The 62,464-nt window shown below is 33.2% G+C and overlaps 7 protein-coding genes across 12 annotated transcripts; 3 read left to right on the forward strand and 4 right to left on the reverse strand.

Annotated features, from left to right (window-relative positions):
• Positions 1-1,111: 1,111 nt before the first annotated feature.
• LOC126724142 (hypothetical protein At1g04090-like) lies at positions 1,112-3,495 on the reverse strand. Its single transcript, XM_050428444.1, has 2 exons — positions 3,122-3,495; positions 1,112-2,859 (listed from the first exon to the last, which is right to left on the reverse strand). The coding sequence occupies exons 1-2, from the start codon at positions 3,387-3,389 to the stop codon at positions 1,298-1,300; spliced, it is 1,830 nt and encodes a 609-aa protein (XP_050284401.1). The 5' UTR covers positions 3,390-3,495; the 3' UTR covers positions 1,112-1,297.
• Positions 3,496-10,862: 7,367 nt separating this feature from the next.
• Positions 10,863-14,900, forward strand: LOC126722831 (cation/H(+) antiporter 15). Its single transcript, XM_050425972.1, is given in 5 exon segments — positions 10,863-11,771; positions 12,361-12,694; positions 13,040-13,525; positions 14,124-14,161; positions 14,415-14,900. Coding segments are annotated over 5 exon segments (2,238 nt in total). The 5' UTR covers positions 10,863-10,877.
• A 1,752-nt stretch (positions 14,901-16,652) lies between these two features.
• LOC126724144 (protein SOSEKI 1) lies at positions 16,653-22,843 on the forward strand. Of its 6 annotated transcripts, XR_007654635.1 has the most exons (9): positions 16,657-16,786; positions 17,657-17,832; positions 19,864-20,021; positions 20,131-20,200; positions 20,435-20,547; positions 20,690-21,323; positions 21,644-21,748; positions 21,845-21,944; positions 22,539-22,667. XR_007654635.1 is itself a non-coding variant. In XM_050428447.1 (8 exons), exons 2-8 carry the CDS (start codon positions 17,747-17,749, stop codon positions 22,708-22,710), a joined length of 1,335 nt encoding a protein of 444 aa, XP_050284404.1. In that variant the 5' UTR covers positions 16,653-16,786; positions 17,657-17,746; the 3' UTR covers positions 22,711-22,843. The 6 variants fall into 6 exon arrangements, 5 of the variants coding, with proteins under 5 accessions (XP_050284404.1, XP_050284403.1, XP_050284407.1 ...); XM_050428447.1 differs by lacking the exon at positions 21,845-21,944 and having other exon boundaries at positions 16,653-16,786; positions 20,693-21,323; positions 22,539-22,843; XM_050428446.1 differs by lacking the exon at positions 21,845-21,944 and having other exon boundaries at positions 22,539-22,843.
• A 144-nt stretch (positions 22,844-22,987) lies between these two features.
• Positions 22,988-28,891, reverse strand: LOC126724143 (uncharacterized). Its single transcript, XM_050428445.1, has 4 exons — positions 28,030-28,891; positions 26,763-27,017; positions 26,571-26,662; positions 22,988-24,027 (listed from the first exon to the last, which is right to left on the reverse strand). Exons 1-4 carry the CDS (start codon positions 28,666-28,668, stop codon positions 23,247-23,249), a joined length of 1,767 nt encoding a protein of 588 aa, XP_050284402.1. The 5' UTR covers positions 28,669-28,891; the 3' UTR covers positions 22,988-23,246.
• Positions 28,892-34,951: 6,060 nt separating this feature from the next.
• On the forward strand, positions 34,952-35,789 carry LOC126724146 (uncharacterized). Its single transcript, XM_050428451.1, has one exon. It carries the CDS (start codon positions 34,990-34,992, stop codon positions 35,617-35,619), a length of 630 nt encoding a protein of 209 aa, XP_050284408.1. The 5' UTR covers positions 34,952-34,989; the 3' UTR covers positions 35,620-35,789.
• A 17,650-nt stretch (positions 35,790-53,439) lies between these two features.
• On the reverse strand, positions 53,440-58,039 carry LOC126722832 (fatty acyl-CoA reductase 2, chloroplastic-like). Its single transcript, XM_050425973.1, has 7 exons — positions 57,701-58,039; positions 57,476-57,576; positions 57,207-57,403; positions 56,862-57,034; positions 55,218-55,299; positions 54,995-55,135; positions 53,440-53,658 (listed from the first exon to the last, which is right to left on the reverse strand). Exons 1-7 carry the CDS (start codon positions 57,862-57,864, stop codon positions 53,440-53,442), a joined length of 1,077 nt encoding a protein of 358 aa, XP_050281930.1. The 5' UTR covers positions 57,865-58,039.
• On the reverse strand, positions 57,996-60,001 carry LOC126722833 (uncharacterized). The gene is made up of 2 exons (XM_050425974.1): positions 59,569-60,001; positions 57,996-58,174 (listed from the first exon to the last, which is right to left on the reverse strand). Exons 1-2 carry the CDS (start codon positions 59,948-59,950, stop codon positions 57,996-57,998), a joined length of 561 nt encoding a protein of 186 aa, XP_050281931.1. The 5' UTR covers positions 59,951-60,001.
• Positions 60,002-62,464: the final 2,463 nt, after the last annotated feature.

The raw sequence follows: 62,464 nt of genomic DNA on the forward strand, positions 1-62,464 counted from the left end.
CCACTAAAACTATTAATTGATATGTAGTGATTTGGTGTAAAATACAAATTGTGTTAGTGATTAACCTACGTAAAAGTGATATTATGTTAAATGTCAATTATAAAAATTGACACATAAATTGTGAAAAAACATTTTAAATAAATCACACACATAGTGAGTTTTGAACTCATAACCTCACCCGTCACCTTGCTCTTACAAGATAAGGAAATGCCATTTAAGGTATTTTAGGTGGCAAATTCTAGCTTTTGGAATTCTGATCGATTGAGGGTTTTCTTTTTAATTATTATTTTTAATAAAGAGTATTACAACCAAAAAAAACAAAAAAAATCTTAGTCTTTTTTTTTTTTTGAAGAAACCAAGAAAGAAAAAAGTCTTTGTCAAGCAATAATAGTTTGGACATACTTTTCTTCTTATTAAGACTTGATCCACTTTGGATGCCAGTAAATTTTGTTCATAAGCAATAATCACAAATAGTTGTCTTTACGGACATATTGATGATGATTAACCAACACTTTGGCTTATGGAAACTGTTGTTTTTTCAGAAAAAGCAATAATACCCTTTACAGATGCAATTAAAGTATGGATGCAAGGAGAAAAATACTCGGTATTCTTTAAAATTTAAAAAAAAAAAAAAAATTAAAAAAAAACTTCCTTATTAGTACAAGAAAAAAAATCACAAAATGATGTCACATTTGTATAGGTAACAACATTTTACTAGTTGGGGCATTACTTTGATCATCCTCTAGTAGACCTAATAATTTTTCATGTAGTGGAAGTATTGCGATGACAACAAATAATCAAAAGTAAACATGTGTTATTATCTCAATGAATCTAGTGCACTAAAACACTAAAACCTAATCTTAACCCTTAAAGTATTGATAATGATTAACGAACTCCTTAGCATTTTAATTCTTTATTAATAATCCCACTAATAGGCGATTAACCGAATTTGATAATGCTACCGTACTAACTACTAAAGACTCAAAATCAAACATATAAGGGAAAAAAGTGGACACTGGTACAAAACCTTATTAAATTGAATGGCCCTAAAACTTCGTAAAAGGCACAGTTAAAGATGTCGACAGATTGCAACTGCTTAGACAATTGCAACTTGGAGGTAACAAATGCATTTTTCTAGATCCCAATCCCAATCTTTACACATAAATATAAGTCCATAACTTCATTGTGTAAGCAATAAGTTATTAGTGTTATTCAGCAAAAAAATAAAAAAAAAAAAAAAAATGTTATTAGTGTTACATCAAGAATATAAAAGCAATAATATAACAAATCTAAGCCGTTAAACTTCATCTCCAGTCCAACTGTTCTTCATCTTGGGCCCAGTGGGCCCTTCCTCACCCAACACTTCACTGGGTAGGCCCTTGATAAATTTGTCAAAAGCAGATTTAAGAGGACCTGGCAGTAATTTCTCCACCTTTTTAATCTCCTCTGCAAGATCATAACTAAGTTTTGGACCCCATTCTCTACAATAGCTCAACCAAGGTGGCTCAACCACGGCTGAACCCAAATAGTCAGCTGACACTACTGAATAACTCAACCCAGTATCCATGACCAAATTGCTCTTTTCAGAATCATTTCTTATTCCTATTCCCTTACTCCCTTGCAAAACAAGTCCTGGCTTTGAATAAAAGGCATGGCCATTCAATGATGCATAGGCCACAGGCTTGTTACCATTTTGAAACTCTAGCTCTGGTGCATCCACCCAAGTGCCTCCACTGTGTTCAGAGAAATAGACCCTTTGTAGCTCCCCATTGAAATTGCTGACTCTTAAAGTCACATGCTCCCAATCACCAACATGTTCACCTATCTTCCCCAATGGGACATTGACCATTTCAACCTTAGCCTTTGCAGGCCCATTAAATGGATAAAAGACCCATATAGCTATGTCAGTGAATGTAGCACCCAACATGGGCTTTATGTGAACATAAACCTGGGAGTTCCCTAAGTCTCCTTTCTTGACTCTTTCTTTAGCCCCTTCATCAACTGGAAGGTCCAACCAATATGCACCATCATTTGAACCACCTTGAGGAAGATTTGAGCCTGTGGGCTCAATTGGAGCAGGCTTTGACTCTTCCCCTTTCTTATATAATAGTGCCCCATTCCCAAAAAACCAATCAACTGAGGAAGGTAGATATATTTCATCAGAGTGAAAGTATACCCATGGAGAGTAGGTATGAAGTAATGCCTCAATTTGCTTTACATTAGGCATAGAAGACAAATTGGATTTGGCATTCTTCAAGCAAGCTATATTAGACAAAGGAGAAGTAACCCCACCAGTGTAGGCTAAAAATGAACCCACAGAAACTCCCATAGCTTGGGATTGGATCCCTCTAATGCTGGGCCTCAAACTATAAACATTGAAACCATTTTCATCCTTATCCTTACCTGGACCCCAAGTCCATGTGTGGGCCTCACATTGATCAGTGAGGTCAGATCTAACACACCTAATTTGATCTGGGGATGGCTTGTTAGGCGAGCTCGTGACAACATGGCCTACGGCTTTGTAACCATCTGGGGGTGTTGGCAACCAAATATAGCCATTGCCATCTTGCTTGATTTTCGAAGACTCACTGCTCCACACAAGAGTGTAATCCAGTGGCTTCTTCAGAGCTCCACCTGAGTCATCTTTGGCTACAAGAACCCTTCCAAAGAAAGTCTGGTTGTTTGCTTGGCTATAAGAACCTAGCATAAAGAATCCTTGTGGTACATTTGAGGGTTCAAAGAATGTTGCTCCAAGGTTGTCTGGACCACCTTCTTTTGTCGCCCAAACTTTGTTGAAAGATGATATTTGACGCACTTGTAATCCTCCCAAATTGATAACTCCACTTGCAAATCCATTACCTATTATATAACATACAACACCAACATTGTAATGGATATACAAAGTTGTAGATGTAGCCGATCCCGATTAATTTGTTAAGATCTTTAACCGACTCCAAAATTTTAAAATTGAGACTTAATTGTTAACATTGTATACAATATATGGTGTATACTAAAAGAAGAATACACAACAAAGATAAAGTTTTTTAGTCCCAAATTTTTTATTTTTTGCTAACAAAAACAATATAGGAATAGTGAACTTGTTGAGAGTAGAAAGAGGTACCTGGTGGCCAAGTTGGTAATGGAGAGGGAAGCTTGAAAATGTTATCAATGGGCAAAGAAGCCTTGTTCTTCTTGGAGATAGAGAGAACCTTTGCAGAAGGAGAGAGAGAAAGGCAATTCCCCATTGCTGAAACTTGAGAAGAAAGATGGAGATTTAAACAATCTCCTATTACTACTATAAGGAATAAAGGGATTAGACAAGAAGCATATTTTGCTAAAGGTGTTGGCTGAATATAATATGTGAAACACAGTGGGAATAAAAGGACCATCTCACTCAACTAGGTTGCTGAATCGTGCAAGAAAGATTGGTTATAATAAATGCTTCCAAACTTCTTTCAATTTCACTTTACACTTTAAACAACAAGTTGCTTTGCTTTGTTAGTACTCCTTGCACTTTTTCGTTTACCTTTTACCTCCATTTATTATATACAGAACGCTAGTCATTGTCATTCATCTGCTCCACAAGACTTTATTTAACTGTGAGCTGGAGCACATATCGTTTTATAGCTACCGCAGCTTGATACATTATTTATTTACGTGGCATATAATATTACAGTCCCCACATATGTTATATATGACATACGTATTTTTGCTGATTTATCTATCTACATATAAATTATATCCAAGAGCTTGTCTTGAAACAAATATTATCATCAAAACAATAACTTTTACATGCTAGAGAAAAAAAAAAAGTAGGATCAATTTTTTTTTTTGATAAGAAAAAGTAGGATCAATTTTTTTTTTGGGAGGCCATTTATTGGTAATGTCCTGTTTGCATACGATCATTGTCATGTACAACAATAATTATCGATCTAATCTAATGTAAAAAATTATTGAGAAATAATATGTCTGTAATATTTTTACAACATTTTTACAACAAATTCTAAGTGGCAGGTTGTTACTGGTTGTTATTGTTAAGGCAAAAAAGTAATTTTACTGTTAGTTTCAAATTTGAACCAATAACAACTAACCACCTGTGATTTGTTATAAAAATATTGTAGAAGTAGCATCTCTCAAAATTATTTTAAGAAAGTTTTAGCACTACTTTTATGGGAAATATAAAAAATTTGTAAAAGAAGATTTTTTTTTTTATAAAAATTTTTTTAAAATATTTTTTAATTTAATTCTCTTAGGATATCTATTAACTTTTACCAACATAATATAATTAGACAGATTAATCATGAGTTTCCAATAATTATCTACGTCAAAATCAAAAGGATTAAGGTGTACCTCCCTTTACATCATTTCTTTCACAATATGTACATGTATCTATCGGAAACGTAGTACAACAAAAATGGCAGCAGAGATAAATATACACTGCTTTAAAAGTTAAGACTTTAAAGTTACTTAAAACTTTGCCTTGCCGTCGTGAAATTTCCTAAAGGCTATCATTGAAGCCTCCAATATCATGCATAAGGTATTTCTCTTTCGGCTGCATTTAACATGTGCAAGATTACTCAAATACTCAATTTTTTTCAGAAGAATCAAATACTCAAATTAAAGATGTACTTAGCAAGAAAATTCTTAAATGAATAAATACCACCGTCCACCGACTGCTATTTTGTCTTCACTCTTAAATGTTTTGGCCAATATGTTATTCATATGCTTGACTTTAGGGCTATGTGGCTTTGGGAAACTCCAAAACATGCTATTAGTTATTTAGTAATATGGTATCCGATGTAGCAAATAGCCTTATACTTCAGGGTGTAGTTAACAAGTGCTCTTAGTGTTAGGTTCTAAAGACTTAGGATTTTATGTATTTAGAACTCTAATTTGTATTGTTGGAAATCATGATCAAAACAATGTGTTTAGAAGTGTTTTAGTCTTGCTCAAAGTTGTGCATTTATGTAAAGTTGGAATCGAGCTTAATGCAGAAAAGATTAATGCATTTCGGCCTGACTCGATCGATCGAAGCTTAGGCTCAATCAATCGAAGATCGGGCAGAATTTTTTTTCTGCAGAATTTTCAACTCAACCCTAGTTGTTTTAAAATGTTTTTAGGGTTTCTAATTTGTTCTAAGTATAAAAGGAAAACCCTAGCCACGTTTTAGTGTTGCTCATATTGTGATTTGTGAAAATCTCTTGTGAGATCTAGAAGAGCTTTCCTTTACAAAATTTAGGGTTTTTAAGGAGAAGATTTATCTGCACCTTGATAATCAACTCAGTTGTTGCCATTGAAACTTAAAAAAAACACAAGCGGGTGTGCTTGTATCTGGTGGTGAATCCATCCAAAAAGAAGGAGTCTGTGGATTCGGAACTTGCACGTGGTCGTATCAGTAAGTTCTACTGGTTGGTAGCAGTAAGAAGTCAAGCGTGGGGGCTTGTAAGTCTTATTGTATAAACTTCGATTCTTTCAAGATAGTGAATTGAAGTTTACCTTGAGGATAGCTAGGTTAAATCCTCCCCAGGTTTTTACCGGTTTGGTTTCTTGAGTGATCATATCTTGTGTTATTTATTTTCCGCGCTGTTTTGCATGATTTGATCTTTGTTATTGTGATAACTTAGACTTGTTAAATTGGACTAAGTAACAACTTGGCTAATTACCTAGATTAAATCAATTGTTTTTAAGGGGTCTAAAAACCATCACTTAGAACATTTTTCAATAGACTATTTTAGAAAAAATTTAATACCACTTTCATGAAAAATATAAAAAGTTATCCAAAAAATTAATTATTTTTTCTTCTATCATAAAAATTTCTAAAATTATTTTCTAAATTAATATTTTTAAGGCATATGTTAATTTTTTTTCTATAATTTAGGGACATCTTATGAGGGACATCATCATGGATTTCAACCTTTGGGTATTTAGTTCAAGAATTCGATATATGATGTCTCTCATAAGATTTAGCCTTGTGCTGGATGAAGTAAAAACACATAACAAACCGCCACTAATAAACACCAACACCAGAATAAGCAATATTTACTAGTCCAAGGGCAACCCACGAGTAAAAGCTTCCACAACAGGTTGACCAAAATTAGGATCCCAAATTGCATGAAAAATAGGCCTTACATGTAAAGGGTCTTGTACCTATTTCTCAAAATTTCCTTGCCAAGCTACATGAAACATATTTCTAGAAGTCACATAAATATTATTGCTAATTGCCCGAAATGAGAACCAAAATTATTCTGATAGGGACACTCTTGTGTCCTTTATCACCTCCCTATTCTTTTTCATATCATTATAGTCTCTCTCTCTCTCTCTCTCTCTCTCTCTCTCTCTCTCTCTCTCTCTCTCTCTCTCTATATATATATATATATATATACACACACACACACACACACACACACACATATATATATATATATAAACAAATTGAAAGAGAAAGAGCAAATAGATCCCCATCCTATCGATTGATAGAAAGATTTTGCCAAATACCAAACTTTGCCCCTTTGTTTTTCTAAAATTTAGGAATTCCACACATCAAAGGCAGAAGCACCCACCATATGACTACTTGGTAATGCAAATTTCTTCTATTTTATTGTTATTTCTGTTTCACTTGTTATTGGGTGTTATTTAATAGTCACGTGATTATTTTGTCACTTAGGCAAATATAAGTTAGTCTCGTAGGTCAATTTTAAGGGTCATCAAATAGCTCATGGCCCACAACCCGACCTAGAAACCCAACGGCCCACCGGGTTAATAGGCAGCCCGACCCATTGTTATTGAGGCCCATGGGTAGCCCACTAGCCCAGTGGATCAGGCCGTGGGCTAGTTTTTATACCCATGGGTACCCGATGGGCTGGCCCAATAGCCCAACCCGTTGCTCAACCCATTGGCCTAACCCGATGACCCAGCTCAATAACTCATAATTCATAACAAAAATATATAGGAAATGTATGAAGGATTGATCTTGAGATATTATAGAGGAATTTCTTAAGAGAACTTCCTTAACCACTAAAATACTCAAAGTAATTATGCTAAATTTAGTTCACTAAATATATATTTTTCTAGTAGTCTAGCAAATTTGAATTAAACATTTGACATTTTTTTTATTAAAGATAAAAAAGAAAAACTATTTAAAGCCTTAATAAAAAAAAAAGTAAATAGGTTTCTATCAACAAAACAAAAAATTAAATAGATTTGACTGAAAAAAATTTGTAATTAAGTATTAAATTCTCTTTCGGCCCAGCCCGTTAACTAGTTAATAGCCCATTATGCCCAGCCCATTGTGCCCATGGGCCAAGTAAAAATGGCGACCCGGCCCATCGACAACCCTTAGTCAATTTCATGAATATGGAAATATAAGAGAGCCATAAAGGAAAACTAAAAACCCATAGGTCAATTTGCAACTGACCTAAATCCCAAGAAATGTTTATATATTTTGGCCTTAATGTAACATGTTAATTTATCCATTTATTATGGTCTATCATATTTTTGCTCTTTTAACTCCCCAAAATTATACCTAGGTAGGATTTTTTTTTTTTTTTTTTCCAATCCAAAAATCATTATTTTTGCCATGGAACTATTCATTGGCATAGGGGAGGAATCCCCCCCCCCCCCCAAATTTTGTTTTTTTTAAAAAGTATTATATATAGAGATACCAGTTTTAGCAATTTCGTTCAATAAAATTACATTCCCCCCCCCCCCCCAACAATATCATTAATCCTTTCAAAGACCATAACAAATTTATAGATCTAAAATTTAAAACAAAATTAACAAACTCAAAAAAATTAGCACAACAACAAAATACCAACAGCAAAGCTAAAAAAGCTTAAGCCCAATTAACCAATTTTACCCAAAACAAACAACCCAACCATTTAAAAAAAATTTAAACAAAATAATTTTTCCCTTACCACACAGCAGTTGCACACATCAAAGACAAAAAATAAAATAAATCCTAAGCTGGTAAGCAGCCTAAATCAAGAGAAGAAAGAGTGAGAATTATGGAGTAGGCATTTTTAACTTTGAATGTCATCAAAATTGATATTCACAACAAAACGGAAGATGAGGTTTTTTTTTTTTTTTTTTCATGGATGCTATAGTGTTATTCAATAAAAGGGATATCGTTAGGACAATTAGTACGGATTCAATCATAGATGATTTTGAAAATTTTAAAAAACACTGAGTTCATTTTCATAAATGATTGTATTGTAATGTATTCAGAAACAATGATTTTATGTCTTTGTTTTCATCAATGGTTTATTAATATTAAATGAATGCTTATTCAAAGTTTTATAATGATTTTTTTATATATATACTTTTGCCCCCTCCTAACTCAAAATTCTGGATTCGTCCCTGATTTTTGGGTGAATTAATAAAATTCTAACAAATGTTGATAGAAAAGATACAATGATAGTACTGTAATACTTGAAGGTTTAAGTTGCAAAATTTCACAGTCAATGAAATGATTTAGAAGCGAGCCTAAAACTTACGGGTGTAAATTAATATTATTCTAACCTAAATAATTTTATAAACAAACTTAAGAGTAGCATTATGTACGAGATAAGATCACATTCTTATCTTGTAAATTGATGAACTACTATATCATCACACTAGCTTGCTTGCAAAATCGATCGTCAATGGCCTCCTCCCCATTTCTTGAAGAAGATAATGCAGCAAGATGCTTGGGTTCTGATAGACTGGCCTGCCAAGCTGTAGTGCCACCTACCAAGCTACCCATAGTTGTTGTGGTCAAACTACGGCTCCTTTTGGCCAAATATCCATCAACAAAAAGAAGAAGAAAAAAGATCCCAACTCACTAAGAACCTAGCTAGGCGCATCGATTAAATTAAATCTTCTCCTTCATATAATCAAAAAACCAATTAATAGATGGAAAACGAGCTCAGGAATCCACCCCTTTCAAGAATTCCAAATATGATAAATGGATTTGGTGCCACACAAGGAATGGTGAGGAACACTCGGGATGGTGATAAAGTAATAAACAATCTCAAGGATGTAGGCTCAATGCCTTTATCTGGTCACAAATGGTATGTTTGTTTGGAGGGATTTTAGGAATGATGGAAAATTAAGGAAACCAAAAAAAAAAAAAAAAAAAAAAAAAAAAATTGTGATGGGACCTAAGTATCTTCTCTCTAGCTCACCAAAATGGGGAAAACCTAGGTGGAGAAACTCAATTTTTTGAACTGATGAAAATGCCCATGTGCAAGTGCACATGGGTTTTGTCCCGTTGCGGTTTTTTTTAAAAATTTTTTTTGTCCAGTTCCACTTCCATTTTCCTTTTTTTTTTTTTTGTTCCTTTATTTTTTTTCTACTTCTTTGTTTTTTTTTTTTTTTTTTTTTGGATTTTCTTGTATTTCTCAGCAGTGTTTTGTTTGCTTGTTTTTTGTTTTTTTGTGCTCATCTTTCTTTGGCTTGTGCTATTTAAAAAAAAAAAAAAAAAATTGAAGTGTTCATACACAATTTTTTTTTAATAAAAAAATGTGTTCATTTTTTGTTTTATTTAATGGGAACATAATTGTAAATTTATACTAACTTTAATTTCCATCCTCTCAATTTTCTTCTCAATCAAACAAATAAGTTTTCCAACTCTCCACTTTTTCATCTTTCCAACCAAATACAAATGAGAGAAAATTAAATCTCTTATATCCTCTCACTTTTCTATCATCTTCCTATTTTCTATCATCTCACTTTTTTATTTCTCTAACCAAACCGACCCAAAGAATACACAAAAAGATAGAACAAAAAATCAGAGGTGACTGACTCCGTTTAGCACTCCCATCAGGGTTTAAGAAATATTATCCACGTGGTTTAATGTAATTAGTGGAACATATAAGTTGGAGTAGGATAAATGATTTGTATTCATAAGTTAGTACAGACTGATACGGTCAACAACAATAACACAACAGAAGAACAAAAGCCATCCAACTACAAAAAAATTATGAAAACAACACTGAAACAGAATGTTAAAACGGTGAAAGGACGGTTGTTAACAACAAATTACATAGCAAAAGCACTAGCAAAGAAAACCCCCCCATGCCACCCAATTTTACCGGACAACCATACATTACAAACTTTCTTCACAACTAAACTCTCTCATCATCAACAACCAGTTTGTCTTCCTTCCAATTTATCTCTTTTTCCATATCTCCCAACTTTTTATATTTTGTATTCGGGGTTATAAGGCCGTTGCCACAAAGTTTACATTGGATTTGAATCCAAATTCTTCTCTGTAAGAGAATTGGATAATATCACTGAATGACAAGACTCTTGACACTAATTGATTGAGGGAGATATAGTATATCAATAGATTCAATATCATAAGAAGCTAAAATGGGTGCAACCCTAACCAAGGATGAGGAGTTAATAGAAAACGGAGTAGGTCATACGCAGATATGTTACACAAAAAATGTAACCCGTTCCGGTGGCCTATGGCGGGCTGAAAATCCGTTGGCGAATTCTCTCCCTCTCTTCGTCCTGCAACTATCACTCATTATTTTGATCATTCGTATTGTGATGCTCATCCTTAAACCTCTACGCCAACCTCGTATAGTTGCTGAGATCCTTGTAAGTATTATTGTCTACTCTTAATATCAAGTTTGTAGCATATTTCAAAGTATGTTTGAATATTAGTTTCAGCAAACCCCATAGAGCTATTGATAGAGAATAACATACAATAGTCTATTTAAAATTTTAAATGACATGACATTGGATATACTCATATGCCTTTCGCTTTGTAATTTTAATTTGAACCATAAAATCGATACATTTCAAATGGATAGGCTGGCGTGTTATTGGGCGGATCTGGATTGGCAAGCACACAGTTCATTCACAGCCATGTATTTCCAGTTAAGAGCCTTATGACATTGGAGACAGTGGCAAACTTGAGTATGGTTTACTATATGTTTTTGGTTGGCCTAGAGACAGACTTTACCTTAATACTACGTGCAGGGAAGAAGGCCTATAGTGTTGTCCTAGCCGGTTTTGCCGTTGCAATGCCTGTTGGTTATGGCTTATTTTATAAACTTCAACCTAAGGCATCCAACCATGGTGGTGCAATCTTCTGGGCTGTTGCTCTAGCCTGCACCAATTTCCCGGACCTTGCTCGAATCCTCGCAGATGTCAAGCTGCTACGCTCAGAGTTTGGCCGGACGGCCTTAACCTCAGCTCTTATCAGTGACTTATGCTGTTGGGTTTTCCTGGTAGTGGCAATGGCATTGCTTCATCAGGGAAAGTACTTGGCACTGGGTTCAACTATTGCCTTCATAATTTTCTGTGTGTTTGCATTGCGTCCAGCTCTCAAATGGATAATTCGCCACACAGCAAAAGAAGACAACTACAATGACTTCCATGTATGTTTTGTTTTGACTGGGGTCATAGTGTGTGGATTCATTGCTGATGCTTGTGGTGCTCATTCCATTGCTGGGGCTTTCATGTTGGGAGTTATTATGCCAAAAGGGGACCTTACAGATACAGTTATGGAGAAGGTTGAAGATTTTGTGTCAGGGATTTTGATGCCTGTTTTCTTCTTAATGGTTGGGCTCAGAGTCAGAATTGGAAAAATTACCTATGGCACTAATTCGGCAAACGCTTTTTTAGTTATTGTCCTAACTTTTATACCCAAGATTTTCAGCACTTACTGCATATCTTTTCTGTACGGCATGCCAGCACTGGATGGTCTGTCTCTTGGACTACTAATGAACACCAAAGGCTTGTTGTCCCTTATTATTCTTTGCACCGGACGGGACTTAAAGGTATTCTCCATCTTTCTTTGGGTGATTTGCATGAAATGAAAAAAAAATGGGAGTACTATTGCTCAGTATATTTGATATTACTGTAAATAAAATATAAAATTTATAAATTGAGATGACAATTAATGTGATTGGTGCCATATCAATGACACATTAAATAAAAATTTTATATTAATTTTTTGTTTTGTTTTTAAAAGTTGACATGTCAATTTCTTAGGCATAGGTAATAAAATTTGTGAATCTCAAACATTATAATCTAAAATCATTGAATGATTAGTCACCAACTCATTTAGGGCTACCTAGCATAAATCATCATATAGGTAGGTGCCAAGATGTAATAATATTGGTGAATCAATACCAATTTAAAGCAAATAGAATAAAATCCTTCATTCTAATTAGTAGGTTGCAGACAAAATGACTCCTTGCTCTCTATTTATAGGCATAGCTCATTAAGCCATATATATGATCTCCCAGGCATTTTGAATCTCTGATTTGATACTAAAACTTGTTCATGCAAGTATATATGACTCGCAAAATCACAAAGTTAATTACACAGCATATTGACTCGAATGTTATATATCTTTTGTTGCAGGCTTTGGACAACCAAACCTTTTCAGTTTTGGTGCTTGCATTCTGGCTTATGACACTTGTGGTTGGGCCTATCCTTGCATTCACTTACAAGCGCTCAAGGCGTACCAGGCACTACAAGCGCAGGACCATACAAAGCACAAACCCAGACACTGACTTTCGAATACTTGTATGTATTCATTCCATGCGCAATGTTTCTGGCATGATTAACCTCCTCCAGAATTCTAATCCCACTCAACTATCCCCCATTAACGTCTTTGCTGTCCACCTAGTCGAGCTCACAGGACGCTCTTCCGCCATGCTAATTGTGCATGACACCTACAGCTCTACAAACAAAGGTGTGATAAATTATCAAACAATTGGAAAATAATGAATTTAATCATTTAACTATAATTTTAACATTTTTTTACATCTGACTTCATACTCCCTTTAATAAGATCATTTCCATTAGAAATTAATCACTTTCATGATTTAGACTAATATCATAAATCTAAATGTGTATTCAAATAAAAACTAATGTCTAACTTGTGAAAATTTGTTAATTTTTAAAATGAGAGGTATAGTAGGGGCATGATCAAACTCATGACCATTGACTCTGATATATAATAAATTATCCGATTATTTCAAAAATTTAAACTACTATAAAAATAGTGAATTTAATTAATTAACCATAATTTTAACAGGACGCTCTAGATCAAACTCTGATGGCATTGCAAGTGCCTTTGAAAGCTTGGAGAGCCACAGCAATAATGTTTCTGTCCAGCCCTTAACAGCGGTGTCTGCTTATGACTCAATGCACGAGGATATTTGTAGCTTAGCTGAGGACAAGCGTGTGACACTCATAATCATTCCCTTTCACAAACAACTAAGCATGGATGGTGGATTGGAGGATTCTAACCCCCCTCTTAGAGGAGTTAACCAAAATGTGTTCGCAAATGCACCTTGTTCTGTAGCTATCTTTGTGGATCGAGGACTTAATGCGTCCATGCGCAGAGAGTCCAACCATGCTGGTCATGGACAACGCTTCGCCATGCTCTTCATTGGCGGCCCCGATGATCGGGAGGCATTGGCTTATGCGTGGAGGATGTCGGGGCATTCCAGTGTCAGCTTAACGGTGGTGCGATTTGTTTCAGGTTGGTAAAATACTATACATAGAATAGAACTTAATAGTAAAGTTGTAACTATTTTGGATGTTATACAATGAACTTAGGCAGTGAGTGATGCTTCTGCTATTATAAATTTTACTGCAAGACAAACTTATAACCTGATATGTTAACTTAAATACAAAACAAAAAATAGTTCAGAAATTTATATATTATTTTATTGTTGTGACACTAACACCAATCACATTTATTTACTCATTAATTTGTAAGTATTTTGTGGAAAAATAAAAAAGAAATTGTTAGAAGTACTATCAATTTTACTACAAAAGAATTTGAATCTAACAATATTGAATGAAATCAATGCTACATCAATAACAATAATGCAGTGTTTAAATTAAAGTTGACACATCAGTTTGTAAAGTCTATATAGAGAAAATGATAGTATTCTGTAACATCTCTAAGAAACTATAGTAACTTTAGCATTTTTCTTTTCACTTAGGCCACTAAAATTGATAGTATTCTATAACATTGTTTCTATTTTGTACCAGTAAATTCTTGATTAAAGCTTACTCAAGGAAAAAACAATATATCCTTGATTCAATACTCATAAGGGCTCCTTAGGTCAATTCGATCGTGTGTGTATATATATTAATAAATTGTATAGTCATTCCACACACAAAAAATATACAGATTTTATTGAGAGCTTTTTTATAATAATAAAAAATTATTTAACAAATATTAATCTAACAACAAGAAACTTGCAGTAGACACCTTTTGATGTTCCCAACATAGACAAGTTCAAATACCCTCTTTTATCATAACTATTGAATTATTTATTATTAAAACACACACATTAGTCCTCTATATCTTCTTTTCTTGTTAATATTTGTTTATTTTAAACACAGACGAACAGAATGCAGCTAAGTTGAACCCAAGAGAGAATAAAGAAGAGGAGTGTAATAACATTGAAAAGCAGCTAGACGATGACTATCTAGAAAAGTTCAGGCAAGACACCAAGTGCAACCCATCAGTTACATACATGGAGAAATTGACGAATAATGGGGAAGAAACTCTGAAAACAATAAGCACAATGGAGCATCATGAGTATGATCTATACATAGTAGGAAGAGGGGAAGGAATGGAGTCACCATTGACATCTGGGTTAACGGAGTGGAGTGACTGTCCAGAACTTGGAGCTTTGGGGGATTCATTGGTGTCTGCAAGCTTCACATCAAATGTATCAGTTCTGATAGTGCAACAACACGGTGAAGGAAGTAGTGGAGGAGGAGAGGAACTGGGTCAAGTTGGGGTTGAAGAAGAACACACTGGACGTCTAAAAGAGCAATTTGGGCACATGACATGGCAGCCTCCTCCGAGAGATAATGCTGATAAAGAACCTTTTGTACCTCGTGCAGCTCAATATAATGAAGACGAGTATTGATGGATTAAACTTGAAGAAGAAAAAGCTAGCAACCATTGCATGAACCAATTCTTTGTTAAAGGATCCTTAGGAAGTCTATAATGTACGTAAATATAGTTTGGTTTTGTACTTCCCCTGGATAGCGTTTCTTTAATTAGTTAAGAGTCCATCTTTGTTTGACTTAATTGTAACTGTGTCGTATTTCTATTTGCTTCTCTCATAGACGGGTCATTTTCATTTGTTTTTTGTAATTGACTGAATCATTTTCATCAAAAATAGTAATTGACTGAATCATTTGAAATGGACAGAATTACTTGCTGTGAAATTGGATAGAATTCGTTTGATGGTGGACAGGTAGTAGTTAACAGATGTAAAGGTGGATATAGTGATCAATTATTCTTCCTTATTTTATATATATTGATAAATGGAGAGCATTGTTACAGGCCTAATACATATTAGCATATAGCATATTTTGCACATTTTTAATGTGTTTAGTGTTATCTTTAAGTGTGGCTTGAATCAAGGCATATCAATTATCCTTCAAGTCTCATGCCAAAAGAGATTAGTATGTGTGTATATATATATATATATATATATATATATATATACACACACAAACACACGCTATCCAACCCTTAGGAACATGGGAAGGACCCTTATGGATTAAGTTGATGCATAGCCCAATATCTACAGCATCTTTTTTTTTTAATAATTAAATTATCAATTAGGGGAGCTATTTGAGCACTTGATCTCCTTTATAATATTATTTGAGTTACACCTTATAATAAGGTTCTTAATCCTTTTGCGGTATCTTAATATAGAAAGCGTAAATAAAATGGAATTTTACTTAATGGCATCATTTTAATTAATTTCCTTTTCGATTGTCCACAAAAAATGGTTGTTGGAGAAACATGTTTATTTTTCAAAAAAAAGAAGGTGTCATCTTGTGGTTTTACCTTAAGTTGTAAAGTTTTTAAGTCATCAAACAAGGGACCTAAATTCGAATCCAATCCATAGCAAAAATCAATTACTGTCTTGACTCTTGACTTAATAATAAAGAACAATTATCATAAAGCAAACCCTAAAATTAAGATAAAATCTATTATATCAATAAATAATGCCTCTGTGTGTGTGTTTGTTTCTTAAAAAAAAAAAAAAAAAAAAAGGGTAATTGTCCCATATTGCCTAAAAGAGTATGTTATGTATAGTATAACTTGTCCTCCCTCCCTTAAAAGTTACTATGGCTTTTAAGTGGAGTTGTGATGTGCTTTTGTGTTAGAACCTCTTTCCCTCTCCCCTATTGCTTAAAAGAGTATGTTGTGTGTAATATAACTTATCACACCCTTCCTTAAAAGTTACTATTATTTTTTAGTGTGGAATTGTGATATGTTTTTGTATTAAAACTTCTTTCCCTTTTCTGTGTGTGTATTTGTTTCTCAAAAAAAAAAATAATAATAATAATGGTGTAATAATAAATAAAATAAAGTAAAAAAAGCTGTTGCCTTGGTGGCAATGATTGGGGATAGTGATTAATTGATAGGTTCCTCAGGGTGAAGCAATTAATGATTGTCTAACCCAGTAGTAAATTCCATGCTTGACAAATAAATATTTGACCTTAATGCCGTGTATCATTATAAAATGTGAACCAAACCGCCAGTATGTTAGTTAGAAATTTACACACGGTTGGGATATGATAGTAAGGCCATCAACATCATCTACCTCATTATGTTTACTGACCTATCCCACCACTTTGAGTATCTAACCACATAACCAAGCTAGAAAGTAGTGGATATTCATCCATTTTTTCAGTCAAGCAGCATATTTTGGCTTCAACTGCAACGGCATGTTTTTTGACAAGAGAAAGATTGCATATTCACATCACCATCAAACACTCCTTCTCGTCCAAGGTATCAATGTTCCTCTTCCTGTCTGACCCTTCACCCAATCACTAAGTTTTTTGTGTTTTTTTTAGAGGTGTAGAGAAGGAGGGGGGATTTGATTTTTGTTTTGTTCATGCTAATCAACAACGAAGAAAGGATGGTCTCTCACTCTCTCCTCTCTCCTTCTCTCTCTCTATAAAAGAGAAAATGGATATCAAATTCTCTTTGAAGTTCACCCTCAATTCAGTGTAAGAAATCAATGATTGATGCTCCCTCATTAGGCTATCTTTCAAATTCTAAGCATATATGTGAAATTTCTTTTGTATGGAATATATATTTCTACATATCTTTTTATATTTTCATGAACATTTTCATTATGTCTTGGTGATATTATATTGTTAGTGCATGGGGTATAGCTTCTTTTAGTGAGATGAAAATAAATTAAGGATTGTCTAAGCTATATCTAAGAAGAAGTGAAACTATAAAATGTTTTATCCAAATGAATAAGCTTTTTTTTTTCTCAATAACTCAATTGTTACAATGAGAAAGAGGTGATTTGAACTAACCGGCCAGTTAAACTACAAAACTCTTGATAAAATAAACTGAGTAGCTTAATTTCAATTTTAAGCCTATGAAACCAAAAGGTATCTAATACTTAAATTTTAGAATATGCTCGTTTTGTTTAGGCTTTTTGGTAAAATGACATTATTCATCATTTACTAATTGTTATTAGTATAATTAGATGCTTAATTATAAAGAAATGTATGCTAGCTAGGATGTAATTGATTCCCAAATTTCACTCTCTTATAGAAGCTATAGGACAGAATGAGGAACAAAGATGATTTCTGTTAAGGCATGTTGCATGATGGATTAGTTTTTTGTCTTTACTTTCTGCAGTGTTCAGTAGTACCCTTTTTCTCTTCTGCGTTGCTGGAATATATATTAAAGCTGCAAAAAACTGACGAGAAGAAGGTTCTGTCTTCTGATATGAATGCAAAAGGCTCACCCGCTACTGTTATGGAACCAACAGAGTACATGGGGTTTATGGAGGAGGACCCCATCATCATCGATAGGTTAATTTCATAATACTGCTACCTTTTCTTTTCTTTCTTTCTTTTTTTTTTCTTTTTTTTTTTTTAAATAATTGAAGGAATAAAATATTGTGTATACTTTTTTCTTTACAACAAGTGGGTGTAGAACCATGCACACTTTGATTAGAAATATATATTTTTTATTTAAATATAAAAATATTTTTTCATAGATAGATATAATCTAGGTTTATGGTTTTATGATAATTCTTCTTTATCATCAAAACAAAACATTAATTAGTTTATCTCATATATTTTCTTTATTTCTTTTTTTATAAATAAAAACCAGATTTTTTATTAAATGAATAAAATACTTTAGCAGTGAACTAGCTTAAATTCACATAAATATGTTTTGTTTGAACATGTATGCTTGAAAAAATATTAGATAACACCAATAAATACTGATTATCAAATTCTTAAAAAAATAAAATTATTAATATATATATAGAACATAAATATGACATATGACATATTCCAAATACATGAGAGCACAAAAATTTACGCAGCACCAACCAATCAATTATTGAAATAATGAATTCGGTGACCCAACCTTCTCCTCTACCTGAGAATAATTCATTAATTCCCAGATTACCCCATTAAATAGGTTTCTTTCTCCGTCACCTTCATCATTTATTTTCATTTTTATTGAGTTAGGTCTATGGTTCACTATACATATCATTTGATCACTGTCCACTCAGGTCCAAATATATTATCCTTTTATTGGTGACAGACTCACATACCATATTTCTCATACTAATATCTTTATCTATAATTAAGAGCAATCCTTTTCCCTTTCTTTCTTGGAAGTCAATTTAAGAGCAATCCTATCCAATATATAGAATTATTTTTTTTCCCAGTATGCTAAGCCGGTCTGATGCTACTTTTATTATGTACCAATCAAGACGTGTCACATTAGTATTTGTGAAAATTTTGTATCACTATGTTTATTAATAATTTAATTAGACAAAAACAAATATGTCATTACACAATAAGCCGTATAGATCATCTAATATAAAAAATAATTATAATTAGAATATGGTGCTACAATTAAGAGCTTCTAAGAAAAGGATTTGGGAGAGGGTTAGAAGAATATATGCAACTAATGTTGCTCACTCAATCCATTTAGGTAGGATTTTGGGTTATTCTCAAAAAAAAAAAAAAAAAATTGGTAGGATTTTGGGTTAGGTTATCGACCATTAATGTTTGATTGAAAAATATAATAAATAAATATATAAGGAAAGAATATAGGAAAGAAAAAGAATAACAAATTAAGGGTAGCAATGGATTCATTGGACCACTGTGAATTTATGGTGATAAACAAGACCTTTTTATGGGAATAACATAGACATAGTATATATCTGAGTCAAAAGCTGGCAGGATATGTATTCTCGTATGCTATGTTTGTTAAATAGCGGGAAATCAGATAAAACTTGCGGGTGGCAAGCCAAACTGCAAATCTTTTCTCTCCATATTTATCTGATCTATATTTGGTCAATCCTCCATAATAGTGGTGCTTCCTTATACTATTCTCTCTCTCTCTCTCATACACACACACAGTCACACTTAGAGACTGCTTGCTGGGAAGGGAAAGTTAAGTGTTAGTACTGCTGGGAACAATAAGTGGGGTAATCTCGAAAACCAATGATTCTTTTGTTTCTACAAGAAAGTTATGGTTTTTATATATATGGTTATTATTTTATAGTCCATGCATATAGTTTGTAGCTAGGCCTGCAAAGATGAATGTTGATCATTAATATTATAATGAGTTATATGTCAAGCATGAGGAATATGTTTTGTTTTCGGCTTTTTGTGGAGCAGGCCGGCAGAGAGACAAAGATCACTCTTGGGCTTTTCATGGTCTTTCTCTATTTTTTAATGTTGAGTTTTGAAATGTTATTGATTAATCAATGAGAGGCTCTGTCTAAAAAGAAGAGGATTTTTTGTGTTTTTGTGTTTTTGTTTGTTTGTGTTGGTACTGGTATTGGTGGTGCTGTGGGGGACTTTGTGCAACAACAGAAGAAGAAGAATAAGAAGAAACCAAATAGGAATGGAAGCCAAAGGTGGAGAAGTGAGACGTTTACACATTATTTACTTCCTTAGTCATATGGGTCGAGTTGAGCATCCTCATCTCGTTCGTGTACACCATTTCAATCGTAATGGTGTCTATCTGAGAGGTGACTAGCTAGTCATGAGTCTATTTCTTTCTCAGCATGAATTGTGATTTGTGTTCTTAGGTGATTATTGGGTGCTGATGATTAATTTGTTTCATTATTTGTGTAAAAGATGTTAAGAGATGGCTTTCGGATCTGCGAGGAAAGGACATGCCAGAAGTTTTCACTTGGTCCTACAAGAGGTATCTAATTCAATCATTCCCCCTATCCAAACAAGAGGCTTTCACTTAGTTCTATCTCTTAGAATAACTGATTAAATTCATGTATGTATCAGAACAAGTAGGACCAAGAGTGAGGGGAGTGTGAGAATAATGATCAAATGATCAAATTTACCATTTCCTAATAGGTCAAGCTTTTAAAAATATCAGTAATTTATCACTAGTGTTCCTTGTGTTAAGACTAGTTCTGAATGGCAGGAGGTACAAGACAGGTTATGTTTGGCAGGACTTGCTAGATGATGATCTTATCACTCCTATATCTGACAATGAATATGTGCTCAAAGGATCCGAAATTATCAATACCCCATTTGGTTAGTCAATTAATTAGTATCATTGACTTATTTGATTTGAAATTTTCCATAACCTTAATGGAATAGTAACTGATGGTGTTTACATTCTGTCTGTGTTTCACAATACTTCCCATTTAATTCAAACTCAAATTGATTGCTCTAGAAGTTAAAGATCATGGTTCACACTCTGAAAAAAAAGCTTCAATATTGAAAAAGCAACAGCCTGTTGAAGTTGGAGTCCTAGCTGAAGAAGAACACCTGGAGCAACCTTTGACTAATGAAGAATATCAAATACAGCCAGATTCTAAAGTCAATACCTCAACAGAGTTCTCTTCTGAAATCACTGAAGAATCAACTTGTTTCGGCTCTGAGAGGTCAACGTTAGCCAATGATTCACCGAAGCTTGAAGAAGAGAAGCAAGAGCAGAGTGAGAAATTCGAAACTACTTCTTTTTATTCAGCTCTGTTGAGTAGGAAGAATAAAAAGAAGAGCAACAAGAACAAAGAGGAAAATGCTGGTACACCAGCCTCAGCATATTCATCATCTTCGTCTTCAAAATCCTCATTTACAAAGAGCAAGACCTATTCAGGTGGAGCTTCTAGCATGATTCGCAATTTTATTAGGTGTGGTGCTGTGGATACCAATGATGCAGTTTTAATCATGATGAACCGGGCAAACAGAACAAAGACTTGTGAAGAAGAGATATTGGGAGAGCATGGGACTAATTGGAATCAAGAGGAGCAGCAGCAGCAACAACAACAACAAAAACAACAACATCAAGAACAGCAGAAAGCTAGGTAGGTCAAATTAATAAATGTTTTCACAATTATTAAAGTTCTTAACATTTTGCATAGATATTATACGCGGGGCAAAATATACGTGTAGTTCATTGTGTATTGTTTCTTAGATTTCTCAATGAAATTCAATCATGTGGCAGGCTTGAATTTAGTTATTGTGAAGATTACACAATTTGTGCTACATTATTCAATGCAATTACAGGATTGAATTTAATTGGAGAACTTAACAGATTGCATATAGAGGGACTGCAGCTAAGTTTTGTCCTATTATGTAAGAATAAAATAACATAAATTAATATTGAGTTGCATTGTTGGTGCAGGGAAAGCTATGATGGAGGACATGGTTCACAGAAGAAGCATAGTGAATTTTCTAAACAAAAGGCCGTTAACACTGCTTACAAGCCAGTGGCTGGGCCAAATTGCTCGTAAGTGATGCAACCTATGTTGATAGTACTGAGTTAAACCAATGTTGTCGCTCTGGGTTGACCAGAATCTCCATTTGTTACAAATAGATGTTGCAGGGTACCATAGTCTGAATAAAATATATTGGCTTTGAATCTTTTGACTGACCAAGCCCAACTGAGGTGCATGAGACCCAAAAATAGATCAGAATCATCGGAAGTAAGTAGAAGAAAAGTCGAATGCAAACCAGAATCACTGGAGAGTATGACAAGTGGTGAAGTGTTTAACCAAGTGGGCATCTTTTTAAAGTCAAAGACTAAGCCTCAATGGAATAGGATTACTTCAAATCAGCACAAGTCAAATTTCTGTTTCAGTTAAAAACAAAATGAAAATAAAAAGTACATGAATTGTTGATTATGATAGGCATTAATACTACAAATGAGTGTGGTCAAGTTATGGTTAATTATATATTTCTTGATTAAAAGGTTTCTATTTTATATTCATAACCTATCGTTTCTGCTGAGCTCATGAGCCATCTGGTCGATTATATCCTGTTAATATAATCTGTTTAAAATAATCCATGTATCAAGTGGCCTAATTCAATAGCAAAGTTAGTCACGGATCACTATCAGTTGTTGACAGATAAAAATTAATGATCTTTGAGAATGTGTAGCATGATGCATAGGCCAAATCATACTCAGCAATAAGCACAAGCTACTCAACTTGGGGTTTAAAGCTAGAGGGAATTGTAGTTCATATCCTTGTGATTGCATAGAACCATAAGGTGACCAAAATTCTTTTTACTTATTGCAGGCAGTGTGGGAAGTCGTTCGAGCCAGAAAAAATGCATAAGCATATGAAGTCCTGTAGGGGAATGAAAGCATTGGCAAAAACTGCAGCAGTTAACACTGAGAAGGCACCATCTGCAGAATCAATGACTTCCTCCCATAGGAAATCAACAAGTGGCTATTTTTTGACCAACTAAGTTGTTTTTGAGTTAATTTCTGTTGATTTTCCAAAATTGTGAGGGAAAAGAAAAGGCCTCTTTTTTTTTAGCTAATGTACAGCAGGTGATCAGAGTAGAAATGAAAGATCCATCTGTTCATTTTTGTTGACAATTGGTCTCCTATTATGGAGGTTCAGATTCCTCTATGATCCTATATTACCACCATCACATCCAGATAAAGATTGCAAGAATAACCCATAAATGGAAAGAAAATTAAAGTGGACATGAAAGAACCACATTTTGGAAAAAGGACAAATAAGGTAATAACTGTGATCCAAATGGCGGATAAAAAATTTAGCAGAGACCTACATGGAGGTCAACTATACATTTCAATGATATAGCACATGTTTCAGTCATTACAAAAATTCTGTGATAGTCATAGGACATCCTGTGATACAACTCCAGGGCAAAAATACCATATTCTTTGTGCTGTAAAACTCTCGGCAGTAAACCCCTACCTGGACAAGAAATTTGTGGTTGATAGTGTAATCACTGTTAGTTCTTGTGGTATGTATCTAATTAGTGGAAACAATGGTGGAATCAACATGCTCTAATAGGAACCCATATAACTTCTTTCTCAAGTCATCTATCCTCTCATCAACCTCAACTCCACCCCCAACCAGGTCATCCAACCACTGATTCACCCTTTTAAGTTGCCCGAGAAGATACGCAATTTCAGATCTTTCTTCCTCTCTGCTTTGCTCAAATCCCACATTTAACGAATCCTCCAAATACTTCAAGAACCATTCACGAGAAACCAAGAGCAATTTTTCAGCCAAAGTTGCTGTCTCTTTTAGTCTACTTCCCTTAGAACAGTCCTCCCTTAGAGTATTTGTTTTCTTTGTTGAATGACGTTGTGAAGGAGATGGCATCTGCTTTGCATTTGATTCTGATAAAGAGCTTCCATGTTTTCTATGACTTTGTTTATCTTGAGGAGAATTACTTTCTGAATTCAATTCCTCTGGATTCTTATCTATGATGACATAATGACATTTCTCACCATTTTGAAGACTACTCTTTTCTTGCATTCTGAAAAGATTGAACTTGGAAAGATTAGTCCTTACCGCAGCTTGAACCCAAGACGTGGCATTCTTATCAGTGAAACTTTTACATGCATCTGGCAATGAAGGCTGTAGGCTACAATAACCATTTGACTTAGCTTCAGCAAGTGTTATGCTCTGTAAGGAATTGACAACTTTTCCAGCTCTCTGCATACTTAGATGAAGGTCCAAAAATTGCTCCACCAGTGTTCCTACAGGAACTTTCTGAGAGGTATCACAGAGTTCTGCAAACGTACTGAAAAAATAAAACATGGTCATCATACATATTCAAAGCTTGAAATCTTTACTAATGGTATCATGCTCCATATTAGTCTAGACTTTTTTTTTGGAAAAAAATCTGGAAAAACGTGTATATACTCTGTGTATCATAGTCATTAGCAGTTGACAGCATCATTATATGGTATTTAAGGAGATTATAATTTTTTATGGTAACAAGGACAGTTTACTAATGAAAAGTTCATATGCATGTTAGTAGGAAGAGAGAACTAGCAAAGTAGGACATTTTCACCAAATGAACTACTTAACTGCTTATGTCTACAACAAAGCACACCCCTCTCAACACAGAGGGAGAAAGGGGGGTGGGGGGAGATTCCAGCAAAACTTGATGAATTGTCCACCTCCACCGTAATATGGAAAAGGGAAGGCAGGAAAATTAAATCAATGTAAATTGAGCAGATTATACTCCAAGTAGTTTTATGGTAAAAATCATATAATATAGAACTTAGTTGCACTAAAATAATGTGAAATTGCTAATCTTTCCTAAGTAGGCTACCAACATTCACATGCTAGAAGAAGAAATGCATGTAATCAATGAAAGCTAGAACAGGGGAACAGAACAAGGAAATGGAGAAATTTTCCGTAAGCTACAAGATGACCACTAGGACTTGTTTTATGTAAATCATCCTACCCCCACCCCGCCCCAAAAAAAGAAAAGAAAAGATGTATACCAGTATTTGACATCATAAATTCTGCCAGAGAGAGTACTAATGGCTGTCACCAACACTTATCCATCCATATTAACCCTACAAAAGACCTATAACAAAAGCAAATTACTTGAAGGCCCTAAATTTATTAATGTCACCTACTCACCCATTATTTCACAAACAAGTAGAATACTCTAGCCTGGCTGCATATGAGATATCTTCTGTAGTTGCATAACGGCCTTAAGTAATTCACTAAACAACTCTAACATTGGGGAAATATGGTCAAGAAAAAGATATTATATGTTGTTATTTTTGCTTTTCTTTTTTTCTTTTTTTGAGGTGGTGAGGGTGGGGAGGAAAGTTATCTTTTTGGCAGATCTCATGTGTTACACACATGCCACTGTACCCTGGGTATCTGAACGAACTAAGTGATGTACAAAAATTATTTATGCAGTTCTATCACTTTAACCTTCATTCAATACATTGGAGAATTTCAGATTTATATAGTAGTTCACCTCCCAAGCATAAGCAATTTCAGGTTGTGCCTGTCACCCAATAAATCTTCCACATTGAACACTAGGTAACATGAAGGTACATAAAATTCTTGGTATATGCATTAACTAATGCTTCACATCATTCTTCCCCTGAAGTGTACTGTGTCTACACACCTGTTCTCCACACTCAATAACAAGTTTGATCCATTTACATTTCAACAATCCAGTTCCATCACATTTGAGCAATCCAGTAAAAGGAAACTTTGACTCTAGAGTCTGGATTTCCTCTTAGCATATTGGATATCATCTTTGCCCTCTGATCTGAAGATGAAAAACATTCATAACCCATCTCCATTCTTGTTTTTTTTTTTTCAATAATGTGTCTTTTCAAATGCATTTCATAAGTCCAGGATATGGTCCATGATTGCCATGATTCTTCTTCTGACACGTTCTTCTTTCCAAACTCATATTCATATCTGTACCAAAAAAACCTTCTGCAGCACAACTGAACTAGGCATGCCAATGCCCTCCAAGAGGCAAAACACTGTCTTGATAGTTGGCAATTCATAAGTAATGAGACTTCCAATACACAGTAGAAGCTTCTATTCCAGCATGTATAATGCACAAAACAAATTAATCTATAGAAGAATGACAATCTATATAAGAATGACAAGATTAGATGAGTAGCTTCAGTGGTGCACCTTTGTGCACTTAATATCTGGATACAACGGCTTGCTTGGTAGAATATTGTGGGACACTTCCCTTTTCAGTATTGGACCTCAATCAAGACATTCTCTCTCTCTTTTTTCTTTTTCTTTTTTTGTGATAATCAAGAAAGCCTTTTTTATTCAAACAAGCTGGGAGAACCCAGCAAAGACAGTACAAACCAGGCTAGAGACCAGCCATACAGCCAACAGTCCTACTTTAAGCTTCCAATGCTTTGGAAAATGTATGTCATACCTCAGAAAGATACCAAATTTTGTTCCTTAAATTCTCCTAGTACAATGGTTCAAGAATTATCCACTTCTCCAATATGACTAACATTTCCACTTAACAGCATCAAGACTCAAGTAACGATGTTCTTCAGGAAATTTACACTACATATATATGGAACTAATAGGTTATGCAGTAAAACATAGGATGAATTCATTGTTGTCTATTCATGATTGGGAGCACTAGAGACTCTAATCGTGTATTTCAACATGTTTATCAAACACAATATAAGCTAAGGGATGTACTGCATAGCATTAGGAAAAATTCAAACTATTAATACTCATTATTCCATAGAAAGATGTAAATAAATATGGAAAATTACCGCCAAAAAATATAATGCAAAATGCAAAAGAGTATAAACTGTATACCGCATGCAATTGATGATACCCTCCGCAGCAGATGCTTCTTCTAATTCATGTACAGCAGCCAAAAATGCGACATTTCTATGAGACACAGCTTTCTGAAAAGGGTCAATGTCAATGTCAATATGGCATAAAACAATAAGAACTTGGCATCAGATACACTGGAAGTATGGAACTTTATTAAAACATGAACCATACCTTTCCAAGATTATTTATAGTAGATGGGAGTGCATTCCACAAAATCCTCTGGTCAGACCAAGTCTTGAAATTGAGGGGCACATTAAGCAGATGAATTGGGATAGTGCCCCCAGATGATGATTTCAAATCCTTTTTTGAAGTCTTGCTCTTTGATTTTGGAGAAAATATGTCATTTTTGTTTTGCAATGGTGAAACGCTCAAACTTGGAGGCTTCGTTGGTTTATCATTCTTACAAGCTTTCTTATCAGAAATCACCTGCAGCAACATCCAGTCATTAGCTTCATGGAAAACACCAATGTGAGATTTGTAGAATGGAGTACAAGTTGAAGCAATAAACTTTAATTTCACACATGCGACACTTGTCCAGAATGACAAAAAGAGGGAAAGATCTAATTTTACCCATCAAATTTGTCAAACCCAAATCAGAACATTTTTATTTTTTTGGCTTATCAATGATTCAACGGGTATCATGTTCTCCCAATCGTTAAAGAAACATATCCAGATAATATAATCTACACCAGAAATGCACAACTGTCAAATAATAAACCTGCCAACTACCCAAAATGACAAAGCCAAAGACTTGCTGTAGCTGTAAAAGTTTACAATATAGGTGCAACATAAATTAAAATTTACAACGGCATTGGCACTATATAATTTTTAGCATACAAGAACAAATATATCCCTAATTCCACAACCAAATTCTTTACAAACATTTAAGCAGAACTAAAACATCTGAAAGTTTAAAAAAAAGGATTAGGTTCAATACGCTATTTTACTATTTAACTATAATAAATTCAATCCAGGGCCCAGATAGAAAAAGTGTGCAACTGCTCCATTTTACTGCGCATAGGATTGTACAAGAGACTTCATCATATTGAATGGTGCCATTTCTGAAATAGCTGCCTTTCTCATCAAAAGGGTCATTGAGATATCAATTAAAAAGTTCAATTTTCATATAAATTTAAATGGGTCAATTCAATCCCCATGGATAATCACAAAAAGGAAGGGGCTTTGACAATAAGATATAGACTAGAAACACAACAGTGCAAAGATAATGCCAAAATGTCAAAATACAAGCATCCTTCTACCACCTTGCTCGATAAATAACCAAAGAAACATAAGAAGAAGGAGAAATAGCCAAAATGCAAAACGCAATAAAGCATTGTAAGAAAACAAGGAAAAAGGGTAGTGAAAAGTTTCAAACTTGAAAAGCAATAAAATGTGGGTGCACAGCCACAGACACAAAAGGTGTAAGAGAGAACATTACAGAAGCATTATCCGAAGAATTGCAAACTTGTTTGGACTTTGAACTCAATGTAGTAGTAGTAGTATGAGCAGCATTAGTCCTAGAAGTCGAAGTAGAAGTAGCTCTAGGACTCTGATCCCAAACCCTCCTTGCAGAATCCAAACTCAACCTCCTCAACTGTAGCCCCTCAACTTCCACATTCTTAGGCTTGGCCTTGGTCTTAACCACCTTGGCATTGTGAAAATCACGCTTTGGTGTAATGGGCAACAAATCAGAGGGCACCAAATCAGTGGGATTGCCAACACAAGGACAAGGGCTTCTCTTGCTTTTGGGAACAGGTTTCAACCCACGAAGAACTGGAACTGGAGAACCCAGGTCGAGCCGTGAGGCATAAACAAACTGACCCAGTTGAATCTTGTCGCTGTAAATCAAGTCCATGTCATTGTCTGAGATTGAAACATAGGCTGAGTGAAGTGAATCTGAGACTTTCAAGAAGAACCCTTTACTCTTCCATGGATCATTGTCGTGGTCATTGGGTAGAGAAGGCACAATCTCAATGACTTGGAGAAGAGCTGAGCGGTGCTCTCCTGTGACTTTCACGTCCTTGTTGCCTGCATGTTGGAGAAGCTTAGAAAGAACACCAGGAGTTAGAGAAGCCATAATGTCATATGTGTGTGATTTTCTTCTCAATGTGGTTATGGAAGTTCTACATTTTTTACACCACCATGGGCATGGTACTGTGGGCCTGTGGCAGAGAGAGAGAGAGAGAGAAGGAATTGATGTTGTGGACACGTGGCAAATGGGGATATGGTTTGCTTGAGATTTTCAAAACTTTTTGCAGCACAAGAAAGAGGGAATGGACAATACAAGGTTGAGGTTTCGAGGTTTATCCCACAAGCAAAAGCTAATGAGGACAAGCAAAACCATCTTTCACCTCGTTTAAATATAAACTACTTATTTTTTATTTAAAAGGGAATTTTATTTTCTCTCTCCCTCTCTCAAAATTTTTTTTTTTTTTTTTTGATGAGCTCTCTCAACTTTTTTATTCATTTAGAAAAAACTAATTTTTAGGTAAATAACAATTAATATATCATTGTCAAACAAAATATATCCTTGTCAAACAAAAAATTTTCAATCTCAAAAAGATTGTGTGGATAGGATATTAATTATTGTTTTCAATTTTTCATTTTTTTAAATAAAGTTAAACTGCATATGAATATTTAAGAAAGTAGAAAGTAACCAAAAAAATAAACTATAATTTTTGGCTTCTCCTTATTGAAATTTAGGATAAATTCACTTTTGATCCTTTAAATTAAAAATTAAAAAGTTTGAATTTGGTTCTTACAATTTAAAAGAAATGAAAAAAAAAATTCCCTACATCTATAGGTTAGATTTGATTTTAATCCTCTAAATACGTTGATAACTTATTTTGATCCTTAAATATAAGATTAGTTCAATTTTAATCCTTAAAGAACGACCTCACATGGATGTGTCAATTTTTTTTTTTTTTTTTTATAGAAAACATATTCAATTTTTTTTAACTTTTTTTTTTGAGAATTTTTTTTTTCCTTAAGAGACCAAAATGTGATTGATATACTATAATTTAGCCATTATTAACATGTGTATCTTCTCTTTTTTGCACAGTTAATCCTATTTTAATTAGTCTAAAAGGTTCAAAATATTGAAATATACATGGTACATGTAATTATTTATTATCTTTTCGCCTGTATTTTTAACATAATTTTCTTTTACAAATGTATTTTGAACATTCTTGTTAACTTATACATGCTAAATAAAGTTACCTTATGATATTTCAAAACAACGGGCTACCTTTGAAATGATGGGTATTACACCATGCATCTATTTTGTCGTGTGTAAACAAATACTTATACTATCAAAAGTTAAAAATTATTGTATACTTTAAATTATGCTCCCTTCCTCTTACAAAGAGGTGGACCCTACTATGGAACCCCTCCATTTTATAAGAGGGAGATATTATACTCCTAGAACATGCAATAACAATTCATCAAAAATATGATTTTATTGTACTAAATTATTGTGTTTGTGATTTTGTGACTAATAAATAAGCAGGTAAATTACGCTAACAAGCTCAAGATAAAACAAAATTATAGTCCTTATACCCAATTTTTATGAAATTACATTTCATCCCTATAGGGATAAGGGCCAAAAATCATATATTAGGCATTGGGCTTTGTCCGAGGACGTCGAATGGTTTAAGGAGGGACAAGTAGTTATGAGGGGTTCCAATTTAAAGTCTCATGAATAAGGAATGAATGGAAGGTGGTTCGAGGAAGAACTCCTTCTCAGATATGATGAATGCAGCTCAAATTTGAATTCCAACAATCAATGTGACCTTCTAGAAAGCTCTAGCGATAAGAACGTGCATCATACACGTATAAGGGTGATGAGAACTCGAAAATATTTAAGGAAAAACTACTACCACAGCATTGAATGCACTGCAACTACTTTTCTGGCCGCATTTATGTGAATAAAACTCCTGAACAGTACTGTCTTGGCTACCACAACTCACAAAAAACTAAAGAGGGTGTCTGATGGGACAGACACTTAAGTAAGGTCCTAAATGATCGATAAGTGTAGGGTCAAGATGGTCCAAAAGGAGTTATATAATGTAAGAGACCCTCCATGAGGAAGAGATCGGAAGAAATGAGAAAGAACACTGTAGCAATCTAAATTGTACTTGTACCCAATTGTGATCAATTTATAGAAGTGGGACCTCCTCAGACTATAAATCCATTGATATCAAAATCTCTTATTTGTGTTTAATTGTCATTTAACTCAATACTAGCCGTTGTTCGACTCATTAAGGCCTAGTTCTTTAACTCACTCTCTACAAATTTATTGTACTGAGTTCACTAGACCAAGATCCTATACATCTTGGGTTTGGACTGCAAAATGTGTCCCTACAATCCCCAAATAATCAAAAATAATTAACAGTTCAACCCCTTTTCCCACCCTCCAAGTGATCAAAATAATTTATTCTCTACTGCTAAAATAGTTAAAGAAAAAGAAGTGAGTTGTATTAATTAATTTGATCATTCAAGAGTCATAGTGTTCTAAAACATCAAGTATAATGAGTCTCATTTCATCATAAGTCGTAAGTTGAACATTTAAGTGTGTATTATATGGGCGTATGGTGAGTCTCATATCAAGTATTACTAAATGAATCTTGGATATATAAGTAAGAAAAAGGCTAACACATGCTTGGTTTAGGAAATATTTTTAAAAACTTTTATAGAAAATACAACAACTATTTTATAATTTTTTATATATTTTTCATGAAAGTGATATTAAAATTTTCCTAAAGTGTTTATTATAAATGCTTTAGGGCACCCGGACCCTATAAGTAATTATGAAATACTCTAATTAAAGTTTAAAACTTTAAATAGTCTTTTTTTTCCACTCAAATAATATGCATTTTAACCAAAAAAAATAAAGAAAATAAAAGCGGTACTAGTACATTAAGAAGATTGTTTGAGTCCAATAAATATATGTCCTAAAGTACTAATTATTCATTTTATGAAACTTTTTTATGAAAAATTGAAAAAAAAAAAAAAAATATATATATATATATATATATTAGTCACTTTTCATCTTCCCATAAAACACGGCCTAAACTATTTTATTAATTAATGGGTCGTTTGGATTGAATTTATTGTTACTGAAATTGAAAACTGAAAACTGAAAATACTGTAGTAAAATAATTTTTAAATGTGTAAATAGTACCGTGAGACCCATTTTTAATATTTTTTAATGTATAAACAGTGCTACTACAGTGATGGAACAATGCATGAACAGTGAATTTTGTCTCTCCCTTAAACGTGTGAAAGCAAAAAAAAGAAAAAAGAAAAACATGACACGGAATCCAAACCCACAAAATGAATGTTCTATGTCTCCAACCACCTACCTATAGATATGAAAATTTTGATTATTAAATTGTGTGTTCTTATTATATTTTTCATACTTGCAAAATTTCTAGAATATCAAAGATCAATAGCTATATTATTAATGACATGTTTAACTTTCACATTTTTGTGGTAAAATATTACAGACAAAAATAAGTTTATTAATTGAATATTAAATAACATCTTATTTAAATTTAATTTAATATTCATATTAAAAATATAAAAAATATATAATTTAATCATTAGATTTTTAAATTTTAAATTTAATATTTTAATAAATAAATATATGACTAATTTAGAGGAATTTTTCTAAATGAAGAGAATAAGGTCATATATAATAAAATTATTTAACAACATATATTTAATTTTTAAATAATATTACATGTATTTTAACACACTTTTTTATTTATATATATTTTAAAAAAAATACAAACAATCTTCCACAAAACTTTTGTTTGTAAGCATTTGTTATTTTCGAGACCCAAGAAAAGATATTTAAAGAATGCAGAGGTCGCAATCAGGGTCAGAACTGTGTAGTATTGACAACTGAAAAGAACTTAAAACTGAAATGTCTCTGTCGGAGACGCAATCAGCAGCCAGTTAGGCTTACAGAAGAAGTGGAATCCCACCACTGTGCCACTTACTTTCTGTTTTTTCTTTTTCTTTTTGGTAAACCTTGCAACTTCCAAGATAAAGCACAAATCAAGCTTGGTCAACAACTCGTGGAAAAGTCATTGTTTTTACCCATTTTTATATCACATGATGCGAACAATTCTATAAACTAGTTTTCTTGGTTGGTAAGACCCAAGAACACAGAAAAATTGCTTGAACTACCCCTCCAAGAACACATATAATTCACAAGTGAGTCCTTACCCCTCCTTGGCCTTTTGCTCATTACCCCTCCATGATTCAAACCATAGATTTACTTTAATAGAGTAATATGTGTTTAAACACATATTTTCAGTTTTTAAACAATATTACACCTATTTTCACATATTTTTTTTATTTATACGTATTTTTTAAAAATACAAACAACATTATTAAAACAACATTACCAAACGGGCCCTCAATATCTCTATCTCTACTTGTCCATAAATTGAGCAAAAAGTCCCTTTAGATTTAAATTAAGGTGATATCACTTAGGCTTATCATTTGGTGGTAGGAGTCTTTGCATCGTTTCACATGATACTTGGAGAAGTTAAAGGATTTGAGTAGTAGTTCTTCAATAAATGTGATTTGTCCACAATAATAGTTTCATCAAAACTTGGGTAGTATTATTCATTACCATCACAAGATATAAAATCAATGAGCCCACACTTATAACCTCTTTTTTATTTAGCAAAAAAACAAAAATTAACGTCATATCACCTCCGAACGTTGAAGACCAAAACCAAAAATTGATTGAATATTGGTAAACATGCTAAGCAACAAGCTTGGAATTGCACAAATAATGTGTAGGACATAAGTAGACGTGCTAACCAACAACATTGATGGGAAACGCAATAAATATATATAATTCAACCTCCTAATCCAAGCCATATATCTATAATTCAACAATGGTGATGCTTTTATATTTTTAGTCGCCTATAAGCAACGTTTTTTTAAAATTAAAAAAGAAAAAAAAAAGAAAAAGAAAATAAGCGCTGAATAAGAAATATATTTATCAATCAAACAGGGCTACAAAAACACACGGACCAGCCCAATCTTGTAAAGAAGAGATGAAAGTGAGCCCTCGTGTGGAAGAGCCCGGCCCAATCATAAATTTTAATTCTGAACATGTAAATAGCCTTGAATATTTACAATTTTAATGAGAAAAGATTCATCATGTTTAAGGACACAATATTTTTTAGTTTTTCCATGTGACGTGGTTTTTTATGACTTTGTTGTTATTATTATAGAAAATTGGAACGTTTTATTCTGTAAAAGAAGAAATAAGAAAAATAATGAGATATAACATGTTCTAAAAAAAAAGGTATGTTACGATTAGTTTGTATTATATCTGAAAGTTGAAATGTAATATTACTGTTAATAAGCCACTATTGAGCCACATTATCGATCCTATCACTTTTTTTTTTTAATTGATTTCTTCCACTAGTTTTTTTTATCATATTTTTTTTAAAAAAAATTAAGCATAATGAATTGAAGTAAGATTAATTAAAAAAAAAAAAAAGTGGGAAGGAGTTCTTTCTAAATTAAAGTATATGAATGTGTAAAGGCACAATATATGTAAAGTTAAAACTATCCAATATATTATTAGGAAAAAAAAATTCAAGATATTAAAAAAAATAAATAAATAAATAACTGTCCAAGATATATGTTGTGGACTAATATGAAAGTGTTGAAATCTAATCAAGAGATTGGATACATTATGTGAGAGTGTTGAAATCTAATCTAGAGATCGGACACATAAGTAGGGTGTGTCCCTACCATTTCTCAAAAAATGGTGATGTAACCGATGATTTGGTACACTTTGCTTTATATTGGTCCATTTTGGCCCATTTCGATACACTTTAATTCATTAAGGTCTATTTCGGCCCATTTGGTCCACTTCGGTTGATTCTAAATTAATGATGATTCTAATTAACTCAATTGGTAAAATCTTTTATTATCGAATAAGATATTTGAGTTTGATCCTCATCTTACACCAAAGACTGTATAACTAGTGTCTTGGTTTCTCCAAGAAAGAAAGAAAGGTAAAAAAAACAAATGACAGCAAAGAAAATTGCTTGAATTTTCGTAGTTGCTATAGTTGAAAGCATGAAACTCACCTACTTGATTTAAGATATCAGGAAACAAAAGAAAAAAAGTCATTAATTATTAATTACTAGTGAAAGTGAGTGATTACATGGTGGATACGTTTTATAGTTGACATTCGGTCTATCTCATGAGCACTATTGGATGTCATATTGTGCCAACCCCCTTCAATCATGTGGCTAGAGATTGGTGAATACAATCAAATATCATCACAGTTGTTTGGGACTGATCAGGTTATCAGTTTCTTCAAGTAGGAAGGTGTTCGGTGGTTTAGTCGTGAAAAATGGACAATTTTGAAAGCGGACATTCCACCTTTTTTGATAGGCCTTTAAACTACCCTCTTAATTCTTCACCAAGTAATCTCCTCTGTAGCCACATATATTTTCTTTTTGTTTTGTCACAGAGTAATCATGGTTGTTATTTTATACAAGCTAAAAAGCACCATTTCTCTGCTTCATCCACTTTTTGCGAGGCAATGGAAAGTGACTATAATTCAAGTAAACGCCACTATGATATTACCATGTCAAAGAGAACCAGAAGGCCAACAAATTCCAGTCAGATTTATTCAGCACCAGTTTCCCCATGTCAAGATATTCCTCCTCCTGGTAAAGCAGTTGTGAATGAGTTAGGAGAAGATGAGAGCAGTTCTCACTCAGAAGAGAGTGATCGTAAAAGCTTGAAGCAGCTGATAAATAGCAGGAGTTCACTGAGCCAACACTTCACTGCAGAAGAAAAGCAACTTCAAATAGTTACAAAGCAGCAGAAGGAAGAGGGTGTTCATGATGATGGAGTGAAGCTAAAGAAAATGGTGAGTCGCTATGCCAAATTTTTGAGTCGCTTGATCAAGGTTAAGCGTGACTTACCTAAGGGTGGAGAATCCCGGAAGAAAACACTTCTCCTATTGAAAGCCTAGGAATATATATATATATATGTGTGTGTCATTTATCAGCTTGTTTCTGCAGTGGCTGATTACCTATATGCATTGATTATCGGCCGACTGCATATACTTTTTTCTCCTCTTTCATTTTGTATTTCAAGTCCTTGAGATATAATTGATCTGTAGCACATATATGTTATACTCTACATGAGCCTTTATCATCTTCCTATATATGCATATATGTTTAGAAATCAAGTACTTGTCATGCATGGGTTTCTTCTCTTCAGATTTTACACAACTTATTTTTTAAAACAAAATAAGTTGATGAAAGTAATCTTATCAAAACATAATAATTTAGTTCCTCTCCAATAACAACAATAATTTATATGGGAGTGTTGTACATACTAGTAATCTATTTGCGTATTTTTTGCACAAAATTAAACCTTGAAATCGTTACTCAAAAATATGCATAAATTTCAAGGGCCACTTAAATTCCTAATTCATTTCTCCAACTATATGTCCTCTTTGGAAGAATTTACCCCATAAGCCTATGTTCGGAGGCGCTGCTAATTGAAAGAAGTGATCAATGGGACAATGATTCCCTTAGAATTTCAAAATATTATATATTAATAGTTAACATTTCAATGTTTTGGCTCAAAAAATTTCATACATACCCCCCTCAGATCGAGATCTGCCCAACTTATTCCATATGGTGGTCAGTGACCCTCTTTCAAAATAAAATATAAGCCACTTCTCCAGTATTTTAGCAAGAATTCACAAGTCATAAAATATTATTATTGAAAGGATCCGGTTAATGTGTGCCCTTAGGGCACACATTAAACTTTCTATTTATGGAAACATTTTCTCGGGAATTGAAAAAGTTGTCATTATTTTTTCAATTCTCAAGAAATTTTTTTTTCTAAAAATGGAAATTAAACATTAGTAAAATCCTTATTGAAAATGGAACTTCTTCATTATGAGTGTCAGAATATAAGCCCAACGGGCTTAGGCCCATTTGTAGTATGCTTTCTTCCAAGACTAACTAGTTGACATCTTCACTAAGCCTCTTCCGCCAGAACGCTTTTGTGAATCACTCATGCTGATCTTAGTACTTCACCCAACATGAGTTTGAGGGATTATTAAATATAAGCCCAATGGGCTCAAACCCATTTACTATTATACTTGTTTGTATTACAAGTATATTACTTGTACAATACACATTATCTACCTAATACCTATACACTAAACATATTAATACATAATCATTCAAACTTTTAAACAATGAGTATAATATAGTTCAACATTTGGACTTCAAAAAATTGTTAAATATTTTTTAATTGTGCCAATGGCTAGTAAGACTATAAAATAAATAGCCTACCAATTTGTTTATACATTGATTATACTTGTATATTTTTATATAGGATAAGTCAAGGAATTATTTGAATTGTTATGTTGTAGTAAGTTGTAACATAATCCCTATAATTAAAATGACTTTTATTTGAATGGTAGATCATGGAAAATTCAACTATAACGTTTGATTTCTTCAAAAGAAAAAATTAAAGATAATAAGATAATTTGTTCACAACCTCTAGTATTGATGTCCTAATATTTGAAAATCCTCAAACAAAATTTTGACCATTCACCATCAATGAAATTAGTATTTGTTTATTGCAGCGTGATACCAGATTATGTCCACAAATATGAGATTAAAGTGTTATTGAACGCGATAAAATTCAATAAGCTTACATTAAACTTGACCTCGACGTACTCCCCCCATGTTCGAATCTTGGCTCTATTTGAATGTATGTTTTCACAAAAATGGTAGCCTATAAATGGTATGAATGGTTCTCAAATTGCGTTGTGCATTGCATGTATTGTTGCAAGCAAGGATCTTGAAAAGTCTAAGGAATGATGTTCTTCTACTATTATTTAACAACAATGTGATTTGCAAGCAAAAAATAACTTGAAAAGTATTGTACATTGTTTAGATTTGGGATAGATAAATTTTCAAGATTTTGGTAGAGATCTCAAAATATAATTCCTTTGGGAAATGGCTTTTTCTTTATTATTATTACTTAAAAAATGAGAAAATTTCTTATATTTCTTAAAAATGAATATCCTTTTTATATTTGAAAAGATGAGTATTTTCTCTTTAAAAACTTCATGACTTTTTGGAAAAGTTTATTTTGAAAAAGAGGCTATATCTCATGAGTTTCTGGAAAAGAGGGTTTTGAGAATGGTTGTCTCATGAGTTTTTATGAGAATGGGATTTCGATGGGAAAAGATAGACTAATTTTATTTTAAGAGAGGATTTTTTTTTATGTACTTTAGAAAATTGTTTTCAAGATTAAATTACAATATTTTGAAAGAGCGTTTTTATTTATTTTTTATTTAAGAATAGATTCAGATCTATCTTCAATAACGCTACACTCAGCACGTTGATTAAAGATGCAGAGAATAAGCAAGATGCAAAGATGATTTCCTTTAAATCCATGGCATTTAGTATACGTATGTGTAAAAGAAGGCATATACCTTCACACATAGTATACCGATAAGTATGAGGAAAAATCCAACCTCTATTGCATAAATGTAAATGACTTGTATATAAATGACAATAAAGTAAATGATCACAAGTATTTATAGTACAAAGACATTGTAATTGACAAGTATTTAAAGAGCATAAAAGTAACACGTTTATTTGGACTCTTTATTTTGTAGGGAAAAAAAAAACTTGTGTTTTTATTTTGAGAATTTAACTTATAAGTTGATAAAGTAATTTAAAAATTAACAGAAGAGTAACTTTATTTTTTAGATAATGTTTTAGTGGGAGTTAAAGTTTTATTTTTACCTGATTGTCCTTTAATTTTGTTTCTACTTAAACATAGGAGTATATGAGCATTTTTGAACCAAAAAATAGGATCTCAAATAGAAAAAGTCCCCTTAAATTATAATATAGATAACTTACATTTAAATTTCAAGAATGTAAACAAAAAGTTATTAAATTGCATAAAAGTGAAGAGAGAAAATAAAAGAACAATAATGTAAATGAAGTACATAGATCCATAATGTATTTACCAGGAAAATAAAGAAAAATGGATAGCTAGGGTAGTAAGCTAGACTACCCTAACCTAGAAAAAAAAAAAAAAAAAAAATTCTAGGGTAATAAGCTCCTTGAAGAGAGAAGGTGGGGGCAAGTAGCCTCAGCCCCCTATACCTCTAGGCCTACTGGCGGGGTATCTATTCTAAAGATTTTTGCTTTTTGTCCCAATCCTTCGATCTAGCATGCCGGAGGCATGGGAAAATAATGGAAAACCACCTTTTAATATAAAATATCCCTTTTAATATTTTTGTAAATTTATTATGTTTAGAAAAGTTTTACATCCACAATATTTTCATAATAAATTATAAATGGTAAATTGTTATTAGATTTAATTTGAATTTATAATTTAAATTAATTTTTTTCCCACTCATAACAATGGAAAGGTTGTAATGTTTTATTTTTCTAAATATTTTTGGTTTTTGTCCAAATCCATTGATTTAGTATGCACAAGGTATCGGAAAAAAATAGTGGAAAACCACATTTTAATATAAAACTTCCTTTTTTTTTTTTTTTTTGAGAAGAAACGATAGTAGACTTTATTAATATAAAATTACTTTATACAATAGGGAAGAGAAAGAGGAACATTATTTTAACCAAATAATAATCTCCTCATTCTCTTTAGCAATATTAGCCAATGCTAGAACAACACAATTATTACGTCGTAAAGAAATTCTAAAAAATAAAAAATAAAAGAAAGAAATAAATCTAAACTATTGCACAAAAATCCAAATTACCGTCAGAGAACAAATCCATTCTTCCAAGTATTCGGATGACCATAGAACCAGTAAAGCGCCAAACGACACCTCTTGATTTACTAAAGTATCCAGTGTGATGTAGAAATTTTTTTTTTTTTTTTTTTTGGGGTGGGAACTGGGGACCTTCTTCTATGCCTAAACAACGAAATCTGTCACTGCTTTTAGGATCCCAAACCCATGGCAGTTAATGCTAAGAATCTTCAAGGTGGCGAATGGGGTGAAGAATTACCCCCAACAGCTTTATGAGAGACACTAAAACTGTCTGAGCCGAGAGCTTGTTTTTTAGTATGTGAAGGATCCAAGGATAGTGAGGAAAGATGAAGAACGTTTACCCGAGGGTTGAAACTTAGACAAATTTTGCAAAAGAAGTCTGAGACTTGGAACTACGTAGAATACGCTTCCATGATCTCAAAGACAATTCTTTTTTGCCCTGTATATCCTCATCAAAATTGAAAGTACACTCCATCTCCGTATCTGACATTAATCTTCCTTCATTTGAATTCTCATTAGCCACATTTGCTAGCGTACTTCCCTTACTCACAGTTGGACCACCGTTTGGTGTATTATCTGTCAACAGCTGCTGATTTCCGAATCTTGTGAAGGTTGGATCTCTATCAACGCGGGTTTTGAATTTGAAAAAGAGACAGGGACAGCAGCACTACCAGGTTTCAAATTTAAAATTTGATGTTGTGATTCCGAAGATATCTGGTTTTCCGAAAATCTGGGAAGAGCATCCAGCTCGGCAATAGCTTCTTGAGGATTGACGGTTCTGACCGGCGGTAAGTTCAGCACCTGAATATAGCTTGTAGATTGATCTCTGCCGCCGTCGTTGCCCTTTGTTTCCAGGTTTTCTTCATCACTAGCTTCATCGGTATTGGGTTGGCTAAATGAGGTTTTACGCTTAACAGCTTTTGGGCCTGCTACACGAAGCCAAGGCCCATATTGCAAATCCTCCTCATCAGCCGAAATACATCCTCTCCTGGTGCTTGGGGCATTCCCGCTCTTGATGACCTAAAATTCCACAACGGTAACAAAAGATAGGAAGTCTCTCATACTTAAAATAGACCCACCCTTCTTCCAAATCTTCAATATGAACCATCTTCTCTCTAATGAGAGGTTTAGTAATGTCAATATCCACCCTCATGCATAGGAATAGACCCCAAGCTAATCCACTATTTGGAGCATCAATCAAGAGTGGGGTGCCAATCTCCTTTACAATGTGATTACCAACCATCGTATTCATACTTTTAATAGGGATATTGAACACTCTAATCCAAAAAGGGGACCATTGAAATTTAACATTACCTGGACTAAGGTCACCTTCAAATCGCTTTAATAACACCAGTCTCTTATCAAAAGACCACGGGCTTCTGTCCAAAATATCCATCATGTGCTTCTCCGTGACAAAAATAGCCAGGAATAAGTTGTTCCTCACTTCTTTGATAGTTACATGTTGAGATCCTTTCCACAATTGTTGAAAAGTGGATTTGAAAGCCTCCTTATTGAACTCTTTGTTGGTCTGCAACCGAAACAAAAGGCCAAATTGGGCATGCTCCTTTGATCGCTCTACATCTTGGTAATCAACAGATAAAACACCTTTTTCCTCCTCAGAGAGACTAAATTTCCTCCATAATTCCTCCATAGATGAATCCATTTTGATATTTAAAATTGGAAAAGAAAGACAAGGAGAATAGGGAAAGGAGAGTTTATGAAAGGTGAAGAAAAACCGAATGGGTGATAAAGATATAAGATAGATAAAAAATCCCCTACTAAGATCATGAAAAGATCAGAGAGGTTTGAATCTTGTGCTTGAAGACAAACACAAGTTAAAAGCTTCTACTTTCCAAAACTAAGAGGAGTCAAGGAGAGAGAAGTTTTAACTCCCTCTTTAATATTTTTGTAAATCAATTTTATTTAGAGAAATGCTACATCCACAATATTTTCACAATACTTTCACAATATATCATAGGTGGTAAGTTGTTATTGGTTTTAATTTAAATTTACAACTTAAATTACTTTTTTACCCATCCATAACAACAATAATAGCCTACCACTTAAGATTTGTTGTGAAAATGTTGTTGGAGAGATTTTTGGCCATCCAAGCATGTAAAATCAAAGTTCGTCACGTAACCTTTCCAATGACTTCTCACTTGAACCAGCTAGTAGTCGTTGATTGTAATTTCATCGAAATTAAATTATAATCACGTCACAAAAAAGTTAAGGCTTTTTATTTTTTTGTGATATCTCTCCCATTTCAACTCCAATCTGGGCTAGTGAACTATGTTTTTAAAGGGAAATTCACGATATTTAGGATGGGCAAAAATTCATCACAATTAAATGGTCAGATTTTTGGTCAAATTTTGATTAATCTTGTTTAGGGTTGGTCAAACTTAGCAAAAAAATGGCAATTTTGAGATTTTAAACTCTTGGGCCATCAAAATGATTTATCCAACATCCGATTAGGACAAATAAAATTATTTAATGTAATTTCTCTTTTTCTTTTTTCATGTTCTAAAAAATGCAAATTTTGACTTTTTAGGGCGTAAATTGGTATTTTGGCAATGGAAATTGAGGCCAAACAAAATACGATATTAAGATTAAGAATTGGATTTGTGGCATGGAATCCTTGAATTTGGTCATGCTAACATTTTGGGAAAGTCTTACAGTGAATCACATGGTGATTAGTTATGTAATATTGACAAAAAGTTATTCATGACATATATCTTGATTGAAATAAATATATAGTGACTTTTTTTTTAGGAACCAAAAAAAGAGGATTCGCTTATATAATCATCGTCTCAAGCTCTAAGATACAGGTTAGTAAGCTCAAAAGTACCACCAACATGCAATATGACATACCATTACTTGCGTACACATTTTATACCTCCAAGCCGCCAAATGCCAATATAAAATGACCAATCATTGGTTTGCAACAACCCCACGTGGAAATCAATTTATAAATATTTATCTTTTCATAAGAAGATACGTAGATATATAATAGTATCACAACCCCTGTTCTCGCTACAAAAAACAACCACCATTGCTACTATAACTGCTAGAGTACCAAAACTTCTCGGAGAACTAACAAGATGGTCAGTTGCCAAAACAAAGAATACGCAGAAGGGGGCCATAGCAGTCTCTCTTCAGCTCTGACGCTGTCCCACAAAAATCCTCAGGATGTGATAACATCCACAGATATGGTGGTTGACAATGGTATAAAAACAACATCTACCACCGCTGCTATCATGCCTCTTCTGAAACCATCTGATGGTATTGGCATTGTTAGTTATCTTCAGGGCAAGAACTATCTTATCACAGGTGCAACTGGGTTTCTAGGCAAAGGTATTTACTTTCTTTTGCATTTTCATATTTCTTAAAAACATAAGGCCTCTTTGTCGCTTTTTTAGAACCATGTTTTCAATAGTTTTGTTTTTCTTAAATTGAAAATAAAAATATAAACCACATTTTAGTGTTCTCCGAAAATAGATTGCTTTCAATAGTTTCTTTTCTTAATAAAAGACTGAGAATGGTATAAGAAAATATTGTAAACAGAGGAGGGCATGAAAATTACGTGATTCAGCCAGTGGCGGAGCCAGGAATGTAGTTTAGGGGGGCAAGATTAAAAGATAAGATTGAAAGTAAAAAACTAATCTAAAAAAAATTTAAACATGAATATTTAAAGTACGCAATATATCTGTGAATATTTAAACGTGACTCAATGACTTAAATGGTTTTAAAAACTTAGCTTGAATGCTTTTAAAAATGCAACAGAAACTCTAATAGCTTGTTTGGATGGAGGGGGAGTTTAGGGAAGGGAAGTAAATTAAAGAGAGAGAGAGTAAGTTAAATTACCTTATTTGGATTTTTTTAAGAGGGGGAGAGATTTGGAAGGGTTCTAATTACTTCTAACTCCTCATTTTTAATTCTCCAAAATTGGAGAGATTTTGAGGAAGAGCAGAACTTAGAAGTACTGAACCAAATGAATTATCAAATTTACCCTTACTATATTAACAAAATAACGAACTATGAAAAAGTTAATTACCTCCTCTTACTTAATTTTAAAAGAATACCAAGAGTCTTTTTTTTTTTTTTTTAATATTAAGGGGAGGCGAGCTTTATACAGTATTATATAAATATAAATATATATATATATATATATATATATTTTTTTTTCACAGAGTTCTATTAGTATTAGGCTGCCGTGATTCCTATTTTGTATAGGCATATAGCATTAGCAGAATTTTTTTTCTTTTAATCATTACTAGGTGGGATCAATAGTTTTATATTAAAGTTACAGTAATTTTAGAGTTACTGTTGAGTTCTGAACCATGTAGCTAGCTGTAGGTTGTTCCCAATAAATAGAAAAGTTTTTTTTGTCTTTTGTGTAAAGGGGGCAAATAACACATTTCAGTTCAATGCATTATTATTATCGCATGTCAGTAAAAAAAAATTGAAAGTTCAAGGGGTGCACCTGCCCCCTCTCGCCCCCCCCCTTTCCTCCGCCCCTGGATTCAGCCTAACGGCTTATGTTTCTAAAGAAAGCTTTGAGAAGTTGTATTTTTACTATGATGAAGTATTCATTTGAAAAACAGTTTTTATGATATGACATGTATGTTCATGACATCAAATGATTTTCAAAACCAAACTTTTCTAAGAAAAATTCAACCTTTATGAAATTTCTTCAATCTTAATTTTCTTTTCTCACTCCCTAAAATGCATTAAACACATCAAGAAGTTTAATTTTTGAAAGGTCACAAAACTTAACACACAATTACATGTATCAAACTTAACAAAGTTTTGCTTGTGGTGTGTGCAACTAGTAAATGTATGAGATACTTACAATGTGATATATAGGTAGAAAATAAGCACAATTTCTACATTATTCATCACATAGATTTGAAAGTGACTATTACCTAAAGAGTTACATCATATAACTCTCACATCTCCTAGAAAACACGGTTGCAACCATGCAATTTATTTATTTAGCTTTTTCTTTTTGTTTTTCATTTTGCTTTTTGCTTCTTTTAACTAATGTACATGTGTTCATGATTGGCGAGTAATAATGGTGAGATGGTTATTTATACATTTCTCCTATGATTTTTAGTCCTTACAATGAAAAGAATGTGACTTTAAAATCAAGAGCATGTGATTACAAACCATAAACAACTCACACAACATAAGTATTACATAGCACAAACTAACAAAGTGCAGAAAAATAAAACTCATCAAAGCTAAACAAGGTACACAGTCATGAAAGGTAAATTTCATAGGCCAACCTCAATTATATAATACAAAAACCCTTTTTTTTTCCTGATTTTTTTTTAAAATGAAAAACAACAAAAAACAACCCTAGAATGCAATGTATGGATGTTATGCAAATGCAAACCTAAAGAAAAACAATTTCGGTCATAAGAGATAGAAAGAATTAACATAAGGACCATGTAAGACAGACTCACTGAGGCTAAGTCTTTTGCATCCAGACTTTTTTCGATGGAAACTTGGAGTTGGGATTTCTATTAGAATTTACCCTAATTTCCGCTCCAGTATTGGTATAAAGGTTAAGAACCTTTACCAACTCATGAATAAGTACCACAGGATCTTGTGCTTTTGGCACTAGCACTTTTTGTTTAGAAGCTTGCTTTAAAACTTGCAACTTAAAGCAATTTGGTCTAGTATGCCCAGCTCCACCACAAAAGTGACAAAACCACTAGGGTTTGTGGTTTTTCTTGCTCCCAGATTGATTGGGATTCTTAGGTTTAGACTCACTCAGATCTACCCTAGTTCTTCTAGAAGTTGAAACTCCTTCATTATTTACCTTAACTTCAGAAAGAGTTGGATGAACAACAAAAGATGATGTAGCAAGTACAAACTTAGGAGGATTCACCATAGTAGTAGATCTACTGTCAACAAACCCTAAATCTGTCTTATTAGAAACAAACTTTTGAACACGTAACATATCATCTAATTTAGAAGTAAAAGTTCTACTATTTGTTCTCTAGCAATATATAATTCTAATTCTAAACTTTTAACCTTTTCAAGTAAAGACATGTTCTCAATCTTAACAGAGTTCAAGAGTTCATTAGCATCAAACAGCTATACCAGCAAATTCTTCTTTTCTTGTTCAAAAGTGTTCATTTTTTTCAACCCTAATTCAACACTCATAGCATCTTTAGCTGCAATCTTGCATAGCTTGTTATAAGCCTCTTGCAAATCAGCATTCTCAGAGAGTTCCCCATAAGAAGGGTTCTTATTAGCATTCTCAATTTCACTTACTATAGCAGTAGCAGTGAAAGCCATGGAGTTTCCTTCTTGATGACTTTCAGATTCATGATCAGAAACTTCATCATCACTTAGAGTAACAGCCATAGCTTTACCTTTGGATCTCAAAAATGTTAGACACTCAAATTTTAGATGACCATAACCCTAACAACCATAACATTGTTGTCCTAAAAAACTATTAGAAGATTGACCTACTTTATCTTTTGATTTTTCAGAATTGTTGTTTTTGGCAGTGTCATTCTTCTTAACATTCTTAGTATCAACATTGTTTCTATTTCTTGCCCTCCTATTATTATTTCTCAGAAAATTTCTAAAGTTCTTAACAAGATAAGCAATCTCAATAGAAGAGAGTTCATCATCAAATCTACAATCATCAATAGATTTTAAAGCGATAGATTTGGATTTATTAGATTTTGGTAAGTCAGATTCATAGGACTGAAGAGATCCTACTAGTTCATTTACAAGAATAAAGTCAACATTTTTACTTTCAGTTATGGCAGTCGCTTTAGGTCTAAAATCCTCAGTTAATGATCTAAGAATTTTCCTAACAATTTTAGGTTGATCATAAAATTCACTAAAATTAAAAGCAGAATTGAAATATCATTCAACTTAGCATAGAATTTATCAAAAGATTCATCATCAGACAACCTAATACTTTCAAATCTAGAAGTTAATTGCTGTAATTTATTGATTTTTATTGCCTTAATGCCTTCATGCACTGTTTGTAAGATGTTCCAAGCAATGTGAGCAATCTCCACATTTGAGATCCTCTTAAATTCTTCCATGGAAATAGCATAGAATATCGCATTCATAGCCTTATTGTTAAAGCTTGCTACTTCCTTTTAGGCAGTAGTCCATTCCCCAATAGCAGTGGTTGGTCTTTCCCAACCGTTTTCAACAGACAGTCATACTCTCTCATCAATAGATTTCAAGAAGGATTTCATCCTAACCTTCCAGTAAGTATAGTTATTCCCATCAAAGTGTGTGGGGATCACAAAAGAGTGACCATGCTCCATGACAACAGGGGTCAAGGATCAACTCTAGGTTAAGAAACCTATAAACAAGAGCTAACCCACTCTGATACCATTTGTTTGTTCGTTTAGACCCCTTAAACCAAATTATTTAACCTAATATATTAACCAAGTGATTACTTAGATTAATTATTCAGATCTGGGTTAAACACAAGTAAATCATATCATGCAAAGCAGCAGAAAATAAATAACACCACGATATGATGACCTAGGAAAACTGATGAAATGAATCATTTCAAGGTAAAAATTTGGAGAAGATTTGACCTAACTATCTTCAAGGTAAAGTAAATCTACTATAAGAGAATTGAAGTTTTTACAGTTAGATTTAACCCTAAATCTGTTGCTACCTCATGTAGTAATTTACTGACATAACCACATGCAAGTTTTGAATCTACGGACTCCTTCTCTTCTTGGATTTACAGCAACACAAGCTGCTTTGCTTGTGACTTTGAGATCCCACTCAAAGGTTTTAAATCACCATTAGTAATTATCTTGATGCAGCAACTATGTTCTACCAACACTTGATTGTAGTTCTTGTTCCGATAGATTCTTGTATAGTTAGAAGGTACAAAACCTCTCAAATCTCACTAAAAGTAACACACAAGTCTTCCAAAAGTCTTCAAAACGCGGCTAGGGTTTCCCTTTTATATGTGGAGCAGTTTAGATGAAACTCTAAACATTTTCGCGAGCTTAGGCCAGTTTAAAAATTGTGCAAAAAAACTGGACCTGCAATTTTCAATTGGTTGAGCCTAATTCTCGATTGGTCGAGCAAGGTAGAACCATACTTCCTCTTTCTGCAGTCAGCTGGACTTGAATCTTGAAACAAACACTTCTAAGCATTGTCTAACACCTAGACTAGACATGTTTTGTTCTCAGTTTGCCAACACAATAAAAATATGATTGTAAATATTTAAACCTAAATCTTTAGAACCTAACAGAGATATATTTTTATTTTTTGCAATTCTATTTTTGATTGTAAAATGTGCTCTTATATCTGTTAAATATTTGATAAAGTTTGGCATCAAACATGTTTGAATCTATCTTTTTCAACCCATTATGTGGCGATTAACAAGTTACTGACTCATTAAAAAAATATTGTCACTAAAACTACACATGAAATATCTCTTGTGTTGCTACATAATGGGTTAGAGCAAGATAGCTTCAAATATGTTCGGAGCTTAACTTATTCTTCCAAGTTTTAGATCATTCATGTTTTTAAAAATTTCATTAGTTCAATTGAAAGATTTTTTTTACAATTTGATAATTTGTATTGAAAATGAAACTTTTTAAGAATTTTACTATAAAATTGGTAAAAATGAATTTTATTTTATGTGTCGATTGCCAAGGAGGCATGGCAAATTTTGAAGACTACCTACGAAGGCACCAAGAAGGTGAAGGATACCAAGTTTCAAATGTTTACCACTCGATTTGAAGAGTTGAAGATGAGCGAAGATGAATCATTCGACTCATTCTATGGAAAGTTGAATGAAGTGGTAATCGGGAAATTCAACTTGGGTGAGAAGACGGAAGACTCCAAAGTAGTAAGAAAGATTCTTAGATCATTGCTAGAGAGCTTCCGAGCCAAGGTGACGCCATTGAGGAGAGCAAGGATCTTGATGAGATAAAGGTTCAAGAACTTAAAAACTCTCTTCAAACATATGAGCTGTCTCTACCATCTCAAAGGAAGAGCAAATCCCTTGCTCTTAAGATGGTCAATGAGAGAATTGAAGCTTAAGATTCCTCGGATGAGGACGAAGTTGAAAAAGAGGTGGCATTCCTTGCAAAGAACTTTCTCAAGTTCTTGAAGTTCAAAAAGGATGGGAAGTCCTTTGAGAAAGGAAAATTCTCCAATTTCAAGAAAGACAAGGACTTCAAAAGGAAGGACTCCAAAGACTCTCCTTCTCAAGTAGTCACTTGTTATGAGTGCAACGGGCATAGTCATGTGAAGAAAGAATACCCCACCTATTTGAAGGCAAAGGGTAAAGTTCTTGCTACAACCCTTAGTGATTTGGATAGCTCAAACTCCGACTCTGAAGAAAGCTGTGATAGGGAAGGAAACTACTCCACTTTCATGATCATTGCACCTATAAACTCTTCGGATGATTTAAGTAATCTAGTGGAAGAGCTTAGTAAGCATACCGAAGTGGAATCTAAGAAGCCAAATGAAAAGTTTCAAAGATATGTAATCAAGTTCATGTGGGAGTTCATATATGTTCATTTCTACAATTGAGATTGGTCACTCTACTTAGAACTAATTGTGAATGACTTGATTGAATTGATCATTGAAGTTTCATATTAGACTAAAGGCTTTCTCATATTTGATACTCATCCACATCACACATGTCTATGTTCAATGAATGTCTTATTCATTTGTGTGATTATACTTGATTAAATGTGATGTACATACTCAAGCATGTGTTAATCAAACCCAAAAAGATTTTTGAGTATTTTTAGTTGTTTTTGGAAAGTGTTTTGTTTTGAAAATTTTCAAAAACATCCAAAAATTTTCAACTCTGCCTTTTGGTGACTCGCTTGCGAGTCACGAGTTTTCAAGGTTTCAGTTATGAGTTTACCCAAAATGGTTTGCAACTCACTGGTGAGTAAGAGTTCAAGTCGCGAAAAACACTTAGAAAATTTTTCAAAATCTGGGTTTTTAGACTTTTTGGCGACTCATTCGCCAGTCGCGAGTTCCTCTAGAGGCATACGTGACTCACTGGCGAGTGGAAGTCCCAGTCGTGAAAAAGACTTCGAGAAATTTTTCAAAATTTGGGTTCAAGGGATTTTGGTGTTTCACTCGCGAGTTAGTTGAGTCGCAAAAAACGCATATTTTGCAAAAATAGGGTTGAAACTCAAACAGTTTTTTAAAACTTTTCAGTTTCCCTCTCATCACGTGCTTTTCTCTGTCTTCTTTGCCTCTCCCTCTCTCAAAACCTCCATTTTTATCTTCAATCTTCACTCCAAATCCAAGAAAAGGTATGGATTTTCACTCCTTTTCACTTTATTTCAAGTTTAAAGCATTAAATTTCATGGATTTGTTGTTTGTGTTAAGATATTGAGATATGGTTGATGAACATGGGTTTTTGTTGTTTGTAATGAAATTGATGTATGGGTTTTGTTGAGAATGATGGTATAATGCTTGTTTTACATGTTTTTATTACATGCTCATGCATTATACTATGTTTTGTGTTGTGGTGTGCATAACATTGTTGATAAAATGTCTATTTAGATAATTTTGTGTGTATTTGGGACTTCGATGAGTACAAAATTTGGGGATAATCATGTTTCCATGTTTGGAACAACTAATGATTATGTGTTTCACACTTTGCCCCTTGCATGTTTTCATGCCTTATATGCATACTTTTTCATATGATGCACACACACACACAATCTTTGACATGTTGTATGTCTAATGCCATGATTATATCATACTTTGATGTTTAACATCTTCACATGTCAATTTTTTTTGAATTGCTCTTTAAATTTCAATTTTTAGGGTTTAATTCGTAGTTTATGTTTTGGTACTAGCTTGTTACTAATCAAGTTTGTTACCGGCTATTGTGCTTTGTTTTTGTGATATTTGCTGCTATGTTTTTGTAGATGGCTCCACGAAAAACCACTGCTCAACGTGGTGACAAGAGAAAGCACCTTGACAACAGCTTGTTTTGCTCCCCTCAACACTATAAGCGATATCCCCATCAATTAGAAACTACTCCAATCATTCAGGAGAGATATATGAATCTTGCTGATCTTAGGGATTTATTCATTCCTAGTTGTTTTGAAGGATAGGGCTGAGATAAACTCACCTTCGATCAGAGAGTTCTATGCAAATACATCACTCAAAGAAGATCACATAGATTGCTGGGTTAAAGGTCATGCATTCACTCTTGACATGGGGGACATTGATACTATACTTGGACTTGAAGAACAAGATCATGAAGGGTTCATTCCGTTCAAGGACAGAATGGTCTCTCTAGAATCGATACAACTCCGTATTGGTCGCTATAGGGAAGGAAGTTGCCTCAACACAACCTCCTTTCCTCTAGATTTGAGATGCCTCGCCTATATCATGATGTTCAACTTGTATCCGGTAAGGAAGTTGACCACCATCAACAATGCTAGAGCCATATTCCTCATGGAGTTTTGTGAGAAAATCTACATTGATATTGGTGCACACTTGTATAACATCATTGACGAAGCTACAAAGACAACCTCAAGGGCAAAGCTTGTTCTCCCAAGTCTTATAATGAGGATTCTTCATGAAAATGGTGTGGAGACTCCACAACACATAAGCCTAATGACTTCATCTCCTTCCATCAACTCTCAAACAATCCTAAGAAGTAGGGTTCGACTTCCTGGAGATGAATAAACTGAAGAGCCTGTAGTGGTTGAGGTAGGAGTAGAGCATCATCGTCTTCATCAGTTTCTCCCAATGCCTTTCAGATCATACTTGAGAGGATTGATGGTCTAAGGGATGTAGCAACTGAGCATTTCAACAGCCTTGCAGCTATCCATGATCAAATTAACTTGTTGGCAGCCAAGTTTGATAGCTTCACTCACTAGCCTTAACCCTTTGGCCATTCCGGTAAAAAAGGGGAAGTAGCATTGGCGTAGTTCTTGAGGGGGGGCTTATCTTGAGGGGGAGAACTTAGCATTGGTTTTCATAGTTTTCATAGCACTTATGGTTTTTACAGTTTTTATGGTTTTCATAGCACCTTATTTTAGTATTCTATCAGTTTTAGTATTTTGGTTTTAAAATGCTTGGATATTTTGTGTTATGGATACTTGAATGTTTTAACTATTTAGACTATGCTTTTATGTACCTTTGCTTATGTAGCTTAGTACTTTTAGTTAATGTTTTGCATTTTCTTTAGTACATTTGTGCCCTTGTTGGATCTTGTATCCTTGATGCAATTGCTTTAGTGTTCTTGCATCGGTTGAGTGTTGGACATGCAAATAATACTTTGCATTGAGCTTATTTGCTTGCATGTTCGGATGTTCATTCACCGTATGAATATTCATTGTAGTCACTATTTGTAGTGATGGTTCTTGTATGGTCAAGTTATGCTTCTTTGTCATATTCATACTTGCTTGATCGTATTGTGTTTGCTCCATATGCATTCTAAGTTTCCGCTTACAATGAACTTAATGAGTCCATTTCGTGATATTGTTTTCAGGAAACTTGTTTGTATGGTTCAAGAGCTTCATAGATCTAGAATTAGGTGTGAGTGAGTTTTGGCAATTGTTCCTAACTCACATTTTTAAATCTAGAGTCTGTTTTAAGGTTTTGTCATAGAATAGCCAAAGGGGGAGATTGTAAAATTGAATTTATTCAACTATGTGTTAGCTTTATTCCGTGCCAAATTTGCTTGTAATTCAGTATTTAGAAACCCTGTATTCAGGTGGGAATAATGTAAGAATTGTGTGTGAGAGAGTGTAAAGAATTGATCAAGTGTGTGCATTAAGGGACAACTCGCAACTAGATCTCGCGACTGACTCGTGAGTGGTGACTCGCCAAAATGTGGCACACGTGTGAAGCATGCAAGAAGTTAAAGGGTCAGGACAGTTGGATCACTACAGGACAAAAAGTACAATCTGACCATTCTATTATCTGTTGACTGGAACTCGCGACTCATCCTAGTCGTGAGTGACTCGCGCTGTGCACCCTGTTTTGCTGAAAACTGACTTTTCACATTCTTTCTCATACCCTATTATAAATACCCTTATACCCATGAAATGTAGAGAGCTTCCAAAGAGAATTTTGAGAGATAAACCCTAGAGAACAACAAGATTGATTCATCCACAATCTTATACATTTGATTCTCCAAATTCATCTATTCTCACCCTCTCCATTGTCATAACCATGAGAGGATCTTAAGTCAAATCCTTACCTCACCAAATTCATAGCGGTGAGAAGGTTCTTGGTGTTTAGGAAGTAGTTCGAGAAAGAACCAATTCATATTGGTTGATGCAATGGGCTAATTGCGAGATCCGGTAAGTTAGAGAAGACAAAGTTAGGCGTAACCCTATTAGAGCAAGAAGCTTGGAGGGCTTAGGTGTATCGGGTAGATTAGGTTTGGAGGGTCTATGGCTATTCATATATCCCAACTGATTTTCTAGTAGATCATTTTACCACTTGGAGGGCGGCGGAGAGGTTTTTCGTCGATTTCTTTGGTTTCCTCTTCGATAACACGTGCCGGTGTTATCTTGTGTTTGTTTCTCTCTATCCCTTACTCTTTACTTTTAATTACTGCTGAGTTGTGATTAAAATATGACTTAGAGTAGTTTGCATATTTGGATATTGCTTTTATTTCATATTCCACATATACATTGTTTGAATATAAGCTTGCTTTGGAAATTTTGAATTAAAGCATTCACAAGTGTTTCTAAGTGAGCTTTCATAACTCGTAAGTCATATGGGCCTAAGGCTAGCAAGGTGTTGGCAACGTACAAATTAAGCATTATATTGCAAAAGTGAGTGACTAAATTGAAAAATCTTTACACCTCAAGTACTCTTTCATCTAATACGTAGTACAATTTTAATATAAGCATGAGAAATTATTCCAATATACGTTACATAGTCCTCTGCGGACATTATTCAAGTGGTAATATATATAAACATGAAGACACAGATATCATATAGAAAAGGGCTCAACTCAACACCTCTCTCTCTCTCTCTCTCTGATACAGTTCTTTATTCATTGATAACTAGTCTTTCCTTCATGACATGCCTTTTTACACCTGGAATATGAATGTCTACAACGTAATGCTCCCAATTTATGCTTCGTACATTGAATTCAAAATTCCTCATCTCTTCCAAGGACATGTCTTCCATCAATTTCTGGGTATTACGAGTGTCAAATCTGGCAGCAAATCGTACAAGATCGTAGCTTAACAAATTATTAGCAAGTAACTGGAGTAATGCAATAATGTTATCATCTAAGAAGAGTGAAATAAGATAAATGATTTTTTAGCAAACACAAAAAGTGATGTATAATACTCATCGTACGTGAGTTTGGAAGATTATATTTGTTTGATAGTTATAAACAAGTTTTATATGCACGAATTTAGAAATAATGAAAAAATATTTTTGAAAATGAAACTTCAAAATTATGAGGATGATGTTGTTTGACATCATTATTCAGTATAACTAACCAATTTGTTTATGGAATTACTATAATTATACTTATTCTTTTAATTTCTATTATATATGTAACAAACATTTTCAATCATAAATATTATCAAAACTAGGTTTTGCGACAAATTGAAATATGATATTCTAATAGACTTTTTGATTTTGTACATCAAAATGGAAATTTTTTCAAATTTAATTAGCACAAAATTAATCATAAATAATTTTCAGAATCTAAAAATATATCTAGTTTTAATCTGATATATGCTAGATTATTGAATGGAAATGCATGAAGATATTGTTACTTATGTCCTTTTTTTAATTTACATTTTTTTAATACTGAATAAATATTAGTTTTATTTTTGAATTTTAGTATTTTTCTTACTTAGTGCCGGTTTGGATCCAGCTGAAAGTCAAGTCTGCGTTTTGCGTTTTACTTTTTTTTTTTTTTGCCTCATTTCACACGTTCCAGGGGACATAAAGCACTGTAGTAGAACTATAGCAATACTGTAGCAGCACTGTTTATTACTGTTCACGTACTAAAAAATATTAAAAATGAATCCTACGATACTATTCACACATTTAAAAATTATTTTGTTACAGTACTTTCCGTTTTCAATTTCAGTAACAATAAGTTCAATCCAAACGGACCCTTAGTCACCCTAAGTCAAATTCTTTGATGTCGTCCCTGCTAATTAACATACTACCTTGCTTTGTTCAACTGAGGAATTCATTTTTATTATGGTTTCTTTTCCCAGCTAGTTTCAAAGGTCTGATTTTCAGATGCTGAAATAATGAAACATAGAGAATTGTGTGTGATGATTTCAAAGTTAGAAATACTATCGTGCCCTAAAGAACGCATATGGCTTATATAACTTCGCCATGTCAACCATAAGCTCCGCTCTCTTCTTGCATTTCATTTCCAACTTGCTTTTGAAGATAGTCTGAAATTTTTGCATCCATTAGTCCAATTCGTTGAGCTATCTCATCCGATATGTTAGAGGAAAAATTGTCCATTGAGCTAAAAAACTTGAATCCAGTGACCCTTATGTTCTTCCCTTTTGAGTCCTTCAACGGAAAACTAGTAAAGTGATCGATCACAACAAAACTTGAGTACATCTTCATACGCAATGGGGTTTACAGTAGATGACTCAATATTGTAGACATTTAAACCTGGTTTCGCAGCAATCCCATGCTTTGCAATGGCTGCTATGAATGCATTGACGACCATGTCCATAGGAACCAATAACCATGCATGCTTTCAACTCATAGTGTAAAAATTAAGAAAAGTATGGTACGTCAAATGAATATTGAGAGGAAGTAAATATGTAGCTATGTACCACATCTACGATTGCTTTCGGATCTGCAGCAAATCCTGAGAGTTGGCCTTTACCGTAAGATATAATCACTGGATCTAGCATTCTGATTTGTTCACATATAAAAAATAAAAAAAGATTAAACATGTAGTTATAAATTCTACTGATAAAAGGCTTTTCATATGTAGAATAAAAAAATTATGAGTAACTTCATAAAGTGTATATATATCTGTACTATATATATATATAAGATAATTCTTTTCTTTTGATTGGACTTTTATGTGGTTCAGAAATATTCTTAAACCTTACGTTTAACTAGGAAAAAACTTGGAAACTGTCATACTAATCTATGTCATCAATACAAACTTATCAAAGTTTTCTCAAAAAATAATATATAAAAAAAAATTATCCAAAATTTTTATAAAAAAAACAAAGCATCATTGCACGTGCAAAACGCATGTGATGAGACTAATTTATATATAGAGACACACACACACATGCACACATAGGTTTGGATTTAAGTTATACATAAACTTTATTTTTTGAGAAGAATATATTACCCTACTTAATAACTCTATTTAATATGTTTTTGGAAAATCCACAATTAAATTATATTATCACCTTATATCAAGATAATTAATAACTAGAGATCAAAAATTATTTATGTAGGGACACGATTATTCACGATCCAAGAATAACATTGGGCTCGTATGTAAAGGGCCCGAACAATATAATTTGTAGAGTGTGGGCTTGAAAGGCTTGACCTTGGTCACTGGACAGCGGTCTAATCGTGGTTTTTATGGAAGCTCATACGAAGGTGGGCCTGACGTGAATGACAAAACCTTTCTTCAGTGCGACCTATAGGGTTTTTGTCCTCGGACCCCGTCCGAGGAGCTTAGTGTTCTTCTCATTCTCCATTTTTTAGGGCTTCTCCCTCTGGGGGGGATCCCCTTCTCCCTTAGTTCTTCTTCTCTTTTATACTAGCAGTTACTTCCCTTTCAATGTCCACGTGTAAGTTTTACTTTCTGGGATGGAGACTTGTCCTATGAGCCCATACCTAAAGTGGTTGGGAGTAGACGTAAAAGTTGAATAGCATGGTGAAGAGCATGGCTTGTCAGACGCAGAGCTCTTTATTATAGTATTGGCAGTTTTTTTCACTTGTCCTGTCCCTGCATTAAACTCGTCCTTTTTCTTTAGGTGTCTTGTGAGATGCTGAGCGTGAGATCGTCCTCGGCCACATCCTTGGGCCTTTTTGGGGCTTTCATTATGCGTCCTCGGCAATAGGTCTCCTCGGCCTGGGTCTTGGGCCCTTAATGTAAAGTGGGCCGGGACCACAAATTCCTCGGCCCCACAATTTATCTCATCTATAAATTAATGTTTAACTTCTAGGTATTTTTAATTTTAAAGTTATATATAAACATGAGTTTAAGGATTAAATATTAAATAACACCTACTTAAAATAAAATTTATTGAGTCTTTAAAAAGCACAAAAAACATATATATGCAATTCAATAGTATGATTTTCAAGTATTAATATAATAAAAAATTTCTTCTAAAAAAATTTGATAATTTTTTTTTTTTGGTGGCATATAACAAGTGTAACTTGATCTAACCTTTTATATATAAATATATATATACACACACAAATTAAAGGTTAAAAAGGAGCACCTATTTCCTTGTATCCATCCAGGAAAAGGATCTTTATAGGTACTCTCAATGATGGTAGGGCGGGTGATGACTATTGGAATATCTTCTCTCATGCTATTTATTAGCATCTCTCCCATGGCCTTAGTGAACACGTACGTATTTTTCCATCCGAATAATTTTGCCCTGTTACAGTACTACTAGTTATATGTTTGGATTAAAATAGCTTGAGCAATGAAAACCTAAGCTTAATTAGAATGGTGTCAAAAAATCATTGAAAAAGAGAGAATGCTGATTTTCTTGGGTATTGGCTTTGATCGATTACTGTTTCATCTCTAATTGAGCATTAAATTAAGCACAGTTCATTACCTCTTTCAACTTTTGAGTAACTTCATTTTTATGCACAGAAAACTTCAAATTTGAAGCCAACTCTATTTCAGCTATAATATCCAGCACTGGGATAGATATTGGTGGGGTTTCTGAGGTGACACTTTCCCCTACTATTGTCTGTCCCATGTGGAAAGGTTTCTCCATAATTAATCCTTGTCTCTCCCCATTGACATATGCTGTGTAACAAAGTAACAGTTTAAAAAAATGTTAATATAGATATTAAGCTTTATAACAACTTATTCGCATACCGGTTGATACATGCAAGAAAAGGCCAAGTTTCTTGCACTTCTTTGCAAAACCTAAGAGCCGAGAAGGTCCTCTTGTGTTTGTGTCAAGAGCAACATCATACCTATATGTATACACAAATAATATTTAAGATTCATTTTCAAGCCAAGAAAAAAAAAAAAAAACAGAGGCTAAAACAACCTTGTTTTAAATAAATGCACGTTCAAACAAAAAAAAAATAGAGAAACCTTTCATCAAAATTTGTATTGCCAGCTGAATTTATGATCACATCAACTTCTTTTGCTATTTCATTAGCTGTATCAGGATCCATCCCCAGATTGGGTTCACAAACATTCCCAGCTACTGGGACCAGCTTCCTCATCATGAAAGCCTCAAAGGATTCCCCATGCATTTGTTCCAAGCACTTGAAGAGTTCTGAGTCTAAAATATAATCACAATAATTGAATCTCTGAGACTATGAACGTAGATTCAGAAGTTCTTTTTTGCTTAAAATATAAAGAAACAAAAAAGTAACATGCATCTTTACATAGCATTATTATTCATTCTGTCGACTATGAACCCACACAACAAAAGGAAAATCTTTATATTATAACGTACTTCAGTTTTCAGTCTATGGATGGCAGCTTCTTTGTCCTTTGCCTTAATCAAGAGAAAGATTTTCCCCACATCTGGTATTGTACGTAACATCTTCTCAATAAAAGCTGCACCATTGAATATATATTCCCAAATTACTATGTTAGATAAACTAACAAGATCTATTGTTGTATCACATGAAATTCACTTATTCATAATAAGCTAGATATGTGGTAGAATAAAATGACCGTGGGCACAATTTAAGAGTTCAACAATCTAGGTATCCTAACTAATACCAGGAGTCCGTCAAAATTTCCTTGAGTAGCTTAAGAATAAAATGATTGTGGTGCAAAAAACCAAAAAAAAAAAAATAAATAAATAAAATTTGCACGCAATCCTTACTCCCCATCCCTAATTAGAATTGAAAGTTAATGCGTAGAACAATTATTATTATTATTGTTATTATTTAGGAACATTTCTAATTCTACTTATTTTGAGATGATAAATTACTAATTCAGTTTTTATATTTAGATTTTATTAACATCTCTTTTACAATTGGAAAAAGTAAATCAACTTAATATGTTTATGACATAATCAATCTTAAGTAGAATTTTAATAAATTTAATTTATTATAAACATTATTGTAACTTCACTTAATAATATGATTTTCTATTATGGGTGACTTATTTACAAAAACCAAAGCTTCAAGTTCGTAGGGAAATTGATTGTCAATGGTTAATTAACAGATCGATACACCCTTACGACATTTTGTTTTTGTTAATACATTTTGATCACAAGTCACCACCAATTTAGGTATTTTAACTTAGTTTCCAGGCTTGAGGGTTTAAGAAGAAAGCAAATAAATAAATAAAAATATATTGTAATTAAGCATAATTAAGGCTAACCCTAATCTATAAATATACCCTACTAGGGTTCTTTGTAATCAATACTTCATCATAAATATTATTAAATAATCCTAATTGTAATTTCATTAGTGCTTTTTTTTTTTTTTGATATAGTGTATAAATAGCTTAGATTAATTTCTATTAAATCTACATATTTTTTAAACGATTTATTTTTAAGTGTTAAAAATATTAAGTTTATTATGTGATTATATGTAATGACCTAAGAGGTCACCCAATATACTGTAACTAAGCATAATTAAGGCTGGCCCTAATCTATAAATATACCCTACCAGGGTTATTTGTAATCAATACTATATCATAGTAAAAAAACAACTTCTTAAGGCTTTCTCTACAAACATAAGCCGTTAGGCCAAATCAAATAATCCACATGTCTTCATCTTTTTACAATATTTTCCTATACTATTCTCAGTCTTTTATTAAGAAAAGAAACTATTGAAAGCAATCTATTTATCAGAGAACACTAATATATGGTTTTTATTTTTGTTTTTATTTTTATTTTCAATTTAAGAAAAACAAAACTACTTAAAACATGGTTCTAAAAAAGCGACAAAGAGGCCTTATATTAGAAAGATGAAAATGCAAAAAAAGGTAAATACCTTTGCCTAGAAACCCAGTTGCACCTGTGATAAGATAGTTCTTGCCCCGAAGATAACTAACAATGCCAATACCATCAGATGGTTTAAGAAGAGGCATGATAGCAGTGGTGGTAGACGTGGTTTTTATACCATTGTCAACCACCCTATCTGTGGTTGTTATCACATCCTGAGGGTTTTCGTGGGACAGTGTCAGAGCTGAAGAGAGACTGCTACGGCCCCCTTCTGCTTTTTCTTTGTTTTGGCCACTGACAATCTTATTAGTTCTCCGAGAAGTTTTGGTACTATAGCAGTTATAGTAGCAATGGTGGTTGTTTTTTGTAGCGAGAACAGGGGTTGTGATACTATTATGTATTGAATGAGCAAAGGTGAGAGAATAAGACATCTTTGTTTTAGAAGGCTACCTTAGCTCAGCAAGGGACTTAAGCCTTTAGGCATCTGATATTCTGTCCAAAGGAGCAGCCGAGAGCCTGATTATATAGCTACGGGTCTTCTTATGAAAAGATAAAAATTTTTATAAATTAATTTCCACGTGGGGTTGTTGCAAACCAATAATTAGTCATTTTATATTGGCATTTGGCGGGTTGGAGGTTTAAAACGTGGACCCAAGTAATGGTATCTCCTATTGCACCTTGATGGTATTTATTGTTGTGAAAATATTGTGAATGTAACATTTTTCTTAAATAAGATGGATTTACAAAAATATTAAAGTGGGAATTTTATATTAAAATGTAGTTTTCCACTATTTTTCCGATGCCTAAATCAATGGATCTGAACAAAAACTAATAATATTTTGAAAAAAAAAAAAAATTACAACCTTTCCATTGTTACGAGTTGGCATAAAATTAATTTAAGTTGTGAATTTAAATTGAAACTAATAACAATCTGCCACCTATGATTTGTTGTAAAAGTATTGTGAAAATGTTGTGGATGTAGCACTTTTCTAAATAAAATAAATTTTCAAAAATATTAAAGTGGGAGTTTTATATATATTAAAATGTGATTTTCCACTATTCTCCCGATGCCTTCGATATTCAAAATCGAAGGATTTGGACAAAAACCAAGAATATTTAGAAAAATAAATATTACAACCTTTCCATTGTCATGGGTGGGTAAAAAATTAATTTAAGTTATGAATTTAAATTAAAATCGATAACAACTTACCATTTATGATTTGTTATGAAAATGTTAGGGATATAACACTTCTTTAAATATAATGAATTTACAAAAATGTTAGAGTGGGAATTTTATATTAAAATGTGGTTTTCCACTATTTTTCCGAGGCCTCCGGTGTGCTAAATCAAAGGATTTGGACAAAATGCAAAAATCTTTAGAAAAATAAATATTAAAACATTTCCAACGACATTTTACACAACCAAAATGAAGGTTAGTAAATAGTCAGCCCATAAAGAGAAGTTCGCAAAAATTGAAAAGAAATGTACAATATATTATCTTTCAGTTTAAAAGCTATTGTTGGGGGAATATCTCCACGGCCATTCCTAATCCTACCTAAAATACCACATGTTCTTCATCTTTTTCACAACCAACAACTATCACATATCCTACCTAACTAAGGTTGTCAAAATCAGATCCTACGTAGGATCGTGCGAGGTAGGTGAGATTATGGATCGTGGATCGTAAGATCTTACATTATTTGAGAAAAAAACAAAAAATACACATTGGTATGTTAAATAATCATATAAATTATACATTCATTGATATAATTACCATACATCACCACATTCATTTGTAAGCATTATTTAAAGATGTCAAAAGCCTTAAAATATGACACTCTATTGGAATGTTTTTTATTTGAGTCTAACTGACACTCTCTCTACATTAGAGTAAAAAAATTTGGTCTATTGGGATTTTATTTTTTATTTGGGTCCAACTAAGCCTTCTATCAAGTTAAAAAAGATTACAAAAAATAAAGGTCATTTGGGATCATTAGAATCGTACGATTCTACCAATCCTGAATGATCGCTAAAATCCCTGAAAGATTTAGATCGTTTTGAGTAGGTGGGATCGTAAAATCGTAGGATCGTAAGATCCAGATCGGGATTTTGACAACCATGGTATGGGTAACTTATTTACAAAAACCAAAGCTTCAAGTTCTTAGGGAAATTGATTGTCCATGGTTAATTAACACACCCTTACAACATTTTGATTTTGTTAATACATTTTGATCACAAGTCACCACCAATTTAGGTATTTTAACTTAGTGTTATGAAATTTTAAAGTACTCGCAAGTGTACAAGTGAACAAACCATACTGAAGTATAATTTGACAAGAATGAGGTTCAACCCACAAGGACTTGAATGAACTTAGAAAAATTAATCAAATCTTAATCAAATTAATCCTAATCTAGTTTAATATAAATTAGTTGTTTGCAATTAAATATATTAAGCAAATAATTAAACTAAGCAAAGATATAATATAAAGCAGTAAAGAGATGTAAACAATCTAGAGAAATGAATTAAAGTTTTAGAATCCGTCTTGTTAATTCAAATCAACATATATTTACGATCATTAATTTTTCCCAACCACTACATGACAATCTAGAAATCAATCTTGCTACCATGGAGAATATTATCATTAAAATTTCTATTTAAATATCTAAAGCATGCTCTTCTTCGCTTCCTAGGTATAAAATCAAATCATTAATTGTATTTGTAGCCAAACAAATCACAAGAAATATCAAATTTTAAAATCAAGAAATAATAAACCAAACATTCAATTAATTAAGACAAATCCTAAATCATGAGAAAAACATGATTGAACTTATATCTAGAATCTCATCTTAATCTATTGATATGAAATAAGAACAATTTAAATCATTAAAGAACAACTATTGCGGAAAAAATTAAATCACATAAATATTACTGATAATCCTTAACAA

This window comes from Quercus robur, chromosome 4, assembly GCF_932294415.1.
Source record: "Quercus robur chromosome 4, dhQueRobu3.1, whole genome shotgun sequence".
NCBI classification, from domain to species: Eukaryota; Viridiplantae; Streptophyta; class Magnoliopsida; order Fagales; family Fagaceae; genus Quercus; species Quercus robur.

Coding starts and splice junctions, on each gene's coding strand:
- LOC126722832 (XM_050425973.1), bottom strand. CDS start 57,864: ATGCATGGGGAATCCTTTGAGGCTTTCATGATGAGGAAGCTGGTCCCA. Junction 57,404..57,475: donor TTTCTTGCATGTATCAACCG/GTATGCGAATAA, acceptor TTTGTTACACAG/CATATGTCAATGGGGAGAGA. Junction 57,035..57,206: donor TTACTCAAAAGTTGAAAGAG/GTAATGAACTGT, acceptor TATAACTAGTAG/TACTGTAACAGGGCAAAATT.
- LOC126724142 (XM_050428444.1), bottom strand. CDS start 3,389: ATGGTCCTTTTATTCCCACTGTGTTTCACATATTATATTCAGCCAACA. Junction 2,860..3,121: donor ATTACCAACTTGGCCACCAG/GTACCTCTTTCT, acceptor GTTATATAATAG/GTAATGGATTTGCAAGTGGA.
- LOC126724146 (XM_050428451.1), top strand. CDS start 34,990: ATGGACAATTTTGAAAGCGGACATTCCACCTTTTTTGATAGGCCTTTA.
- LOC126722833 (XM_050425974.1), bottom strand. CDS start 59,950: ATGTCTTATTCTCTCACCTTTGCTCATTCAATACATAATAGTATCACA. Junction 58,175..59,568: donor AACTGGGTTTCTAGGCAAAG/GTATTTACCTTT, acceptor TCAATGGTGCAG/CTTTTATTGAGAAGATGTTA.
- LOC126724144 (XM_050428446.1), top strand. CDS start 17,747: ATGAATGCAAAAGGCTCACCCGCTACTGTTATGGAACCAACAGAGTAC. Junction 20,548..20,689: donor AATTATCAATACCCCATTTG/GTTAGTCAATTA, acceptor TGATTGCTCTAG/AAGTTAAAGATCATGGTTCA. Junction 21,749..22,538: donor GTGGCTGGGCCAAATTGCTC/GTAAGTGATGCA, acceptor TACTTATTGCAG/GCAGTGTGGGAAGTCGTTCG.
- LOC126724143 (XM_050428445.1), bottom strand. CDS start 28,668: ATGGCTTCTCTAACTCCTGGTGTTCTTTCTAAGCTTCTCCAACATGCA. Junction 27,018..28,029: donor ATTCTTCGGATAATGCTTCT/GTAATGTTCTCT, acceptor ATGTTGCTGCAG/GTGATTTCTGATAAGAAAGC. Junction 24,028..26,570: donor GGTATCATCAATTGCATGCG/GTATACAGTTTA, acceptor TTATTTTTTCAG/TACGTTTGCAGAACTCTGTG.